This window comes from Symphalangus syndactylus, chromosome 4 (assembly GCF_028878055.3).
Source record: "Symphalangus syndactylus isolate Jambi chromosome 4, NHGRI_mSymSyn1-v2.1_pri, whole genome shotgun sequence".
In the NCBI taxonomy this organism is placed as follows: domain Eukaryota; kingdom Metazoa; phylum Chordata; class Mammalia; order Primates; family Hylobatidae; genus Symphalangus; species Symphalangus syndactylus.
In genome coordinates, this window is record NC_072426.2 from 153176213 (window position 1) to 153248301 (window position 72089).

Here is a 72089-nt window from a genome sequence, read left to right on the forward strand (position 1 = left end):
TCAGGTAGCATGATGACTCCAGTTTTGTTCTTTGGCTTAGGATTGACTTGGCAATGTGGGCTCTTTTTTGGTTCCATATGAACTTTAAAGTAGTTTTTTCCAATTCTGTGAAGAAAGTCACTGGTAGCTTGATGAGGATGGCATTGAATCTATAAATTACCTTGGGCAGTATGGCCATTTTCACGATATTGATTCTTCTTATCCATGAGCATGGAATGTTCTTCCATTTGCTTGTGTCCTCTTTTATTTCGTTGAGCAATGGTTTGTAGTTCTCCTTGAAGCGGTCCTTCACATCCCTTGTAAGCTGGATTCCTAGGTATTTTGTTTTCTTTCAAGCAATTGTGAATGGGAGTTCACTCATGATTTGGCTCTCTGTTTGTCTGTTATTGGTGTATAGGAATGCTTGTGATTTTTGCACAATGATTTTGTGTCCTGAGACTTTGCTGAAGTTGCTTATCAGCTTGAGGAGATTTTGGGCTGAGACGACGGGGTTTTCTAAATATACAATCATGTCATCTGCAAACAGGGACAGTTTGACTTCCTCTTTTCCTAATTGAATACCTTTTATTTCTTTCTCCTCCTGATTGCCCTGGCCAGAACTTCCAACACTATGTTGAATAGGAGTGGTGAGGGAGGGCATCCCTGTCTTGTGCCAGTTTTCAAAGGGAATGCTTCCAGTTTTTGCCCATTCAGTATGATATTGGCTGGGGGTTTGTCATAAGCAGCTGTTATTATTTTGAGATACATCCCATCAATACCTAGTTTATTGAGGGTTTTTAGCATGAATGGCTGTTGAATTTTATCAAAGGCCTTTTCTGCATCTATTGAGATAATCATATGGTTTTTGTCGCTGGTTCTGTTTATATGCTGGATTACGTTTATTGATTTGTGTATGTTGAACCAGCCTTGCATCCCAGGGATGAAGCCCACTTGATCATGGTGGATAAGCTTTTTGACGTGCTGCTGGATTCCGTTTGCCAGTATTTTATTGAGGATTTTTGCATCGATGTTCATCAGGGATATTGGTCTAAAATTCTCTTTTTTGTGTGTGTGTCTCTGCCAGGCTTTGTTATCAGGATGGTGTTGGCCTCATAAAATGAGTTAGGGAGGATTCCCTCTTTTTCTATTGATTGGAATAGTTCCAGAAGGAATGCTACCAGCTCCTGTTTGTACCTCTGGTAGAATTCGGCTGTGAATCCATCTGGTCCTGGACTTTTTTTGGTTGGTAGGCTATTAATTATTGCCTCAATTTCAGAACCTGCTATTAGTCTATTCAGGGATTCAACTTCTTCCTGGTTTAGTCTTGGAAGAGTGTATGCGTGCAGGAATTTATCCATTTCTTCTAGATTTTCTAGTTTATTTGTGTAGAAATGTTCATAGTATTCTCTGATGGTAGTTTGTATTTCTGTGGGATCGGTGATGATATCCCCTTTATCATTTTTTATTGCATCTATTTGATTCTTCTCTTTTTTCTTCTTTATTAGTCTTGCCAGGGGTCTGTCAATTTTGTTGATCTTTTCAAAAAACCAGCTCCTGGATTCATTGATTTTTTTGAAGGGTTTTTTGTGCTTCTATCTCCTTCAGTTCTGCTCTGATCTTAGTTATTTCTTGCCTTCTGCTAGCTTTTGAATGTGTTTGCTCTTGCTTCTCTAGTTCTTTTAATTGTAATGTTAGGGTGTCAATTTTAGATCTTTCCTGCTTTCTTTTGTGGGCATTTAGTGCTATAAATTTCCCTCTACACACTGCTGTAAATGTGTCCCAGAGTTTCTGGTGTGTTGTCTCTTTGTTCTCATTGGTTTCAAAGAACATCTTTATTTCTGCCTTCATTTTGTTATGTGCCCAGTAGTCATTCAGGAGCAGATTGTTCAGTTTCCATGTAGTTGAGCGGTTTTGAGTGAGTTTCTTAATCCTGAGTTCTAGTTTGATTGCACTGTGGTCTTGTGGTCTGATAGGCAGTTTTGTACGTCACCATCATCAAAGACCAAAGGTAGATAAAACCACGAAGATGGGGAGAAACCAGAGCAGACAAGCTGAAAATTATTATTATTATTATTATTTTTTTAGCTGGAGTCTCGCTCTGTCACCAAGGCTGGAGTGCAGTGGCGTGATCTCGTCTCACTGCAAGCTCCGCCTTCCAGGTTCACGCCATTCTCCCACCTCAGCCTCCCGAGTAGCTGGGACTGCAGGCGCCCACTGCCATGCTTGGCTAATTTTTTGTATTTTTAATAGAGATGGGGTTTCACTGTGTTAGTCAGGATGATCTCGATCTCCTGAACTCATAATCTGCCCACCTCGGCCTCCCAAAGTGCTGGGATTACAGGCATGAGCCACCACACCCGGCCAAAGCTGAAAATTCTAAAAATCAGAGTGCCTCTTCTCCTCCAAAGAACGCAGCTCCTCGCCAGCAATGGAACAAAGCTGGATAGAGAATGACTTTGACGAGGTGAGAGAAGAAGGCTTCAGATGATCGGTAATAACAAACTTCTCTGAGCTAGAGGAGGACGTTCGAACCCATCGCAAAGAAGCCAAAAACCTTGAAAAAAAGATTAGATGAATGGCTAACTACAATAAACAGCGTAGAGAAGATCTTAAATGACCTGATAGAGCTGAAAACCATGACACAAGAACTATGTGAAGCATGCACAAGCTTCAGTAGCCGATTTGATCAAGTGGAAGAAAGGGTACTAGTGATTGAAGATCAAATGAATGAAATGAAGCAAGAAGAGAAGTTTAGAGAAAAAAGAGTTAAAAAAAAATGAACAAAGCCTCCAAGAAATATGGGACTATGTGAAAAGACCAAATCTACATCTGATTGATGTACCTGAAAGTGACAGGGAGAATGGAACCAAGTTGGAAAACACTCTTCAGCATATTATCCAGGAGAACTTCCCCAACCTAGCAAGACAGGCCAACATTCAAATTCAGGAAATACAGAGAACACCACAAAGATACTCCTCGAGAAGAGCAACTCCAAGACACATAATTGTCAGATTCACCAAAGTTGAAATGAAGGAAAAAATGTTAAGGGCAACCAGAGGGAAAGGTCGGGTTACCCACAAAGGGAAGTCCATCAGACTAAGAGCTGATCTCTCAGCAGAAACTCTACAAGCCAGAAGAGAGTGGGGGCCAGTACTCAACATTCTTTAAGAAACGAATTTTCTACTTTGTCATTTTCATTTTAATCTTTTAAGTATAAGGCAAGTCACAGGCAAAACAATCTAAATAAATGACATTCATTGGTGATATTTCAAGCAGTAGGATCAAACAGGGAAGAATGGGAAAAATGTGGGTTAGTTTGTGACCACATACCTTTAAATGATTCTGTATGTCACTGTCTTTTACTCCCTTAGTGTTGAGAAGCAATATGAATATCTTTGTTTCTGCATGGTCAGAGGTTTCTGAGGAAAAATTACTGGAAACCGGGGTTACATGACAATCTTTGGGTGTTAAAGGGTGTTTGAATAGATAGCGGAGTCCAGAATTATACAGAGATTTATTTCTGCAGTTATGTGTCTACATTCCAAAGGGTTGTAACCAGATACCTTCCCTTATCTTTTTGGAGAGATCCCGAGGAGAGGGTTGTAGTTGTGTTGTGACTCCTGTATAAGCCTCGAGATCCATAACTTCAGGGTGTTTCTTCTATGGTACAGACTCCACTGTTATAACCATCCGGCTCCTATCACATTGCCATGAAGGAGAAGGTGTGGCTTCAGAAACCTACATCTTGATTGCTTTAAGTAATCAGCAACCTTGTGCTTGATCTCAGAACCAAGTAAGTGAATGTAGTATTAAAAACATATCTTGTGTTTTATGTGTTAATTGAACATTATTATTCTACACTGATTAATATTATAGACTAAAATCTAAACAGAAAGACAAGTGAACAACGAAATATTTAATACAATGTTTTGAAAAATTTCATGAAGAAAATAAGCAAGGTCTGGTAATAAAAAACTGTACAGTTAGAAATATGCAATTATTTTTCTATACACTCAAATTTAACTATATTATAGCAACTGTAAGTTGTATTATAAATTAACTATCTTGGCTTTCCATGCCTATTTGCTTGTGAACCTTTTGAGGAAAATGACTAACCCTATTTATTTTTTTATCTCCAGGAAATGGTATTTGGGGTTTAATAAATACTTCTAGAATTAATAGATTAATAGCTAACCTAAACTTTCACTGTCCCAATTCAAAATTATTAATCTAATATCAAGGAAATTCACATTTAATTCTCTTTTTAACCTCATCTAAATATATCATCTCATAGAGTTTTTGAAACTTGGAAAAACAAAATATCTCCCAATTTTACAAGAAATCTTTGATCTATGATAATATAATGCCATTTATTTCATATTAAACTGAATGTATATTTAATTTCAAAGTTTTCAAACGAAAATACCAGAAAGTTAATCCCAATATTCAAGTTAGATTAAAGGAGTCTTCAATCAAAAATGGATCCTATCTTTTTTAGAGGCCCCCTATGAGACAGGTACAGTTAAGATATTGTTCATAACTATAATAACAAATTTTCTTATGAAATAAATATGGACAATATCAAATGAGGAACATTTCCTATGGTGCTGAGAGAATCTTTCACCTTTGATTTTCCATTTTCTTCTTAACTATTTTATGATACATTTTTTACAATAACTATTCTTATTATGCATGTAGAAAACATGGGCCAACCTTCATGTATAATAATTGAAAAAATAAGTGTTATTGGTTACCACTTAGGTAATGTGATGTGTTAAACCTGTGTCATCCTTTCTCTGTGAGCAATGTCTCCTTTTTTCCATTTTCAGCTTTTTGTACATACTGGAGGCTACTTTTTGTGCAGTTATTTTCTTTCAATTTCATTTTAAATTCCGTAATCCTACTGCTATTTAAGGAGTGTCCTCAAGATGTTGTGGTTTACGCTCTAGTGCCCTATCCTCTTTCAGAAGAACTCCGCTTGGTTTGCTCATGTGTGCACTGCCTTTTAAGCCAGGGCTTCTAGTATGAAGTACAAGAGCTATTTGACTACTCAAGTGTAACTCTTGTTTTTTAGTATATCATTTGAAGACATGCCTCTAGGCTTCTGGTTGTGTTTATACAACTTATAGTCTACTTCTATATGTGTGTATGCTGTGTTATTTACTCTGCATTTATTTGTATACAGTAGACTGAAGTAAGCTATTTGCACTCACCATAATGATGTATTTTTATACATTCAAAAAGTATGGCATTACTGATAATGTGATCATTTGAATTTATTCAAGGTTTTTTGCTTTAACATTTCTTCATGTCAAATAAAGGTCTTAGTGAAATTATAGATAAATTGGCTAAAATCATGGAAAAATGGAAATTTTAACTTAAAATGTAAGGGCAATTTCATATTTCATAGTATCTTGAAGATCAAGATGAAGAATACATTGGATTATATAAATGCAAAATGTTAAAAAGGGAGTGGATAAGCACAAACATATTTTGCTCAAACAATATTTCCTTTTTCATGTTATAAGTAAATTGCTCTTGACATTTATGTAGCTAAAGTGTATATTCATATATTATTCCCCCCAAACAAAACATGAATGTTTTCATAAAAATCACATATTAATTGCATAGCTACTGAGATTAATGGAACCAATGGATTAAAATATTTTATTAAATACCAATATTATGGCAGTTAAAACTACAAACTTCAGCATTGGACTGCCCATGCTTACCTTCCAATTTAATCATTTATCAACTGTGTTATTTTAGGTAAGTTACTTAACTTCTCTAAGGCTCCTGGATATATAATAATACCTGCTACTAAGACAGATGGGAAAATTCAGTTGCTGAATACATTTCGTACTTAACATCTAAGATTTGGGGTTCAAATTTATAATATCCTATCTGTGTGGTTTTAAATTACTCTAAGTCTAGAAATTCACATAAATCAGTCACAGGTCGGTAATGTCCTGAACATCTTGGCAGAGACTAATTTGATGCTTCTCCGGTGGGACTCGTCCAGAAATGCCACATATAAAGTCCTACTAAGCATAAACTATCACTTCAAAAGTAGAAAGTATACAAAACAAAGGTCCTTTGTTTCAGTATTACCAGAATCATTCCTAGAATTATCAGTACCACCTAAATTCACATAATGTAATTTTCTAATATTTATAAGTAGAAAATATTCCTAAAATATTAAAATTGATAAGAGAAGAGATATAAAACATAAAAAAGGAAAAGACGCCATCAGCAATGACAGGAAGAAAATGATAAAGAGCAAAGTACAACTTTCCCAAAAGAAAAATGTAATCAAGGAACTTAAAAATGGAGATAAATGTGGTACAGACACACCATGGAATACTATGCAGCCATTAAAAAGAACAACATCATGTCATTTGCAGAAACATGGATGGAGCTAGAGGCTGTTAGTAACACAGGAACAGAAAACCAAATGCTGCATGTTCTCACTTATAAGTAGGAGCTAAGTGATGAGAACACATGGACATATAGAGGGGAACAACACACACTGGGCCTACCAGAGGGTGGAGGTTGGGAGGAGGGAGAGGATCAGGAAAAATAACTAATGGTACTAGGATTAATACCAGGGTGACGAAATAATCTGTACAACAAACCCCTGACTTTACTTAAATAAAAAACTTACACAGGTGCCCTTGAACTTACAAGTTAAAAAATCAAAAAATAAAATAAAAATAGAGTTACAGGTAGATTCAACTAAACAGAAGTGAGAATTACTAAAAGTGAAATAGACCTGAATGCAAAACAGAGGGATAAATGTTTGAAAATATAAACAAGATTAAGATTTACTGAGGTTACAAAAGAAAATACACAAATGGCCAACAAACACATGAAAAAATTCTCAACGTCACTGATGATCAGGGAACTTCAAACTAAAACCACAATAAGATACCACCTTACTCCTGTAAGAATTGTCACAACTAAAAAATAAAAAAAAAATTAGATGTTGGCATGGATGTGCTGAAAAAGGAACACTTTTACACTGTTGGTTGGGAATGTGAACTGGTATAACTACTATGGAAAACCATATGGAGATTCCTTAAAAAACTAAAAGTAGAACTACCATTCCATCCAGCAAGCCCACAATTGGGTACCTGCCCAAAGGGAAAGAAGTCATTATATGAAAAAGGCACTCGCACATGCATATTTATAGCAGCACAATTCACAATTGCAAAAATATAAAACCAGCCTAGATGCCCATCAAATAATGACTGGATAAAGAAAATGTGGTGTATATATACACCATGGAATAATACTCAGCTATAAAAAGAATGGAAATAACGGCCTTTGCAGCAACTTGAATAGAGTTGGAGACCATTATTCTGAGTGAAGTAACTCAGGAATGGATAATCAATTATTGTATGTTCCCACTTGAAAGTGGGAGCTAAGCTATCAGAATGCCAAGGCATAAAAATGATATAATCGACTTTGGGGACTCAAGGCAAGGATGGGAGTGGGGGAAGGGATATAAGACTACACACCGGTAAAGTGGACACTGCTCAGGTGATGGGTGCCTCAAAATCTGAAAAATCATCACTGAAGAACTTTTCCATGTAACCAAAATCCACATGTTTCCCAGTAACTATTGAAATAATTTTAAAAAATCATTGCCCAAAAAACTCCCACAAAAAAAGGTTATTGCGGTTACAATGAGAATAAATAAACTTCCAACTAAAGCTGTAGAATTAGAGAATAGATAAGAGGCAAACAATAGAAAAACATATATTGGCTGAGAATGTGTCAATAATTGTGAAAGAAAATCTAAATTCTCAGATTCGGGAATCACAACATATTCCAAGCCAGTTAAAGGTAAAGATACCCATCAGTAGATTTATCAGGCTAAAATTACTGAACCCCAAAGAGAGAGATTGATATGGTTTGGCTGTATTCCCAGACAAATCTCATCTTCAATTATAATTCCCATAATCCCCACATGTCATGGGAGGAACCTGGTGGGAGGTAATTGAATCATGGGGCTGGTTACTTTCATGCTGATCTCATGATGGTGAGTGTGTCCTCATGAGATCTGATGGTTTTATCAGGGGCTTTTCCCCCTTTGCCCAGCACTTCTCCTTCCTGCCATCATGTGAAGAAGGATGTGTTTTGCGTCCCCTTCTGTCATGATTGTAAGTTTCCTGAGGCCTCCCCAGCCATGTGAAACTGTGAGTCAATTAAATCTTTTTCCTTTTTAAATTACCCAGTCTTAGGCAGTTCTTTATAGTAGTGTAAGAACAGACTAATACAGAGAGTAAATCTTAAACAGCAGAAAGAAAAGATACTCTCTATGAAATGAGGATAAAAACAAGCAGGATGTTTCTTGAAAAAAACAACAATGATGAGTGTTTGTCCCGAAAATGGCTGAATAGGAACAGCTCTGGTCTACAGCTCCCAGCGTGAGCGATGCAGAAGATGGGTGATTTCTGCATTTCCATCTGAGGTACCAGGTTCATCTCACTAGGGAGTGGCAGTGGGCACAGGACAGTGGGTGCAGCACACCGTGCGCCAGCTGAAGCAGGGCGAGGCATTGCCTCACTCGGGAAGTGCAAGGGGTCAGGGAGTCCCCTTTCCTAGTCAAAGAAAGGGGTAACAGACGGCGCCTGGAAAATCGGGTCACTCCCACCCTAATACTGCGCTTTTCCAATGGGCTTGGAAAATGGCACACCAGGAGATTGTGTCCCACACCTGGCTCCGAGGGTCCTATGCCCACAGAGTCTCCCTGATTGCTAGCACAGCAGTCTGAGATCAAACTGCAAGGTGGCAGCAAGGCTGGGGGAGGGGTGCCTGCCATTGCCCAGGCTTGCTTAGGTAAACAAAGCAGCCAGGAAGCTCGAACTGGATGGAGCCCACCACAGCTCAAGGAGGCCTGTCTGCCTCTGTAAGCTCCACTTCTGGGGGCAGGGCACAGACAAACAAAAAGTCAGCAGTAACCTCTGCAGACTTAAATGTCCCTGTCTGACAGCTTTGAAGAGAGTAGTGGTTCTCCCAGCATGCAGCTGGAGATCTGAGAAAGGGCAGACTGCCTCCTAAAGTGGGTCCCTGAACCCCTGAGCAGCCTAACTGGGAGGCACTCCTCAGTAGGGACAGACTGACACCTCACTCTGCCGGCTACTCCTCTGAGACAAAACTTCCAGAGGAACTATCAGACAGCTGAATTTGTGGTTCATGAAAATCCGCTGTTCTGAAGCCACTACTGCTGACACCAGCCAAACAGGGTCTGGAGTGGACCTCTAGCAAACTCCAAGAGAGAGCTGCAGCTGAGGGTCCTGTCTGTTAGAAGGAAAACTAACAAACAGAAAGGACACCCACACAAAAAACCCATCTGTACATCACCATCATCAAAGACCAAAAGTAGATAAAACCACAAAGATGGGGAGAAAACCGAGCAGAAAAACTGGAAACTCTAAAAAGCAGAGGGCCTCTCCTCCTCCAAAGGAACCCAGTTCCTCACCAGCAATGGAACAAAGCTGGATGGAGAATGACTTTGACGAGTTGAGAGAAGAAGGCTTCAGTCGATCAAACTACTCCGAGCTACAGGAGGAAATTCAAACCAATGGCAAAGAAGGTAAAAACTTTGAAAAAAAGTTAGATGAATGTTTAACTAAAATAACCAATGCAGAGAAGTGCTTAAAGGAGTTGATGGAGCTGGAAGCCAAGTTTCAAGAACTACGTGAAGAATGCAGAAGCCTCAGTAGCCAATGCGATCAACTGGAAGAAAGGGTATCAGTGGTGGAAGATGAAATGAATGAAATGAAGCAAGAAGGGAAGTTTAGAGAAAAAAGAATAAAAAGAAATGAACAAAGCCTCCAATAAATTTAGGACTATGTGAAAAGACCAAACCTACGTCTGATTGGTGTACCTGAAGGTGATGGGGAGAATGGAACCAAGTTGGAAAACACTCTTCAGCATATTATCCAGGAGAACTTCCCAAACCTAGCAAGGCAGGCCAACATTCAGATTCAGGAAATAGAGAACACCACAAAGATACTCGTCAAGAAGAGCAACTCCAAGACACATAATTGTCAGATTCACCAAAGTTGAAATGAAGGAAAAAATGTTAAGGGAAGCCAGAGAGAAAGGTCGGGTTACCCACAAAGGGAAGCCCATCAGACTAACAGCTGATCTCTCGGCAGAAACTCTACAAGCCAGAAGAGAGTGGGGGCCAATATTCAACATTCTTAAAGAAAAGAATTTTCAACCCAGAATTTCATATCCAGCCAAACTAAGCTTCATAAGTGAAGAAGAAATAAAATACTTTACAGACAAGCAAATGCTGAGTGATTTTGTCACCACCAGGCCTGCCCTAAAAGAGCTCCTGAAGGAAGCACTAAACATGGAAAGGAACAACTGGTACCAGCCACTGCAAAAACCTGCCAAATTGTAAAGACCATCGAGGCTAGGAAGAAACTGCATCAACTAATGAGCAAAATAACCAGCTAATATCATAATGACAGGACCAAATTCACACATAACAAATTAACTTTAAATGTAAATGGGCTAAATGCTCCAATTAAAAGACACAGACTGGCAAATTGGATAAGGAGTCAAGACCCATCAGTGTGCTGTATTCAGGAAACCCATCTCACATGCAGAGACACACATAGACTCAAAATAAAGGGATGGAGGAAAATCTACCAAGCAAATGGAAAACAAAAAAAGGCAGGGGTTGCAATCCTAGTTGCTGATAAAATAGATTTTAAACCAACAAAGATCAAAAGAGACAAAGAAGGCCATTACATAATGTTAAAGGGATCAATTAACAAGAAGAGTTAACTATCCTAAATATATATGCACCCAATACAGGAGAACCCAGATTCATAAAGCAAGTCTTCAGTGACCTACAAAGGGACTTAGACTCCCACACAATAATAATGGGAGATTTTAACACCTCACTGTCAACATTAGACAGATCAATGAGACAGAAAGTTAACAAGGATACCCAGGAATTAGACTCAGCTCTGCACCAAGTGGACCTAATATACATCCACAGAACTCTCCACCCCAAATCAATATAATATACATTTTTTTTCAGCACCACATCACACCTATTGCAAAATTGACCACATAGTTGGAAGTAAAGCTCTCCTCAGCAAATGGAAAAGAACAGAAATTATAACAAACTGTCTCTCAGACCACAGTGCAATCAAACTAGGACTCAGGATTAAAAAAACTCACTCAAAACCGCTCAACTACATGGAAACTGAACAACCTGCTCCTGAATGACTACTGGGTACATAATGAAATGAAGGCAGAAATAAAGATGTTCTTTGAAACCAACGAGAACAAAGACACAACATACCAGAATCTCTGGGACACATTCAAAGCAGTGTGTAGAGGGAAATTTATAGCACTAAATGCCCACAAGAGAAAGCAGGAAAGATCCAAAATTGACACCCTAACATCACAATTAAAAGAACTAGAAAAGCAAGAGCAAACACATACAAAAGCTAGCAGAAGGCAAGAAATAACTAAAATCAGAGCAGGACTGAAGGAAATAGAGACACGAAAAAACCTTCAAAAAATAATGAATCTAGGAGCTGGTTTTTTGAAAAGATCAACAAAATTGATAGACTGCTAGCAAGACTAATAAAGAAGAAAAGAGAGAAAAATCAAATAGATGCAATAAAAAACTGATAAAGGGGATATCACCACCGATCCCACAGAAATACAATCTACCATCCGAGAATACTACAAACACCTCTACGCAAATAACCTAGAAAATCTAGAAGAAATGGATAAATGCCTCGGCAAATACACCCTCCCAAGACTAAACCAGGAAGAATTTGAATCTCTGAATAGACCAATAACAGCCTCTGAAATTGTGGCAAAAATCAATAGCTTACCAACCAAAAAGAATCCAGGACCTGATGGATTCACAGCTGAATTCTACCAGAGGTACAAGAAGGAACTGGTACCATTCCTTCTGAAACTATACCAATCAATAGAAAAAGAGGGAATCCTCCCTAACACATTTTATGAGGCCAGCATCATCCTGATACTGGCAGAGACACAACCAAAAAAGAGAATTTCAGACCAATATCCTTGATGAACATTGATGCAAAAATCCTCAATAAAATACTGGCAAACCGAATCCAGCAGCACATCAAAAAGCTTATCAACCATGATCAAGTGGGCTTCATCCCTGGGATGCAAGGCTGGTTCAACATTCACAAATCAATAAATATAATCCAGCATATAAACAGAACAAAAGACAAAAACCACATAATTATCTCAATAGATGCAGAAAAGGCCTTTGACAAAATTCAACAGCACTTCATGCTAAAATCTCTCAATAAATTAGGTATTGATGGGGAATATCTCAAAATAATAAGAGCTATCTATGACAAACCCACAGCCAATATCATACTGAATGGGCAAAAACTGGAAGCATTCCCTTTGAAAACTGGCACAAGACAGGGATGTCCTCTCTCACCACTCCTATTCAACATAGTGTTGGAAGTTCTGGCCAGGGCAATTAGGCAGAAGGAAATAGAGGGTATTCAGTTAGGAAAAGAAGAAGTCAAACTGTCCCTGTTTGCAGATGACATGATTGTATATTTCGAAAACCCCATTGTCTCAGCCCAAAATCTCCTCAAGCTGATAAGCAACTTCAGCAAAGTCTCAGGATACAAAATCAATGTACAAAAATCACAAGCATTCCTATATACCAATAACAGACAAACAGAGAGCCAAATCATGAGTGAACTCCCATTCACAATTGCTTCAAAGAGAATAAAATACCTAGGAATCCAACTTACAAGGGACGTGAAGGACCTTTTCAAGGAGAACTACAAACCACTGCTCAATGAAATAAAAGAGGATACAAACAAATGGAAGAATATTCCATGCTCATGGGTTGGAAGAATCAATATCATGAAAATGGCCATACTGCCCAAGGTAATTTATAGATTCAATGCCATCCCCATCAAGCTACCAGTGACTTTCTTCACAGAATTGGAAAAAGCTACTTTAAAGTTCACATGGAACCAAAAAAGAGCCCACATCGCCAAGTCAATCCTAAGCCAAAAGAACAAAGCTGGAGGCATCATGCTACCTGACTTCAAACTATACTACAAGGCTACAGTAACCAAAACAGCATGGTACTGGTACCAAAACAGAGACATAGATCAATGGAACAGAATAGAGCCCTCAGAAATAATGCCACATATCTACAACTATCTGATCTTTGACAAACCTGACAAAAACAAGCAATAGGAAAAGGATTCCCTATTTAATAAATGGTGCTGGGAAAACTGGCTAGCCATATGTAGAAAGCTGAAACTGGATCCCTTCCTTATACCTTATACAAAAATTAATTCAAGATGGATTAAAGACTAACATGTTAGACCTAAAACCATAAAAACCCTAGAAGAAAACCTAGGCAATACCATTCAGGACATAGGCATGGGCAAGGACTTCATGTCTAAAACATCAAAAGCAATGGCAACAAAAGCCAAAATCGACAAATGGGATCTAATTAAACTAAAGAGCTTCTGCACAGCCAAAGAAACTACTATCAGAGTGAACAGGCAACCTACAAAATGGGAGAATATTTTCGCAACCTACTCATCTGACAAAGGGCTAATATCCAGAATCTACAATGAACTCAAACATAATTTACAAGAAAAAAACAAACAACCCCATCAAAAAGTGGGCGAAGGACATGAACAGACACTTCTCAAAAGAAGACATTTATGCAGCCAAAAAACACATGAAAAAATGCTCATCATCACTGGCCATCAGAGAAATGCAAATCAAAACCACAATGAGATACCATCTCACACCAGTTAGAATGGCCATCATTAAAAAGTCAGGAAACAACAGGTGCTGGAGAGGATGTGGATAAACAGGAACACTTTTACACTGTTGGTGGAAAAATGTTTTTCTTATTACCATAAACATTTCTCAGTGTTGGCTCTGCTTTTTAGACTTACATGGAAATTATTTCTATCAAATAATCAGGAAGCTTTTCTTGTTAAGTAGAGTTGTTACTTCCCAATCTTTAATCCAATGGGTATATACAGAGCACAGAATATGGGCCACATGGTGCTGAAGGTTTTGGGATGCTCGTACTCAAAAAGAAACATCTGCCTTCTCAGGGTTTCCTGGTGCAAAGATAATGATCCTATAACCAAACAAAATGAATAACATCACTTTAAATATTAACAAGGGCCATAAATTGGTAAATCAATCATGTGATATAGATTGTCTAGGGAGTGTAGGTGAAATTATACAGGATTTATAAGAAAGATCGACCTATCAAGGTGACAACTGAGTCACTAAAAAGTAAAATTAAAAGGTGGGAAAATAATTTCATGAAAAGGGAACAGTAAGTGAAGTGTGTGTAGATTTGAGTCAGCCCCGTTTGAAGAAATAGAATAATGCTGCAGTATTTGTCATACGGAGAGAAAGGAGAGAAATGACACAAGATGGGATCAAATCTCGCGCGGCTTATTAGAGGACGGTTTGATTTTGTTGTTGTTGTTGTTGTTATTGTTTTGTCTACCCTATGTCCAAACCCTGCCTTCTCCTATGGGAAACTCTCTGTATCCCGGCAGCAAATAGGGGCACATTACTTAAGCTCAGACAACGCTTTTAGAAAAGGATTGGAGCACTGGGCAAATATTTAGTAAATTTAAAAAGAATGTGCAATTTATCTCAAAGCATCACTCTAGTGTCAGAAGCCTCAAAATCTAGGGTCAAGAATAGGGGTGTTCGGGGAAGCTGCCAAGTAGGGGAAAGGTGTTAGACTGTCTATTTGGGGCAACCTTGGAAGTGGTTCCTGCACCAGAATCTTTTGGTTACATCAGTTCTCCAAGCTTGGTTCTCTAGATCCTGTTTTCCGCCTAAGCACTTATCCAGTTGATTTTTTTTTAAACTTAAATTAGCTAGAGTCCGTTTCTATTACTTGCAGCCGCAAACTCTTAGACATTGTTATAGAATATTCTTTACTAGGGTCAGCTTCTTCTTAATATTCTTTTCTTTCTTAGCATCTACAATAATTGTCTCTACAATTGTTTATAGTTTCCCCAATATTCTAATTATCTTCACACCTTAATGTCTGCACCTGGTCTTCTCTATGTCTACCTGTGAACAATGCTCTTCCAGAAATCCTTTCTGGCCCCTACCAAACAAAGTCAATTACATTTTCGTGCTCCCTCCATATTTTATTGGTAGCATAGTCCATGTTTTGCTATATTTAATAAATAAATGTAACATCTCAGTGGTTTGCCTACTTTCAGAAACCCCACAGTAAATCATGGTTATGGCCCAGGGCACTGCTCCGCAATATGACACCCACACTATTTTGAGCTTGTGACCCCACAAGAGACTTCCATATTGCCACTGCAGAGGAAGAGAGAAACTGGAGGATGGCACAGCAGATTTTACAGCTTTAACCTTGGAGTGGCGCACTTCTATCTGGCCCACGTTTAACTGGACACATTAATATTTAAATGGCCTTGGACAACTGCAAGAATTTGGGGAGGATAGTTTTCAGCATGCTCATGGAATAGGATATGAGAATTTGATGAAAACATAACGTCATGTTGGACTCATGTATACTGTTTTCACCTAATTTTGTATATGTAACATTGTACTATAATTTATTCACTTACAAGTTGGTCTGTACCTTCACTATGCATTGGTCCTTAAGAGTAGGGACTATTACTTCTTCCCCTCTGAAGCCTCAGTACTGAGTATTGTGATTGGCTCTCAGTAAACACTGTTAATGTTTATGGAATGGGAAGGTGATAAATGGGTGTTATTTTTCCACAATAATTTTCTCTGTATTATAATTCCATGATACAGTATTAGCCACCATTCACTGAATATTAAGCATCAAAGTGCTGTGGAGTACTTTTTCCATCAACAGAGTGGGTTAAATTCTCTGGGGGCCTTCCTGCTACCTAAAACCTACATAAAACGCAAATTATACTTCATTTCTAGGCTGCAGGATATAATCAAAAACACTACAAATCAAAAGAGAGAGAGAGAGAGAGAGATTAAAAGCATGAGCTTGAACCTAAGTGGCAAGCATTGAAAGCAAACAGAAGTCAGTTATGTGGACAGAAGTAAAATCAGTATTGCTCTGGGGCCATGGAGCTTTTTCCCACATTAGTAAGGGAGACCTTGAACCTGGCACTCACATACAAAATGAAGAGTTGGCAGGGGGTAGTTGGGTTCCAAATCTGAAGTTATTTAGGCTCTGGGCACATCAAATTGAATCACTTTCCACAGGAAAGCATCCTTCTACTTATCTTCAGAGTCTGCAAATAATACCATCAACCACATACATCTCATAATCAAATAAGACCAAAGAAACAATGAACAAACACCTTCACTGAGAAGAGGCAGAGTCAACAGAAAGTAAATTTAGGCCAAAAATGACCTGATGGTAAGTATGTGAGCTATATCCAGATGGATAATAACTTACAATTACCCTTCCTTAGTTGCTCAACTCGTTTTTAAATTATAAATGGATTTTAATAAATACAAAAACCGACACGTGAGAAATGTCATACTTTTTTCTCACATTTGTACTTCTATCAAATAATTTTGTAAAAATAGAATGCATAGAGTATTTAATGTCACTGTTTATATTAGCATTTCTCAAACTGTGCAAAGTCTTTTTGATATGTTATATTTAAAATACATTTAAAATAGTTTAAGTGACATAATATAATTATTATACTAAAATGTAAAAGCCTTTTTTTCTAATGTGATCCTATATTCCTGATATTACCTTATTTATCTCTATTGATTCCCAAACATAACTTCATTTTTATTCTGGTTTTGCCTAGTATTTTGTAAGATTCTACTATTATTTTAAAAATGGTAAGACAGAAAATTTTGACTTATTATATTCCCAACATAATCCCCATTAAATTTAATTACTATATCATATTACACAGAAAAGAGTTAACACAGCAACTCTGAAAATATTATCCTTAGAAAGGCTTGCTTGCATTGCTGCCTCTTGGTTGGCATTTAAAAACATGGATTTCAAGAGTGTTTTCACATGGGTCAAAGTTCTGTGCATTTTTAAATAAGAATAAAGAGTGTCTCAATTGTTCCTAAACAGTTTGTGCACACAATATAATTTATATTGAACACCTGCTTTCCTACTTGGAAGCTAGAAACTTAATATATGATAGAGGTATCCCCACAAACCCATCCCTGAAGAAAATCCCTGGGCACTGAATTTCTAGTGTGCTTCCTTGGTAGATGACATTTCACACAAGTTGTCACAACTCATTGCTGGAAAAATTAGTCACATCTATGTACTAGGAAATGACTCTTGGCACCTTGCACTTCGTTTCCTCCAAACTTCACCCCATGTTCCATTTTCTTTTGTTGATATTCTTTTATTCTTTTTGCTGTAATACATCATAGCTGTGTCTGGCTTATTTCACTTAATATAATGTCTTCAAGGTTTGACCATGTTGTGGTAAATGGTAAGATTTCTTTCTTTGCTGAGACTGAGGAAAATTCCATTGTAGGTATATATCAGATTTTCTTTATTCATTTATGAGTCATGGGATTTTAGGTTGTTTCTATATGTTAACTATCGTGAATAATGCTGCAAAGAAAATGTGAGTGCAGATATATCTTTGAAATCCTGATTTTAATTCTTTTGAATGTATACTTAGAAATGGGATTGCTGAGTCACATGGTAGTTCCATTTTTAATTTTTTGAGGTAACTCCATTCCCAACAAAGTGAATGGCATGAGTTCCAGAGACCTGTTGTGCAACATGGGACTTATGGTTAACACAGAGTATTGTGCACTGTAATATATATTCAGAGGACAGATCTTATCATAAGTGTTCTTAACAGACACACACAAACACAAAAGAACACAAGAAAATTTGGGGAGGTGATAAATATATTTTGTAGCTTGACTGTGGTGATGGCATAACACAATGTACGCATATGTCTATACTCATCAAATGTCTATCAATTATATGTCAATAAAGCTTACAAATCATAGCTGAGGGTACAACTGTATGCTAATTCTTGTGAGTCTTCCTAGCGAATCAACATAACTGGGATTGGTCTTGGGAACCACTAACACACTGATGCAAAATATTAAATATTTGAGTGTGTTGTTGGTGTTGTTGTTGTAACTGTCTAAAGATATTTTTAAGTAAAGTATGATAGAGATTTAGTCACATCACAGTAGGGAATGAGAGAATAAGAATCATAATTGCAAAGACTGACCTTATTCTCTTTTCACCAAGACAGTTGCAGATTATGCAGTCTTTGAGTGAAGTGGGTTCATTAACTAACATGTTCATTAACCAACATCTTCAAAAGTTCCTTTTCAGGGCCATCCTTATTTGAATGGTTTCAACAAAAAGAGAATTACATAGTATTCCACCATTACAGTCAGCTTCTATTTTGCACTGTGTATTGCTATGAACAGATTTCTATGGAAATAATACCTTATTATCATCTCTAGTTGTCTATTTATATAAATGCATGATCCTTAAATTAAATTGAACTACAACATTAGCAATATACATTGTTATGTTATAATCTGCATTTCTTTTTTGATGCATTTCAGTTTCTTTTATTTTCACTCACTTATGATCACAATAAAGAAGTAACTTGTTTTATATAAGCTATAGAATGATGATAAACTGTAATTTTAGAGAAGATTTTAAATTTTATTGCAAAATAAGCAGAAAAAAATAAAGATTTATGGGATAAACGTTAAATTTTATTTTCAAAGACAATTTGAAGGTTATTCCAAAAATAAGTGTATTCAATGATGTAAGTTGGCTAGTGGTGCAATATAAATTTGTTTACATATTTACTATTAAATTTCTTTGAATATTTTGCTGCATTTCCAAATGCAAAGTTCCAAATTTTAAATTCTTTTGAAAATTACTCTAAAGCTTAAAATCTGTAAAATATTCATTATTGCATTGTATCTGGATACTTGAAATAACTTTTTGTTTCTTCACATAAGTCTATTGTGTATTTGATAATACACATAATTTTCCAATTTTTTCCATTTCGCAATAATGGAAATTATTCAGTTAAAAACCATATATGCTATAGCTTATCAATTTCAAATTTAGAAAAAAAGCATTTATCTTAGAATCAAGCATCTTAAGATATATCACTTTATAATAGTTCTTTAATAATATCTTATTTTGATAATAATCCTGTAAGTTAACTTTTTTAAATTTCAGAAATAAGAGGATAAGTGTTTTAAGTAATTTTTGAGTAAGCTTTTTTATTATTATAAATTGTTAAGTTGTAAAGATATATCTAGTATAAAACAACCTCTTTTTAGAGCAGAAATTCTCAAGATTGCTGAATAAATTAACTAAATTGGGGATAAATATTCAGTTTGATGATCAGTGCTTCAGCATTACTTTGGATGAGGCCTAGCTTATTGTAGTAAATCACAAAGCTAGTAGCAACAATTAGGCCCAGCTATGTTAACTTGAAAGCTAGGTAGCTTTATCTGATCACAATAACATGGGTTACTAATATCTTCAAAATTACGTATATTTATGTGTTTCTCATCAAAATATATGAAAACAAAGAATTTAAATTGCAAAAACAGCTATTACTAATTTGATAATTTGTGAGAAAACTCATTTCAAAAAGCTGTGCTTTTCTTGTTCCATAATCCATTACCAATATTGTATTTTCAGAATATACTTAAACTAATAGAGAGCAATAATATGGTTGATATTATATTAAGTAAAGATCTGAAAATATAAGAAAAATGAGAGATTAATTATAGTGCAGGTGATATATTAAATATATTTAAATGCAGTTATTCAAATATTTTCACAGTTTAAAGTATTTTGAGTACAGTTCTTAAAAAAATTTATAATTTTCATGTGACAAGTCAAAGATGAATACTAATAAAAGATCTCCTTAGAAACAGGGAATAATTCTAACATTCATTAAGTATAAAATAATTTAAGAAATGTTATAATTGCCCCCTTAATCAATTGTATCTATGTCTATCAATATGAAGGTATATTATTGAGACAGAGCTAAGTGATAAAAATAGTTTTCAGAGTAATGTACATAGGATGCAATTTTATTTTATTTTAGGGATAACAAGAAAACAAACATTATACCAAAAATAATTCCAGAATAAATATTTTTGTGACAGTAAATGCAAGGAATAAGATGAAAAAGAATACCCATCAACAAATCCTAGTAATATACAAATATTTTCAATCAAATACCTATTTTCAAATTGTTTTCTCCTTATGTTTTATTTTACAATGAAAAATATATTTTTATTGAAAAGAGTCCATTATAAAAGACTAAAATTTCAAGTTTTTCTTTCCAAGTCCCCTTGCCAGTTTTTGCCTTTCCCAGTCACAAAAAGAATAAAATATCTGTGAATACAACTAACTGGGGAGGTGAAAGCTATTTATAAGAACTACAAACCACTGCTCAAATAAATCAGATATGACACAGACAAATGAAAAAAAAAATCCATGCTCATGGATAGGAAGTTTCAATATTGTTAAAATGGCCATACCATCCAAAGCAATTTATAGATTCAATACTATTCCTATTAAGCTACCACGGATATTCTCAGAACTAGAGAAGGCTATTTTAAAACTCATATGGAACCAAAAAGGAGCCCAAAGAGCCAAGGCAATCTTAAGCAAAAAGAACAAAGCTGGAGGCATCATGCTACCTGACTTTAAACTATACTACAGGGCGACAGTAACCAAAACAGCATGGTGCTGGAACAAAAACAGACAAATAGACCAATAAAACAGAATAGAAAATACAGAAATAAGACCACACACCTACAACTATCTGATCTTCCAAAAACTCCACCAAAACAAACAATGGGAAAAGATTCTCTGTTCAATAGATGGTGCTGGAATAACTGGCTAACCATATACAGAAGATTACAATTGAACCCCTTCCTTATACCATACACAAAAATTAACTCAAGATGGGTTAAAGCCTTAAATTTAAAACCCAAAATTATAAAAACTCTGGAAGACAACTTAAACAATACCATTCAGGACATAGGCATGCACAAAGATTTCATGACAAAGATGTGAAAGCAATTGCAACAAAAGCAAAAATTGACAAATGGGTTCTAATTAAACTAAAGAGCTTCTGCATAGCTAAAGAAACTATCAACAGAGTAAGCAGGTAACCCACAGAAGGGGAGAAAATTTTTGCAAACCATGTATCTCACAAAGGTCTAATATCCAGCATCTATAAAGAACTTAAACAAATTTACAAGAAAAAACCAAAGGCCCCATTAGAAAAGTGGGCTAAGGACATGAACAGATGCTTTTTGAAAGAAGACATACATGTGAAAAATAAGCATATGAATAGAAGCTCAATATCATTGATCATTACAGAAATGCAAATCAAAACCACAATGGGATATCATTTCACACTAGACAGAAGGGCTATTACTAAAATATCAAAAAATAACAGATGCTGGTGAGATTGTGGAGGAAAAGGAATGCTTATACATTGTTATTGGGAGTGTGTATTAGTTCCTCCATCGTGGAAGATAGTGTGGCAATTCCCCAAAGACCTAAAGGCAGTAGGAGACAGTGTGGCAATTCCTCAAAGACCTAAAGACAGTCGGAGACAGTATGGCAATAAAGACAGTGTGGCAATTCCTCTTTAGGTTTTTGAGGAATTGCCACATTATCTGTTCCACAGTAGCTGAACCATTTGACCAGCCATCCTATTACTGGGCATATAGCCAAACGAATATAAATCATTCTATTATAAATACACATGCACATGTATGTTCATTGCAGTCCTATTCACATTAACAAAGATACGGAATCAATCTAAATGCCCATCTATGATAGACTGGATAAAGAAAATATGGTACATATATACCATGGATTACTATGCAGCTGTAAAAAAGAATGAGATCACATTGTTTGCATGTCCCCACATGGATGGAGCTGGAGACCATTATCCTTAGCAAGCTAACACAGGAACAGAAAACCAAATGCCACATATTCTCACTTATAAGTGGGAGTTAAATGATGAGAACACATGAACACATAGAGGGGAACAACACTCACTGAAGCCTTTCAGAGGGTGGAGGGTGGAGGAGTGAGAGGATCAGGAAAACTAACTAATGGGTACTAGGCCTAATATGTGAGTGATGAAATAATCTGTACAACAACCCCAATGACACAAATTTACCTATGTAATGTACCTGCATTTTTACCCCTGAACTTAAAAGTTTAAAAAAAAATAAGCCGGGCGCGGTGGCTCACGCTTGCAATCCCAGCACTTTGGGAGGCCGAGGCGGGCGGATCACGAGGTCAGGAGATCAAAACCACGGTGAAACCCCGTCTCTGCTAAAGATACAAAAAATTAGCCGGGTGTGGTGGTGGGCGCCTGCAGTCCTAGCTACTCGGAGAGGCTGAGGCAGGAGAATGGCGTGAACCCAGGAGGCAGAGCTTGCAGTGAGCCAAGATTGCGCCACTGCACTCCAGCCTGGGCGACAGAGCGAGACTCCGTCTCAAAAAAAAAAAAAAAAAGTTAAAAAAAAAGAGAAACTACCATTCCAATTTCTGGTATAGATTCACACACACACCCCTCCCTTATATTTCTGACTCCTAGGCATTTCTCAATCTCCAATTTATCCATTCTCATGGGATGTTGAAATTGCAGGTGAGTCCATCTCTTGGGAACCTGTGCTATATTTTCTTACAGAATCTACAAATGTCTTGGCTGGTTACAGTGACTCATGCCTGTAATCTTAGCACTGGGAGGTTGAGGGTAGAGGATCACTTGAGACCAGGAGTTTGAGACCAGCCCAGGCAACACAGTGAGACTTAGTCTCTATTTGAAAAAAAAAAAAAAAACCCCTTCAAAAAACCCTGATGCTCTTACATCTATTTTGACTCTGTTCCATTCCTCTCGCATCTTGTTTTTGCAACTTTTCACACACGCTGTCATCACTTTTCCCCAAATTCCTTGCTTGGTGCATCCCACAAGCTTTTTCTTACTCTCCCCCCACTTTTCTTGACTATTTATCATGGAAGCCCAACAGATAATGTTCAAAGGCAGAAAGCAAGCTCTGTGAGAACAGAGGAGAGGTAGACATTGAGATTTTGTGTTAGTATCCTATCGTTGCTATAAAAAGTTTCCCTAAACCTAGTGGCTTAAACAACACATATTTCTTGTTTTACAGTTCTGGAGGACAGAAGTCTAACTGGGCTAAAACAAATACATTAGCAGGGCTGCAATCCTTTGGACACTCTAGGAAAGTATTGGTTCCTTGTCTTCTCCAGCTTTGGGAGGCTAGTCAACTTCTTTGGCTCATGACCATCTTCCATGTTAAAAGCCAGCAATCATATATCCAACCTCTTCTTCTGTTATCATATGCCCTTCTCTGCCTCTCTCTTTCCCATATGAGGATCCTTGTGATTATATTGGGCTCACCTGGATTATTGAGCATAGTCTTCTTACCTCAAGATTCTACATTAAATGACATCTACAAAGTATCTTTTGCCTTATGAAGAAACTGATTCACAGTATTGGGGTTTAGGAGGCAGACATCTTTGGAGGGTCGTTATTCTGCCTACCACAGTAGTCAAAGCCAAAATCCTTAATGATGAGGTGGAAATGAAAGGTAAAAACAAACAAACAAAAAAAACAAGTAATAATTTTTGTCCTATCACGTCTTCCTTTCAGACTTTTCTATTTGCCCTTGGCCTTTTGAAATTTCATTGAGATAACACCAGATATGAGCTTGTTTTTATTCATCTTTCTTCAAAAGAGGTTTTTCTTGTTTTAAGCTCTGATAATTATTTCTGCATTTTATTTGATTATTTGCTTTCTTTCATGTCTCTCTGATTTCTGCAATGCCTATTTAAAAGGCTTTTGATTTTTTTTTCTATCCTCATTGCTTCTGAATATTTTTTTTGTCATAGTTTCCACTCTCCTTTTGCTTTATATTCTGGGAGAATCATTTGGCTTCTTTTTCTGCTTACTGATTTCCCTCTTTCTCAACTTCAATCTAATAATCAAATTTTAAATTTCTTTTTCTTTCAAAGTATTTTTATTTTCTATTATCTTTACCCTCTTTCACTCCACCATCATGCATCCAATTTCCTCTGGGAAATTGGTAATTCATTATATTTTAGTTTCAAATGTTTTCCTTTTTTTCCTGTAATAACTTTGTTTTTACTAATGTTGCCTTGTGTTGAGTATGGTGAATTATTTCATGGTGCCAGGTGTCCTCAATTTCCTCTTGATCCTTAATTTACTGCTCATTATTTTATTGGAGGATTGCTGTTCACCTGTCCACAGATGCTGTGGATGCTGTGGATGCTGTGGATCCTGGAAGTCAGTACTATTTAAAACGTTGTTCTGTTTCTATTTCCAGACATTGTTTGTGCCTAGTAACAAACACTGTTTCCACCAGCTGTCCAGCATAGGGAGTGAGGCCAATCTGCCCAGCTACTCTTGAGTCTGTAATCCTGACAATTGTCCTCAGTCTCTCTCCAATTGCTGCTGCAACTACTCCCACCTCCATAGCAGCGTTCTGTGCATTTTTAGACCTATGATTGGTTTCCTTTTTTGCTTGTTCTCTGTTGTTCTGATCACATTTATTTTCTATCTGTGAGGAATTCCTCACACATTCTGGTAAGTTCATAGCTATTTATTATTTTCCAGTGAGGGATATCATATATTTTCCTCACACATTCCAGTAACTTGACAGCGCTATATTTTTTTCAATGAGGGCTATTACATAAAAATTGTTTAATGTGCCCTTTCTTATTTCATGCATTTTTTGTTGTTTAATTTTCACTACATACCTTTATTCAATTTGCCGACACCTTCTCATACTTAAAGTACCCACATAAATGTGTTTCCTCTGGTAGCTTTTTTCTGATTATTTTCTTCTTAGAAATATGCCCCTGTAATAATCTCCCAAACCAATTGGCCTTTCTCCTTCTTCCTGCTCATCAACTTGATACTAGTTCAATGCTCTGCACTAGATAAGTGGCAAGAGAATGAATTTGGTCTTTCTGGCTATCTGCTATAATCACACTTATTAGATCACTCAGCACATAATAGTAACAGATTTTTCAATTTAAAAATTATTTTCTTCTTGAAACTATCCTATTTTATTAAAGGTGGGTGAGTGACTGAAACAACAAATGGGGCGATCACCAGCACCACTGATGAACAGGGAACTAGGTACAGTGTGTTGCAGGGAACATAAAGCTAACAAGCATCTAATCATGGAAAAAACACAGGGAAAGCTGTATGTAACCTTGTTACATATATTTAATATTTATGAGAGAAGTATCTTAGTCCATTTTGAACTGCTACAACAGAATCACAGACTGAGTAACTTATAAACATAAATTTATTTATCATGATTCTGGAGAATAGGAAGTCCAAGATCAAGAGGGTGGCATCTTGTGAGGGTCTTCTTGCTATGGCATCTCATGGCAGAAAGCAAGAGAGGAAAATAGCACACGTATGTGTGTGGAGGTGAGGGCAGACTTGCTCCAACAAACCCACTCGGGCAATAAGAAAAACACTTCCTGGATAACAGCATGAATCCACATGAATCCATTCAGGAGGGCAGACCACTCATAAACCAAGTCAGCTCTCTTTAGGTCCCACCTCCCAATACTGTTGTATTGAGGATTCAGTTTCCAACACATCCTTTACGGGTGATACATTTAAACCACAGCAGGAAGTTTTTGAAATTAAAGGAAAAGAGATGAATAATTCAGTAAATAATGTTGAAATTATTAATTAGCAATTTATGAAGAAATATATTTATACCTTTACATTATGCCATATTCCAAAATAAATTTCAGATAATTGATTAACATAAAATAGATGAAACACATTAATGTTTATCTAACATACGCAAGAACATGACATTCTAAACTTCAAAGCTGTAGAAGAAAACACAAGGGAAATTAAAATTGACCAGATACATATTAAAACATTCATATGATTTACAAAATGCAAAACAAAAGGAAAAAATTTGCAGTGAATTTCAGCTTAATGAATAAATTAAAATAATTAATGTAGTTTAATTTTAATTTCCTGTAAATATAAAAATGTGTAAGAAAGTAACTCTAATTCTGCTAGTAAAACCAAAAACATAAGCAATTCAACAAAACAAAAACAAAGTCACATATTTATCAGCTCTAAGAAATGAAATTAAAAATCCACGAATATCTCTAGTCTTTCATTCTAGTTCTTTTATCAACTGGGCATATTGAGGTCAAATAAATTTAAGCACTTAAAGTAGGCAGTCACATCTCTGATAAACATGCACACACACACGAGTGCCTCAATTTCAGCACTAACATGCAATAAATGAAGATGAATTCCTTATAAATTACAAATTTGGAAAGAATATTTTTTTTAAAAAGATGAATAAATTACTGAAATTTGGGAAAAAACTGGTATCAGAAAATACTTTGAGAAAAAAATAGCACATGATATTTACATTGAAGAATGGTTCAAATGACGTTCTATTGCATGATGCAGAATGTGCTGAAATTCCACTTTAAAATGATAACATAGGCCGGGTGCGGTGGCTCACGCCTGTAATCCCAGCACTTTGGGAGGCTGAGGCAGGCAGATCACGAGGTCAGGAGATCAAGACCATCCTGGCTAACACGGTGAAACCCCGTCTCTACTAAAACAATACAAAAAATTAGCCGGGCATGGTGGTGGGCGCCTGTAGTCCCAGCCACCTGGGAGGCTGAGGCAGGAGAATGGCGTGAACCTGGGAGGCGGAGCTTGCAGTGAGCCGAGATTGTGCCACGGCACTCCAGCCTGGGCGACAGAGCGAGACTCCATCTCAAAAAAAAAAAAAAACAAAAAAAATGATAACATAGAAAAATGATCTCTCACTTCTTAGTAAATGTTATAAAGGCTATTTGAAATTCTGGCCTCCAGGGAACCAATGAGGAATGAAGTTTTCAATGGGACCGTTGAGTCATAGCGAGTGACAGGATAGTCAGTACTTGCTCTCATATAGGAACAACCCTAGTCATTCTCATAAGATAACAGTTTTAATATCAAGACACAAGTACTTTAAGAGTGAACATTTTTAAATGAGATACTGGCATTCATGGCTATGTACAGTGGCTTATTTCCTGAATAAATATGAGTTTTCTGTTGAATTTAGCTACATGTAGTCACACCCTGAGCATTAATGCTCAGAAGAGCTACCGAAGGAAGTTTATGGGATCCAATCTTTCAGGATCTCTGAAGATTAGGAATTTAAAGCTACCAAATGCTGCATGTAGGGTAGTGGTGGTGGCATGAAAGATATTGTGGTTTGATTTCCGAGTAACCCTTTCAAAATGTTCAAATGGTTGCATTAAGCCTTTTCAATGCATCCTCCCTGAAACACACTTCCTCCACTGATTAAAAAGACCCATGGCAGAAATGATGATGTTATTGGTGCTCACTGCCATCTCGTTTCTTGTGATGGATCTTGACACAAAGCAATTATAGGTTTTGTTTTGCACAAAAAAAATGTGTATGGTTATTTTTATGTTTTAATCACCAATTCATTTAAAAACAAAAAATATCTACAATATCCATGCCCTGCCTGTAGACAATGTTATGACTACATCAAGGCTGATTGTGCTCCAGTAAGCAATGGAATTAATTAGTTACAAAAATTATGTTAGGTGTGGCGACATGCTAGTATTATTTTGGACAAATTATTCTGATGAAAAAATAGTTACTGCAGAAACAGGAAAAGAAATTTGTGACTGTAAGGCTGCATGCATTGAACCAGTTCTAGAAAAAAGAATAAAGACTATTTAGGGAACCATCTAAATGTTTCTTCCTTGGTCTCCCTTTCTGTTTTTCCTTTCAGTTAGCCATTGGCCTTATCCTCTTGCTGTTCACTAGAACAGCTAGTTCTTAATGACACTAGTCCTTAATGACACTCTGGTGGCACCCTATTAGGGCCTTCCCCTGGACTTTACCTGTCCTCACACCCACATAACTACAGATTTTTCTCATTCCTTCAAGGCCCTTCTGAGTGACTGGCTGGGTATTGTTGAAAAAACCACATTAAGTTGTCAATAACACCTTCCTATCTTCCATGTTTCAGGAGAAAAGCCATTTCAGGTTCTCTGGTGCAAGGTTGAGTTTTTATTGTTTTTGCTTTTATTGCTGTTTTGTGGTTGATGTGTGTAGGTGGAGGAGGAGAGGTTGAATTAAGAAAATATACAAACATTGAATAATATATCTTATAGGCAGGTTTTAAAAGAGTGGTCATGGAAGGCAAAATACAAGATCACTAGAATTATTTTGTTTCCCAGCACAGTATTTAAACTTTAAGTTGAGTGTCATTAGGCTAGGCATGACTTCTGCAGTTCTCTATAATCCCTCTCTAGCCTGCAGGACTGATTTATAGGACTGCTTGGCCCTTGAAAGCATGTGAATGTCCAACCACTGGCACAAGCCTGTGTCTCTCACTTATAATGACTAGACTCCCTTTGCTTAATTTAAACATTTCCTGACTAAATTTCACAAGAAATAAAAATATAAACCAAATATTTATGTCTAGGAATAAACTGTATTAGATGAGAGGCTTGGAACCTCCATTTTCCAGGTTTACCATCTATACAAATGAAGTTATTTGGAAAATGACTCTATTTTATTTCCTTCTTTGCCTTAGAAGAGTGTTGATGTGTAGTTCACTTAAAATAATGATTGCAAATATCCTTTTATTTTTATTAGTTGCTGTCTCAGCCTGGTTTACAACAAGCTCTTTGTTGAATATATATGTCCATTATGACACTTAGTGTCAGGACTAGCATGAAGCAAACCTGGCGCAAGGGCTCTAAATTTAAGGAGACATTCTCACCCAGTTGACACCCATGTACTTGTAGAATCCTGGACATCCTGCCTCCTTAATTTTTGAGCCTTAGGCACCTCATTCTTAAGAAGGAATTTATAGTAATCTTACTTATAGTAATCATTAAAAATCCATGGTTTAGCCATATGAATATAGTATAATTAGCTTAGCTAGATTAATAATAATTTTTCAATGTTCTCAATTACTATGCCAAAAATAAGTTCAGATTTTAAGAAGAGGGGACACGTGGTGATCTGGTCCCTGTTTCTCAAATAAAATCAACGAATTTTATCTCTGGGTGCTCTTTTTACGAAGAACTTTGTAAGACTCAAGGACACAGATATTAGTACCCACTCATTTCTCTTCACCTTCTTGGCTCCATTGTGGTCCAAACGACAATGGGACTACTGCCTTAACCTTCCAATTTGCATCCACTGTAAAAGAGTGATCATTCTTCTCAATGTCTTATGGGACACAGTATAGTTCTCTGTTGCTGTAAACTGTTAGGTCCATTTGTCATTTTGAGGCTTTACGGTAACCATGGAGTGAATGCTCCCCAAGACATTACTGGCATAAAGGATACGGGGGAGAGGCCATTGTCAATTTACGTACTGAAGTAGAAGAAATGGTAATTGACTCCACGAGGACAGGTTTTTCTTAGCAACTATCAAAAAACAACTAAGGCAGGCATTGTTAGGTGACTGAAGGGTTATGCTCCGCCAGTGGGGCAATATCTTAGGAAAATTTGAGTATTACTATTATTATGACCTCCCGGGTACCCACCTGCTAGTAAGATTGAGTTCATGTAGGTTATTTTAAAAGAATATATGTTAAACTTCATCTCGTTGTTTCTCTCTTAATATTAGGTGCTAAGTACTTAGAATAATATAGCTGCTTAATATGGTTTGCACATTTAATTAGAAGATACAACATTTATAAACTATATTAGAAAATAAAGTTTTTTTAATTTACATGCTTGTTCATTTACAAGAAAAATGGAAAGAATAATCTATTGTATCTCAAGACATGTTAGACATACCTTTCTTCCCTTTCCACTGAAAAATTTAATGACTAAGTAAAACTATTTTAGAATAACTGAATCTAAAATTATCCTGAAATTTTCAGGTAACCATTAGCAATTAATATTTGAGTGCCTATGGTATATTACATACTGGATACTATTAGCTATTACTTGGAATATATTCTGCTGAAGTTCTTCCTCCACCATATAAGTTCATCATTTTCCCTTCTGTTTAAGTTTTTTTTAATCTTACTTTGAGGTAAAACATAATTAGTTTTTTAATCATAAATTATTTTTCTTAGCACTTAAGAAGTATTTTTAAATTTTTAGTAACATATTTTATATGTTTAGAAAAATGTTGGAATTTTGACTGGAAATAAATCTGTGCATCAATTTGAAAATGATCACTAGCTTAAGTTATTGTGTCTTCCTGTTGTGAACATAATATACATCTTCATTAATTTTTGACTTATTTAATGTTTTTAAGTTGAATTTTTCTAGGTTCTCTATAAAAGTCTTCCACAGTTTCTTATTTTTTTGAGACAAGAGCTCGCTCTGTCACCCTGTGGGTGGAGTACATTTGCACAATCATAGTTTACTGCCGCCATGAACTCATGGGCTGAAGTAATTATCCCACCTCAGCATCCCAAGCAGCTGGGAGTAGAGGGGTGTGCAACAATGCTCAGCTAATTTATTTTTATTTTTATTTTTTTTGGAGACAGAGTCTGGCTATGTTGCCTAGGCTGGTCTAAACTCCTAGCGTCAAGTGATCCCAGCGCCTTTGCCTCCCTAGAAGCTGAGATTACAGGTGTAAGCCACCACCCTTGGCTCCAAAATTTTTTGTTAGATTTACACACATATGTATATACAAACACTTCTTCTAGGTGTTTTGATATGGTATATTTAATATTGTTAAGTATAAAATATTTTTCAAATTCTTACGATTTCTTCATTAACCTCGATTTTTTGAAGGTTAAATTTAAATCATATGTAATATTCTATTTATATGTTTATTGTACTAAATGCACAAAATTTATGAATTTTAAATTTTTCCACATGAATAGAAATATTTACTGTTAGGGTCTGACTTGTTTTGTCCATGATAATTGTTTTCTAACTAAAAATATCCATTTTCTGTTATTAAAGCATTAATTACTTTGTCAGATATTTTCCTCATCATTTTCTAACTTTATTCTTGTGAAGTTTTAGTTTAAATGCATCTATTGAAAGCACAGTTTGCTTTTGTTTTCTTGACCAACGTGAACATCTATTTTAAAAAGCAGTTTAATTTTATTTATATGTTTTGTGATTACTGATGCACCTGGATATACTTGAATTACCTTATTTTGTTTAATATTAGTGGCACTTTTTATATGCTTACATGCTTCTCCTTCCTTATAATTTAAATTAAATTGAACATTTCCTAGTAACTGTTTGAATTAAACACTATCTTATGCTTGCAAATGAATTTTCATTCATATTTCACTTAACATATTATGTTAATCAATATATCTACCCAAATAGGTCAAAATTAAAGAAATTTAGGATTATTAACTTTAATAACTATCTACCCTAATCTTACAAGCTATTATTGGTTTTGGGTTTTTTTGTTTTGTTTTGTTTTGTTTTGTTTTGTTTTGTTTTGAGATGGAATATCACTCTGTTGCCCAGGCTGGAGTGCAGTGGTGCAATTTCAGCTCACAGCAACCTCTGCCTCCTGGGTTCAAGCTATTCTCATGCCTCGGCCTTCCTAGTAGCTGGATTACAGGTGCCTAGCAACCACATCCAGCTAGTTTTTTGTATTTTTAGTAGAGATGGGATTTCACCATGTTGGCCAGGCTGGTCTCAAACTCCTGGGCTTAAGTAATCCACCTGTCTCAGCGTCCCAACGTGCTGGGATTATAGGCATGAGCCACCACGCCCAGCCACCATTGTTGTTTAATATTTAACTTCCTCCATGATTTATTGCAAAAATTACATATGAAGGGATTTGTTCAATAAAATCAATATTTGTTGAAATTACCCTTGTTAGTGTATTTTCTATTTGTTCTTCCTTGCTATCCATTTACCTTTAAGCTCGATGTTTTTCTTTCTTGAAGTTCATCCACTGGAAGTCGTTTTGATGTTTCTGTTTGTCTGAATTGTCTTTATTTCAACCTCTTGGATTCATACTTTAGCTGTATACACACTTCTAACTTAACAAATGTTTTTCTTCAGCAATACTAAGGTATTTTTGCACAGTCTCCTTAATTCCAAAATTGATTTTGGAATTGAGCTATCAGGGTAATTGTCTTTACTCTGTAAGGTAATCTGTTTGTATGTTTCTAAGGTTCTTAATTGTTCAGTAATTTTCTTTGATTTGTTTAGGAGTGAATTCCAGTTATTTGTGGTATGTGGGATCCACTGGACTTCCTAAATCTGAAGAGTCACAATGCCATTGGTTCCTGAAAATTCTTGCTGCCATATTTTCAAAACGACCTCTTCTCAATTTTTTCTAATTTCATGTGGATCTGCCATTAGATGCATAGCAGGCCATCTCCCTCTGAACTGTTCCTATTTTTCATCTTAATTGCTGTTTTTATTTATTTTTCCATTTGTGAATCCATTTGTAGAAAGGACCACTTTACATTATTGTCCTGGCCTGGGGTTTCACAGAATGACCAGCATAATGATAGGTATTCAGGGAAGAGAAGACTTGTGCTTTCAAGTACTCATGGGTTCTCAGCTCATGAATGCCAGACCGCAGTATGAAAACGATAAATTTTCAGGCATTCATTCTCTTATGTCAAAAAGAGGATTATTTGATTCTAGGCCTCCCTTTACCTGAATCTGAGAGCCTTGGGTTTATGCAGGAATCTCAGATTTATACCAACGAAGAATAAATTCAGTGATAAATAAGAAACCCCAAATAGTGGTAGCTTACACACACACACATATACATACACAAAAATAACACAAACATTTTTTCTCTCAGAAAAAAATAATCTGAAAGTAGTTAGTACAGGACAGACATGATGATTCCATAGTTGTTATGAACCCAGTTTTCTTCTACATTTACACTCCCAGCTTTAAGATAAAGCATTAATGATGAAGGCTACTAATTGCAAACGAGGGATACAACCTCATGCTCCCTGTTCCTGACAGAAAGAAGAGAAAGCAAGGGAAAAATATGCTCCTAACAGCTGACTCCTATAAGGAGATGTAATATGATAGTCACCCAATACCTACCACTTGTGTTACACTGGCCAGAATTTATGTGCCCATCATTACTTCCCTCTGGGAAAATGGCTGTTAGTCTGTAGCTGGCCACGCTGCCACCGAAATAAAATTGGGGTTTAGTAATTAAGATTAATGGGGAAAGTACATTGGGAAGGCAACAAGCATTCTCTGCCACGTTGAGTCAAACTCTTTCCTCCTGTTCACTGCATCCCTTAACCCTAAGACTACAAACCAAGGGCACTGCCAAAGCAAACAAAATACAACACCCTTCATGGACCCTCATAGCTTCAACTTTACCTTAAAACTAGGGATAAAAGTTCCCATTATATTCTGAAACCTTGTCTACTTATAAGCTTAGCTCTGTACTTAAAAGTTTGTAATATTTTATCAAGTGCTTTGTTGCAAGATATTATTTTAGAAGGCAAGCATCTCCCACTTCATGTAAACAATCTGATTCTAAAATCCAAAAATGCTGAGAGGATATTTACCAGAATGATAGGGAATAATGACCTATTCTCCATAATTAGACATGGGAAAAATACGATGTATTATACCTCAATCAAAACACACAACCGGTTTTCTAAATTTTCACTAAATGCAGTAAAACGTTTACTTATAAATGATCATGTTTGAATGTAAAAATGCGTAAAACCTTCCTTCCTAATCATCAAACAATTAATGTGGTTGTTAAATTCGTTTTGTATGCAGTAAAATTACAGTTTACATGTCGCACCATAAACATTCTGTTTACGATATGGAAAGGCCAATAACACATAGCAATAAATAAATTGGCTAGAAAAACTGCATATGAAAATTTACAATAAAATAGCAATTTCCTGTAATAAATTATAACTTACCAGTTGAGGTGGAGAGTCAAGGCTGGGGAAAAGCTGAGATGCCAAGAGCAGAAGAGGGTTGATTGCCATTATTTTATTATTTTTCACTGGTTATGGAAGTTGATAGTGAAGACAAGTGAGGTGAAGAGGCAGTAACTATCCAACTCAGAACCCAATACAGATCTTCTGTCATTCCGATGCTGCTGTAAAAACTTTTGAACAGAAAAGCTTCAGTGATGTGGTTGTAGTTTTAGGATGAAAAATCTCAAAAGAAAACTTTGCTTGCACTTCAAATTTTAACATTCACATTCTCTTTGTATAATACTATAAGACAAAACAGGTCTTCTGCTTTAAAGGAAAGCTCCTATCTCATTACCATAACATCTCAGAAAAATGTTTATTTTTGCATCTACATAGTCCATCTACTACAATCTGTCTCAAAGTGCCAACAAGATCTGATTCAAATTCCCTTGTAAACCATCAGTGTGCTTTGCAAAATGTTTACATGTGATTTTGACATTCTAGTAATTGTTTCTGAAACGTAATTCGAGATTTATCTCTAGATAACTTTTTAAAAAAATCTGTTACTGTGTTTTAAGATGTAAATATGTTTTTTTTTTTTTTTTTTTTTTTTTTTTTTTTTTTTTAATTATACTTTAGGGTTTTAGGGTACATGTGCACAATGTGCAGGTTTGTTACATATGTATCCATGTGCCATGTTGATTTCCTGCACCCATTAATTCGTCATTTAGCATTAGGTGTATCTCCTGATGCTGTCCCTCCCCCCTCCCCCCACCCCACAACAGTCCCCCGAGCGTGATGTTCCCCTTCCTGTGTCCATGAGTTCTCATTGTTCAATTCCCACCTATGAGTGAGAACATGCGGTGTTTGGTTTTTTGTCCTTGTGATAGAATACCATTTGACCCAGCCATCCCATTACTGGGTATATACCCAAAGGACTATAAATCATGCTGCTATAAAGACACATGCACACGTATGTTTATTGCGGCACTATTCACAATAGCAAAGAGTTGGAACCAACCCAAATGTCCAACAACGATAGACTGGATTAAGAAAATGTGGCACATATACACCATGGAATATTATGCAGCCATAAAAAATGATGAGTTCGTGTCCTTTGTAGGGACATGGATGAAACTGGAAAATATGTGTTTTTTATAAATAAGTTTTAATTTAAAAAGTTGTATTGCAAGATATGCACATACTTTGATATTTGCCTAGTAAAATTCAAAAGGATCCCACTAGAACGGAGTAGCCACATTCCTCCCAGATCCTCCCTCGTACAACTAACAATCCCAGAACAAGAAAAAAGCAAAGAATAGAAAAACTCTGAAGTGTGGAAGAAAGAAGAGCTGCCTAGTACTCTTGCGACTTGAGAAAGGGAGACACAGTGCTGAGTTCCCTGGGTCTTTTTCATTTCAGGTCCTTAATACAAATGCCACGAGGGAGCTGCACTTTCTTTCTTTTTTTTTTTTTTTTGAGATGGAGTTTTCGCTCTTGTTGCCCAGGCTGGAGTGCAATGGCACGATCTCGGCTCACCACAACCTCCACCTCCTGGGTTCAAGTGATTCTCCTGCCTCAGCCTCCCAAGTAACTGGGATTACAGGCATGTGCCTCCACGCCTGGCTAATTTTGTATTTTTAGTATAGACAAGGTTTCTCCATGTTGGTCAGGCTGGTCTCAAACTCTTGACCTCAGGTGATCTGCCCGCCTCGGCCTCCCAAAGTGCTGGGATTACAGGTGTGAGCCACCGCGCCCAGCGGGAGCTGCACTTTCAACCCACTTTTCTGAAACAAAGCTCCCTATTTGTAGATGTGACGCTTAACACACATATCCAACTTGCCCTCGCACTACACTTCAACAGGGGAACTACCTACTAAAAAAGAAGCTTACATTGGATCCAGAGTCCCATAATATAAAATGTACAAGATACAACTGAAAATCACTTGTCATAGCAGGTAGGAGGAAAATCACAATTGAAATGAGAAAAGAGAATCCACACAAACCATCGGAGAAAAAATAGACTGAAAGAATCATGAACACAGTCTCATGAGACAATAACTAAAGAGCTAACATTTATATCATAAAGGTGCCAGAAGGATAGGAGAGAGAGTGGAACTAAAAAATGTTTGAATAAATAATGGGTGAAATCTCTCAAATTCATGAAAGATATAAACCTACAGATTCAAGAGCCTGACTGTGCCGCAAATGGGATAATCCCAAAGAAATCCACACCAAGACAAAGCACAATTAAACTTCTGAAGACTAAAAGCAAAAAAATAAATAAAACACACTGAAGGCAACTAGAAAGGAACATATTACTCATAGACAAACATCAGGTGAATTGAAAGGGACTTGTCACCTGAGACCAAGTGCTGAAAAAATTGTCAATACCATTCAGCAAAAATATATTTCAGTGATATGATGGGGGAAATAAAGCCATTCTCAAAAAAAAAGAAAAACTAAGAGAAGATGTAATAAGCAAGCTCACCCTTCAAGAACAGCTTAAGGAAATTTCCTAAACAGAAAAGCACCTATAACAGAAGGCTTGGAACTTCAGAAAGCAAAGAAAACCATAAGTAAAATAAAAATAAAATATAATGGGCTTTCTTTTTACATTAGCTTTTAAATCACCTTTGAAGGTTCAGGCAAAAATTATACTTTGATATAGTACTCAGTGTAAGTGAAAGAAATACTGAAGACAACTATGATAAGTGACATTTGTATTTCAAATTATCTAGAACAACTACTAAAACAATTATTCAAAATAATAGACTAAAATACTACAAACAAATCAAGATGCAACCCTAAACAAAGTTTAAGTAACACAGGGGAACGAAGTATAAGAGAAACAGAGGAATGAAAAAAGGAAACAAACAGAAAACAAATAATAAAATGGCAGACTTAAATTCTAACAATATCACCAATTACCTTAATTATAAATGGTCCAAATACACTAATTAAAAGAAAGACACTGGCAGTGTGTTTAAAAAACATGACCCAACTCTATATTGTCTACAAGAGATTCATTATGAAATGTAGTAACACCAGTAATTTAAAAGTAAAAAGATAAAAAGAGACATAGTATGCAAATATTAATCAAAACAAACCAGGAATGGCTTCATTAATATGAAATAAAATAAACTTCAGAGGAAAGAAAAGTAGGAGACATTTTATATAATGATTAAAAAGATCAATCCACCAGAAAGACAAAATCATCCTAAATGGATGGTTTTCAGATCACAGAGCCTCAAAATACATGAAGCAAAAACTGATAGCATTGAAAGGATAAAATAACAAATCACAATTATAATTCAGGATCTCATCACCTCTTTGTTGGCAATTGATAGAACTACTAGAAACAACATCAGCAAGAATACAGAATAATTGAATCAAAAAATATTATCCAATCAACATAGATGGACACCCCACCCCAAAATTACAGAAATCATACATTTTGTTCAAATGCTTTTGGAACATTGACCAAGATAGATCATATCCTAGGCTGTAACACAAATAGCAACAAATTTAAAAGAATTGAAACTGTATGTAGAATATATTCTCTGACCACCATGTAATCAAACTAGAAATCAATAACAGAAACGTGAGCAATAAATCTCGAAGCATTTGGTATTAAACAATACACTTCCAAATAATCCTTGGGTCAAAAAGGAATTTTTAAAAATACATAAACCTAAATGAAAATGAAAACACATAATATCAAAATATGTGGAATGCAAAGTAGTACTGGAAGATCTTGCCAGCAAAGTAAAGCAAGAAAAGTAAATAAAAGGCATACAGATTGGAATGCAAGATACTATTTACAACTGTTCCCCCCAAAATAAGTACTTATGTATAAATGTCAGAAAACAGGTGCAGGATCCGTATTTGACATTACAAAAGGCTGATGAAAAATTCAAACAAGAACTGGATAATTGAAAGCACGTACTTTGTTCGCAATTGGAAGAGTCCACATAATAAAAACGTCAACTCTCTGCTAATTAATCTATAGGTTGAATTCAATTGTTTCTACAAATGCTAGCAAGGATTTTCATAGGTATAGAAAAGCTTATCTTAACATTTATAAGGAAGGCACTAGATAGAAGAAAACAACACTTTTGAAAAAAGAATAAAGTGTAAGAATCAGTCTGCATAATGGGAAGGTTTACTATTTAGTCACTGTGGTATTGCTGGAGGGGATAGACACATAGACATATGGAAAAAAAATACATAATCCAGATATAGACACATACAAATATACTCAACTGAATTTTAACAAAGCTTCAAAAGCAAGTCAATGGAAGAAAAGTAGTCATTTTAAAGTTGCTGAAGAAACTGGAAATATATAGACTTTCAAGATGTTAAAAATGAACCTTAACCTAAATCTCACATTTTGTATAAAATTAACGAAAAATAGATAGCAGGCATAAGTGTAAAACTATCCAACAACAACAACAACAAAAACAGAATATCTTTAAGGCCTAGGGCTAAGTGAAGAGTCCCAATTGTCATCAAAAACACAATCCATAAAAGGTCAAATTGACAAATTGGACTCCATCATAATTCAAAAATTTTACTCTATAAAAAGGCACATGAAGAGGATGAAATGACAAGTTACAGTCTGGAAGAAAACATTTGCAAGCCACATATCTGACAAAGAATTCATATCTGGAAAATACAAAGAACTCCGAAAACTTGATAGAAAAAAAATTAGAAATGGGCAAAGTCTTTAACAAGCATTTAAGTTAGGCAGATACTCAACATCATTTGCCACTAGTGAAAGGAAAATCAAAACAATAATGAGATATCGCTATATACCTATGAAAGTGGGTAAAATAAAAATAGTGACACCACCAAGTGCTGACAAGGATGTGGAGATGCATTACTTCACGCATTGCTGCTGGGTTGTAAAATGATACAGCTACTCTGGGAAACATTTTGGCAAGTCTTAAAATGAAAAAAAAAAGACAAAACACTAAACATGCAGTTCCCATAAGACCTAGCAATCACACTTGCATATTTTTTGGAGTAATAAAGTCTTACATTACACAAGAAAACAAAACATCGATGATCACAGTAGTTTCATTTTTAGTAGCCAAAAACCGGGAACAACACAAATGTCCCTCAAAGGGTGGATACTTAACAAACTGGGATGTAAACAAATCCAATACCATGTAATACTACTCAGCAATATAAAAGAATGGACTATCTACATGGGACACCTTCAATGGTTCTCAGGGAATAATGCTGTGTGAAGAATAAAAAAGCCAATCTCCAATGGTTACACAATGTATGAGTCTTAATTATATTACATTCTTGAAATGACAGAATCATAGAGATGGAGATCAGTAGTTGCTAGAGGATAATTACTAGAGAAGGAAGCACAATGAGTCAGAGAGTATGGCTATTGAAGGTACCGCAACTGATCCTTTTGATGGAAATGTTCTTTATCTAGACTGCAGAGGTGATCAAATAAATGTACATATGTGCTGAAATTTTATAGAACTAAATACACAGCCACACAAATGAGCACATATAAGCCTTGTGAAATCTGAATAAGATTGAGATACTGTCAAATGCCTTCTCCTGATTGTAATATTATACTATCGTTATGAAAGATGTTACCAATGGGGAAACCAGGTGAAGGGTATACTGGACTTCTCTCTATTATTTCTTATAACTGTATGTGATGCAATAATTACCTCAAAATAAAAGGTTAAAAATAAAAGGAATGTTTTTCCACCAAAGCATTAATGAAATATATGCGTATGCATATTAGTTTTAATTATTGTCAGATGTAACTTCCTTTTCATATCTTAATAATGCATCAACCATCACAATATTATAAAAATCTCATTTTGTGATTTCTCCTGCATTATATATGAATGTATTAAATGCATACATGTAAAAATGTTTTGTAATTTTTACATTTAGATATTTAATCCACCTTATATGCTATAAAATATTAAGTGTGAATATAGTATAATTTTCCTTCAAATGGATATTATTTTCTGAAACTGCTTATGGAATTGCTTATTCTTTGCCATAATTTGAAGATCCAAATTTTCTTATATCTGTGTGACTCAGCTCCTGCACCTACAATTCTGTTCCATTAAATTGTTTATATTTACATTTTATATGAGTTAAGATAAGCTAATTATATCATTTTTCTATTGTTGCTTAAACAAACACATATATCATCCCACAGTTTTTGTGGGTTAGGAGTCTAGGTACGGCTTAGCCAGGTCCTCTGACTATAATCAAGGTGTCACCCAGAGCTCAGGTCTCATCTGGATGCTTAACAAACATAAGCTTATGATCAAAACATCACAGAACATAAGGAACTAAAACACACCGAATGAGGGCTATTCGAAAAAAGAAAAAAAGCACAGTAAATTCAGACTGTACAAAACTATATAGATTGGATTTTGGGATACATAATATATAACATTCTGATTGGCAAGCAGTTTAGGAAAACACTGTATATAGAAGCAAAGCAGATTAAAATGTATGGAGACAAGCAGTTTAAAGGCTATTCTTGGGTGCATAACAGTGCCTGGCTCCTGGCTGATACTTGGGGCAGGCTGTGCTCCCAGTGGGGAGGTAGAATGAATTTCTGCAGAGAATGAGGGAAATTAAAAAAAAAAAAAGAGTGGGAGTAATCTAAACACAAAAAGACTGTACTGTACAGGACATAGGACGCACATTTTATCAGGAAAGAGTGTCAGGACACAAGCACATGTCAGCATTTGTAAAAAGACGGGAGTTCTAAAGAACAACAGCAGAAAATAACGTATAAGCTTTGGTCCAAACTGACAGAGCAATGTAACCTTTCTGATGAATCAATGCTGATTCCCAAGACGCAGAGCTTGAAGTTTATTAGTCTGGCTTAAATCAAGATTAGTTTTATTTTTTATTGCTGTTTGTTTGGCCATTTTCTCTTCATTGTGAATATTTCGGTAACATGCCATTTTGTAACTTAGTCTCCTAGGTTTCCCTATAAATCTCTCAAATTCAAAAAAAGCAAATCTGGACCAATATTTCTTTATAAGTTTCAGTTATATTTGAGAATTTAAAAAGTTAACAAACTTCAGTTAAAAATGTATACTACTATTTAAAAATATATTAATAATCACTATTGTTATTTTAAATGAAATATACCCACAGTGAACAAATGCAGTTTGTAATTGTCTCTGGATTTTCTAATAAATGCTTAAAATTTTAGAACTTGAGTATACCACTGTTCCCTGTTTATCAATGCATCACACTCTCATATTAACTATTTGCCAAGATTATAATTAATAACTTCATACAAGTAATTTATGGCAGGCTGATTATGAGTAATTTTTATTTTATAATACAGCAGCTCTTTAGTATATTTTATAATCCATTAAAATATGATAGAGCATAATGTAAAATATATTTTTCCATATAAAGAAAATGTTAGAAATGGGCTGGTAGTATTGAATATTCCGCTAGCTGTGATGACCTCATTTGAGTGATAAATTGTTAAGATTAGCTCTCTAATTCATTATAGTCAATTCTTTTGAAAATTGTAATAGATATTTCAGTGAATTAGAGAATTAATCTAACAATCTGCCAAACAAGCTAACCTGATAGTTTGAAGCTTTCCTGAGTATAATGTAATTTTAAACTAAGAGAGATCATATCCCATGAGCAACAAATTGAGATACTCTGTGTAACTTAATTTTGAATGGTAATTATATTAATGAAATAAGATTTTAAAAGCATTTCAAATCCATACATTCCTATAAAAAATTGTTTAATCAACCCACTAAAACAGGGGTTAGTTTAATTTTCTAAATTTCATAAAATGCTTGTCTTTAATAAATACTTATCAGGAACAAAGTGATAGGTTCTTCCTAATCTAGTCACTGAAACTACTTTTCCATCTGTGCCATCAGGGCAAAAGCCCAAGGTCTATATCACTTATTAGTGCAGTGTATCTTATAAATAATCAAAAGAACTTGCTACAGGTTATGTAGAGAATTCAAGCGACTAATGAAATAATAAAATATGAAGGATGTATTTATGAAATTCAGGATGGCATTATGTGGTTCTGTTTGGAATAAAGGCACCATGCAGTTTCTGACTCAATGAGACCAAATAAGAAGTTACAGGGGGTCCTAAACATCACAGTTTTCAGCATACAAAATAAATCATATACATAAATAAGTACGGTTGCATGGTCCCGGTTAGTAAGAGTGTGTGTGTGTGTGTGTGTGTGTGTGTGTGTGTAGGAGCTAGTGTGTTGGGGAAGTAGAGCTGAAAAGAGAGGATGGTTAAATATTTCTCTTATATGGAGTATTCATGCTGTTCTAATGCCTCTATTAAAACTTCATTATGTGACTTCAGGCTGCAAAAATAGTTTTATGTCCAGGCAAGTGAGCATCAAGCACAAAATTCCACGTCATATTCAAGAACACATTCATTTTAGTGTCTGTTCAACTTGGGTCTCTTAAGGATCTTCCCTGACTGAGCTGCACAAAAATTGACCAATCTATACAAGACAAGCACCCCCTGGTGGATGCTGTGTGTTTCCTGTGCTTAGAACAGTACTTAACCATACAGTATGAGTCCGAAAACCTCTCCCGCTTTCTCTACCTAATAACGTTGTGCCTTCCCCCTTAGTTCTCGCTAGGAATTTGCAAGATAATCCATAGATTGGAGCTGATGGTTGGTTCTCTAGAACTGAATAAGGACCATGGTAGGAAATCCAATGTGGGAAGGGTTAGTGGGAAAGATTTGTACCATAGTCCAAAAGGAAGATCCAAAATCACTAGAGAAACCAAATGTAAAGGCCAATACGCTAATAATAGGCAAGATAATTATAATGAACAATTATTACATACTTTAATAAATGCTCTTTACATTAGTAATCGAGTTAACACCCTAAAAATCTTATTAAGAACCATTATTCTCCTTCTCTGTATTTTTTCAGATGAGGAAGGCATCAAGTTAGGCAAAAAGATTATCTTGCCCAAGGACATACAGTTAATATGTGGCAGATCTGGTATTTGCACAATACAGAGGCAGCCTGATTCTAAAGTGTGTCATGTGGCAGCAGCAATACATATTGCTTTTTAAAGACAAACTCCTTTTTAAGCAATCTCATTAATAAAAATAACATGCAAAAAAAAGTGGAGGTTAAGGTACCTGGCAAGCTACAGGAACTTTTGAATACATTTAATTGTTTGATGGTCTTGTGTCGCTGAAACAAAAGAAATATTAATGAATATAACGTGTTTTTCAAGAGCTAAAATAGTTGAAAAAATTCAAAGTTGTAACCCAACCCTATGCAACACAGCTAAAATCACTGTGATGAGAATCTGCATGAGCTCAAAATATAGGCAATGTGGCCAACAATTAAACCCTTGCTAGCCTGACTGAAGAATCAGTCTCAGAGATAGCACAAGGCTAAATCTCACAGATTCCCCTGTTACTCCTGAAATATCATATCTAGGCAGTGGTTGTACTCTTGCCCAGTACATGCAGAAGGAGTACCTGCATGTCTCTTGAACACCAAAGTACATATATCCATTCTACTTCGCAACATGCTCTGATGATGTCAACTGGCAATGCATCAATGTTGCTTTTTATTTCTTCCTCTTTGGAAGTGACTCTTTCCATGGTAATGAACAGCAGAGAATGTCATGAGCTGTGTCTGCCACAGACTAATTATATTCAGTAGTTTGGGGCATTCATCTTGAGATGCCTACTCAAAAATGTGTCATGAACGGCATCAGTCCCATGTTGCCCTGGCAGTAGATCCTTCATCCTCAAGGCAGAATCACAAAGAGCTGTATTCCACAAATCATCTGTGCACGTATGTCAAATGTAAAGGCAAGGAGAGCCAAAAATATTATTGAAATATCCTCAAAGGAAGATGCAGAAGGGACGGTTCAGTTATCACCTTCCCATACTAAGATATTATAATGATCACATATACAGATCTTCATACAGATGGACATCCTGCATGACAGCAATGTATTGCATCTGTATCTGTATAAGGGAAATAGACCTTGAAGGAACAGTTTCCAATTCCTTAAAATCTGTGGCATGATGGTGATGTGAGAACCCTCCTGTAAACTGAAGGGTATGGCATCGATATGCACAGACATGTATTTTTTGACATGTATTTCTTCCCTCTCCGAACAGACTGGGATGCAGTTTCCTCATTAAACATAGTGGTCATTGGAAACAATGATTAGAGAGTGATAGTTGCTATTATAAGCAGGAGGTTCCTGATACCAGAATGTCAGACAAAATAGCTGTCAAAGATGCAGATACTACAGAGAAAATTAGAGTAAGTTACATCACACAGGTGGTCCTAAGCTAATGGGTCAATTACTTGTGTTTTTTGTTTTCTTTTTTTGAGACAGATTCTTGCTCTGCCACCCATATTGGAGTGCAGTGGTGCGATCATTTCTTACTGCACCTCTACCTCCCAGGCTCAAACCATCCACCCACCTCAGCCTCTCTAGTAGCTGGGACCACCGGTACGTGCCCACCACAACCGGCTAAGATTTTTTTTTTCTTTGTAGAGATGAGGTCTCCTCTATGTTTCCCAGGCTAGTCTCAAACTCCTAGACTTAACAGATCCACCTGCCTCAGCCTCCCAAACTGTTGGGATTACAGCTGTGGGCCGTCACACCTGACTGTGGGTCAATTATTGAAAGTTCTACAGCAGAAGTCAACAAGTAGAAAATAGAAGAATCAAATGCAGACTAAAGGGCCAGGGTCCAGGAGAAAGATTATAAAGACAGAATTGAGAATTTGTAATTACACAAAGATGGTACCAAAGCAGAAAGAGTATGGAAATAAAGGATGTCCAAAATTATCAGGGAATCTAGTATTTTGTTAGTTCACATTAGGGGAGTGTAAGTGTATGTTAACTGAGCATGTGTGAAATATATATATATATACAATATCACATATATGTAATATATATTATATATTTGACAAACTCAGGTATCATACATGTTATTAATATGTGTGTGCATGTATATATGTGTATATATTTATATATGTGTGTCTTATATGTATATAAATTCCATATGTGTAATATATACATGCACACACATATTAATATTAATAATAGCTTCATATTTATACTTTAAATGTATTATAAAGTGAGCATTTCAGTAGCTTTTATTATATTCCCAGGATTGTGCAATCATCAGCATGATCTAATTTTAAAACATTTTTATCACAACAAAAGGAAATTCCCTACCCATTAGTAATCATTTCACATTCCCACCTTTCCATAGCCCTCAGTAATTACTAACTGAATTTTCATCACCATGAATTTGACTATTGTGGACATTTTATATAAATGTAGTCATATAATATGGGGTCTTCCTTAACCAGCTTCTTTCTCTAAGAATAATACTTTCAAAGTTAATCCATGTTACATAGCATCTGTAACTATTTAATTCCTTTTTATTGCCAGGTAATATCCAATTGCATAGATAGTCCACATTTTATTTTCCATTGATGGACCTTTGGGTTGTTTCTACATTTTGATTCTTATGGATAAAGCTGATACGGACATCTGTGTACATTTTTATGTGTGGACTTATGACTTTACTTCTCTCTAGTCTACCTATGAGTAGAATCATCATGTTATATAGTGACTTTATAATTTATCATTTTGAGGGACTGCTAAACTGTTTCCTAAAGTGACTGCACTATTTTACTATCCCATCAGGATTGTATGAGGGTTCTCATTCCTCTATACATTTCATAATACTTTTTATGGTCTGTCTGTTTAAGTTTTAGCTACCGTTATGGATAAGAAGTTACATTTCACTGTGGTTTTGATTTATATTTTCCTATGGACTAATGATGTTGAGTAAATTTTCATGTGTTTATTGGCCACTTGTATATCATCTTTAGAGAAATGTCTATTTAAATATTTTACCCATTTAAAAATTGGTTTTATATTATGCATGTTTTATTGTTTAATTTGAGAATTACTCATATATAAATACAAGTTCCTTATCAAAAATATGATTTTAAAGTATTTCACACAAATTTGTGGGTTATATTTAGTCTTACTCTGTTCTGTGCTACTATCACAGAATACTGAGACTGGGTAATTTACAATGAACAGAAATGAATTGGTTTATGGTTCTAGGGCCTGGAAAGTTCAAGATCGAGAAGATGGCATCTGGTGAGGGCCTTCTTGCTGTGTCATTCCAAGAAGAAGGGCAATGATGGGGCAGAGCAGTTGTGTGTGTGTGAGAGAGAGAGAGACTGAATTCACCTTTCTGCTGCCTTTTTTGTTTTATCTAGGTATCGAGCTGATTGGATGGTTCCTGCTGACACTGAGGGTAGATCTTCCCTACTCAGTCCAGTGACTGATACGCCAATCTCCTCTAAAAAACCATCACAGACCCACCCAGAAATAACTCTTTGCAAGTCTCTAGGTATTTCTTAATGCAGTCAAATTGACACCTAAGTTAACAACTAAATCTTTTCACTTTTTTGATGATGTCCTTTTAATTAAAAAATCTTTTAATTTGATGATGTACAATTTGTGTATTTTTTTCTTTCATAACTTATACATGTGTCAAATATGTGAAACAACTGCCTAACCTAAGGTCATGGTAACATATTCCTATGATTTCCTTCAAAATTTTTTAGTTTGTTACATTTAAAACTATGATCAATTCTTATACAAGTTGATGCATATAATTCTTTATGCCCCACATAAAAAAGAGAAAGAAAAGAGGCCATACTTCATATATATAAACAGAGACTTCGATCTCTTGAACTGGCAGTGTCCAAAGTTGAAAAGTCAAAACCGAGCACATACACTACACTGAATCTTTTGTCATGTGACCACTGCTGTCTGGCCAACCATACAAAAAGCTGGGAAGCAAAGAGTTCTCTCCATTTGACTCTAACTTCATCATTAGTCTCATTTATTTTTCTACCAATTAATATTCAAATATAAACTATTCTGGGACAGATATGGCAGATTCACTCTTAGCACCGATTCTCATCTTATCTAATGTACTATGGGGGCTGGAAAGCTGAAAGAGCTCTGGGAAGCTAGGATTCTGCATGTGACATATGTTTCTCAGCACAGATACATCTGCATTGTTTTCAGATGTGGAAGTGATCAACATGACGCAGGAGCTTCTTCTACAGAACAACCAGCACGAGAGGCTTCTTCCACAGAGCAACCAGCATCACAGAGGCATCCAGTTATTCAAGGTAACTGGTTATTTTTTTCTTTTTATCTTCCAGTCACTAGCATGAGAAGTTCTGAGCATGGACAGTGACACTAGTGATGTCATTAGCTGTATGTTTCTCCTGAGTTGTTCCTGCCTGTATGTTTCTTAGTTGCATAGGATCTAACTGTAGTTCTCTGGTTCTTCACTAAATCCTTTTCTGTTCAAGCTAACCCAAGTAAGTTCTATTATTTGCAGCTGAGAACCATTATTAACACACTCCACATTGTCTCCACCCACCCATGCTCACAGCCCAGGCTGGCAGCCTGTTCTTTAATACACTATCATTGTACAATGCTCCTTAGCTTCCTGGGTTCCGACCTTCATATCTATTCCTACCTCCCTCTACATCATTTTCTTCTGCTGCATAAAACAGTATGAGCAAATTCCTCTATGCCCTTAATTCCAGGGCCTAACATTGTTTTATTTCCCAGGTCATTAATTTGTGTATCGTGTTCTCTGTCCTTCTAGCTCACTTGACCAAACTAATCCCACTTAATGTTTTAACCATCTTGATACTTTTTCCTTATTATTTTTCTATTTTGTCTTCACTTTTTTCCCTGAGTTCAATTATATGGTCCATTATTTAATAATTTTCTCTTGTTCTTCTGACTTTTTTTGCCTTCTGGGCAGCTGAACATAGCTAGAGAAAATCATCTAAATTAACAAATTAGCACTACTATGAAATGAAGATCCCACAACATAGCTAGACCTCCCATATGGCTTGCACATTGTTGAATATTTATTTGATAAAATTGCACAACAAATATTCCACACATTCCCACTTAACCAACATCAAACACCCTTGCTACCCTTATCACTGTTAGCAGGTAATCTCCAACTTGTTTTTCACAAGGCATGAAGAAACCCTTTAAAAGGAACAATCAAAATATGTTGATTTATATCGGCAAATCAACTGGAATATGATTCCATGCAGTTCTCCTCTCTGTATTCTTATAAAATTTTGTATTTCTGCCTGCATGTACCTTTCTCAAATAATATTTCAGGAAGGAAGGAAGGGAGGAAGAGAGGGATGGAGGGATGAAGGGAAGGAGGGAGGGAGGGAGGAAATGTTGGAAGGAAGGGAGGGAGGAAGGGAAGAAAAGCTTCTACACATCTCTCCTTGCATATGTTATAAGATATTCCTAAAAGAGCCCTCCAGGATTTTTGATGTCCATCTCAAGCAGAGGGCACAAATTAAGTAATTCACTACCCTCTGGCAGGATCGGGGAACTATTAGTTGCTGTTATTTATTCTTTCCAAGTATTTAATTAGGTAAATGATTTAAGCTTGAACAAGTGTGATCCTGTTTGCTAAAATTCTCAAGGAATTGTGGGATAATCTAGCACTTTGGCTAACAGAGTGGCAATACAATGAATCATGTTTCCTCAACTGCCCTCCCATATTGCAGGTGCAGACAGCACACACAGCTGAAGAGGAGTGTTTGTAATAAAAAGAAATCCTCTGTTCATTCTTAGCTATGAAAGCAGAAATTTATAGTGTGAGTACTATGTCCCAATAAGCTTCATAGACAACCTTCTGTGAAGAAGATTGTTACTTCATAGACAATCTCCTTTTCCCAAATATGAGATACCACGAAAACCCCAATTCCCTGATAGAGGTATAACCTTCCTGGCATGTATTTGCTTTATGTCTATTCATCTATCCTTGATAATCTTTGTGTTCCCAGGATTTTTTTAAGTACTCAGACTTTTAAGGTTCTAGGATGTTTTACTGACAGGACATCATTTCAGCAAACAACTTTCCAAGATATTAGAAAACAATTCTATTACCAACAGGCACATCCTATATTAGGCTATCATAAAGGAATTCCTACCTTAGAAGCCCAGATTATGGTTTACATCAAACTTTTTCATTTCTTCTATTCAGTTCTCAGGAAGTAGATTTTCAAGTACTCAGTCAGGCTTATAAGAATGTCTAAATATTAGAAATCCAGATACAATGTGTTTTACATATTCTTAGATGAAGCTGTCTGGAAAACTGAAACAGCAAGACTCCATTTTTTGGATGTCTCTGGAGGATCCCCTCATTCGACCCTATTTCAGATAATTTATTATTGTAGGTCCATGAAACCATCTTAGTCATGGCAGTCATTCTGATAATAGTCTACTGTTAGATGCTTGACTAAGGTGAACAACTTGTCCTAGTTTGCCCAGGGTTTTCCCAGTCTTAAAACAGGAAAGTCCCATATCCTGGAGACAATCCTGGTTTATGCTGGATCCTCTTCATTCTTGAACACCTTGGCTCTATTTTTTTTTTCAGCTATTTCACTGTGTGGATAATTCAGTATCATCGTTTCATTTTAGGTAAACCAGGTATCCCAATTCATGTCAATTCCTTTAGGTTATTAATTAAGGTACTTCTATCCTAATGAGCCTGTATATTACAAGACACTTAAGATGGGTTGCCAGAGAAGGGTGTGAACAATTTGTTGGAAGGGTAGGTAAGTATGGTAATGATAAGTAAGTACTGATAAGTAAGGTGCTAACCTCCCAACCTGCTGAATTCCTATACCACTCACCAAAAGAAGAATGTTCCTATAGCATCTTTACCAAAAGTCTTCATTCCAAACCAAAAATACCATACTGGACTTGTCTATTATCACCATCCACCCAAGAGAAATTCGAGAGACAGACAGCTGTATAATGAATCATTCAAGTCTTTGTTTCAGAAAGTCTAAGTTCCAGCCCCTTTCCTTACCCTAACCTCTTTAGCAGCAGATCTACAGCTGGGTGTTTTATCTTGTAAGTATAAACTCATCTCGTCGTATTTCCTGCTATGGAACACCTGCACACCAAATAAACCAAGATTTGGTCCAGATGTAAGTTGAGGGATGAAGGAGTACAGATAAGTCAAACTTGATAACACCTTTAAAGTCTCTGGAAATAAGTGTGCTGGTACAGAAAAGGAACAATTCATGGGCCATGAAATTGCTTTGGAATTACTCATAATAGGCTTCTTCTTTGCTTTCCCATGTCTTCTCTTCTGGCAATCCTCATTAATTTTCTTATTTTACTTCTCTATTGACCCTATAGCTTGTTAGATCAGTTGAATAAACATGTGCCTTTCAGACTTTAAATCCAAAATCAGGTCTTGCCTCCCTTTTCAAGCACATCACCTCTAGGGTTCTATCATTGGTAATAAGGCAGAGGAATTTCTCATTCCTCTGCTTCGTAAGCAGCCCTTAGCAGAAAATTCTTAGCAACAATCAAGTAATGAGATTTTCAAAGACTATTAAGGCATCAATTATTCATTAGCAACACTATTATATGGACCTGTTAGCCATATTTTACACCCCAATTTATAAGGACAATCACAAGAGTCAAGAGAGAAATTTTCATGGCAAAAGAATTTTAAAATAATTTTATGTGAACATAAAGAGTCACAAATTATGGTTTCCATACCCCTGTCTCTGAATTTATTTGATTCTACAAAACAATTTCTGTGCTATATTAATAATTTAAGATCATTCATTTATCAATATAGCATTTGTGAAAACTGTGGTGCTAAGCTCATCATTAAAAACTGAAAAATTACTCTGAATTAAAGCATATTTTCAGCATTGCTACTCTCCATCTCAAATGGCAGACATAATAGTAATATCACATCTTATTTATAAAAGTTACACCCCACTGATTTACCCTGAGGAGATGTTGTGTTAGTATTCAGAGGTGTTTTTCCAGCCAAAGATGAAAGATGTAAGTATGCCTGGAATACTTTCATTGCACTTTACAGATACTGCATTTTTCAAAAATTGAAGGTTTGCGGCAACTTTCCCTTGAACAAATGTATCAGCGCCATTTTCCCAATAACACGTGCTCACTTTTGGTCTCTTTGTTACATTTTGGTAATTCTCACAATATTTCAAAAGTTTTCATTATTATTATATCTGTTGTGATTACCTGTGATCAATGATATTTGATGTTACTATTGTAATTATTTTGGGGTACCAAGAACTGTGACCATATAAGACAGTGAATGCAATTGATAAATGTTGTGTGTGTTCTGACTGCTCCACCGACTGGCTGTTCTCCGGCTCCCCCTCTCCTCAGGCCTGCTTATTCCTTGAAATACAACAATATTGAAATTAGGCCAATAAATAACTCTGAAATGGACTGTAAGTGTTGAAGCGAAAGGAAGAGTCACACATCTCTCACTTTAAATGAAAAGCTAGAAATGATTAAGCTTAGTGAGTAAGGCATGTTGAAAGCTGAGATAGGGCAAAAGCTAGGCTTCTTGTGCCAGTTGCCAAGATGTGAATGTGAAGAAAAAGTTCTTGAAGGAAATTAAAAGTGCTATTTCAATGAACACATGAGTAATAGGAAAGTAAAACAGGCTTATTGCTGATATGGAGAAAGTTTTAAAGATCGGAATAGAAGATCTAACCAGTGACAACATTCCCTTAGGCCAAATCCTGATCCAGAGCAAGGTCTTAACACTCTTCAATTTTATGAAGGCTGAGAGAGGTGAGGAGGCTGCAGAAGACAAAATTGGAAGCCAGCAGAGGTTGGTTCATGGGGTTTAAAGAAAGAAGCTATCTCTATAACATAAAAGTGCAAGGTAAAACAGCAAGTGCTGAGGAAGAAACTGCAGCAAATAATCTAGAAAATCATAGGTAAGATCATTGTGAATGTGACTACACTAAACAACAGATTTTCAGTGTAGATCAAACAGCCTTCTATTGGAAGAAGATACCATCTAGAACTTTCATAGCTAGAGAGATCAAGGCCTGGCTTAAAACTTTCAAAGGCAGCCTGATTCTCTTGTTAGAGGCTAAGATAGCTGGTGACTTTAAGTTGAAGCCAATGCTCACTTACAATTCTAAAAATCCTAGGGCTCTAAAGAATTATGGTAAATCTACTCTGCCTGTGCTCAATAAATGGAAGAACAAAGCCTAGATGACAGCACATCTGTTAATAGCATGGTTTACTGGATATTTTAAGACCACTTTCAAGACCTACTGCTCAGAATAATAAGTTCTTTTCAAAATATTACTGCTCATTGACAATGTACCTAGTCACCCAAGAGCTCTGATGGAGAGGTAAAAAGAGATAAGCGTTGTTTTCATGCCTGCTAACACAACAACCATTCTGCAGCCCATGGATAAAAGAGCGATTTCAAGTTTCAATACTTATTATTTAAGAAATACATTTCAGAAGGCTATAACTGCCACAGATAGTGATTCCTCTGATAGATCTGGGAGAAGTCAGTTGAAAACCAGGAAAGGATTCACCAGTCTAGATGCCCTTAAGAGCATAAGTTATTCATGAGAGGAGGTCAAAATATTACCATTAACTGGAGATTGGAAGAAGTTTATTCTAACGCTCATAGATGACTTTCAGGGGTTCATGACGTCAGTGCAGGCATTAATTTCAGATTTGGCCAAAATAGCAAGATAACAAGAATTAGAAGTGAAGCCTGAAGGAGTGAATGAATTGCTACAATTTCATGATAAAACTTGAAGAGAATGAGGTGTTTTTCTTTATGGAAGAGCAAAGAAAGTGGCTTCTTTGAGATAGAATCCACCAGTGGTGAAGATGCTATGAACACTTTGAAATGACAACAAGGGATTTAGAATATTACATACACTTAGTTGATAAAGCAGTGTCAAGGTTTGAGACAGGTTTTGAAAGTTCTACTTTGGGTAACATGCTATCAAATGGCATCAGATGCTACAGAGAAGTCTTTCATGAAAGGAAGAGTCAATCAATGTGGCAAATCTCATTGTTGTCTTGTTTTAAGAAACTGCCAGACACCCCAACCTTGAGGAACCATCTCCACCCTAATCAGTCAGCAACCAGCCACATTGAGGCAAGACCCTCCACCAGCATAAGGATTATAACTTGCTAAAGGCTCAGAAGATACTTAGCATTTTTCAGCAATAAAATATATTTTAATTAAGGTATGTAAATTTTTTATACATAGTGCTATTGAATTAATAGACTACAGCATAGTGTAAAAATAACTTTTATGTGCACTGAGAAAGAAAAAAAGATATATTTGTGTAACTCACTTTATTGCCTTATTGGCTTAATTTTAGTGGCCTGGAACTGAATCTGCAATATATCCCAGGGTATGCCTGTATGTGTAACTTGCCCATAGAAGGAAAATTCCTTGTTAATATGGCTTCCTTCTTGAAGGTTAAAAGGGCAGCCAACTTTACCAAGTGGAGAGCTAACGATGAGACACTGCACGTAGTAGTGCCAGTAGTATTGCCAGGCATTGTTATAAATGCTTTATGCGGTTGGCCTTTTGTATACATTTGTTCCACACCTGTAGATTCAACCAACCTCAGATTTTAAATATTAGAAAAAAAATAAAAAGTAACTATACTATAATAATTAATACAAATAAAAAATACATATGACAACAATTTACATAGCATTAACGTTGAATTAGGTATTATAAGTAATCAAGAGATTATTTAAAGTACACGGGAGGATGTATGTAGGTTATAAGTAAAAACTATGCCATTTTTCATAGGGGACTTGAGCATCCATGGATTTTGATATCTGCAGGGTGGTCCTGGAACCAATCTCCCATAAATATCAAAGGACGAGTAGGTATTAGTTTATTTCATCCTTTCAACCATCCTATGGAATACATATACTATTATTATTTCCCATGTAAAGATGAGGGCAGGGAGACAGATGTTCAACATTTGCTCAAGTACACACAACTAGGATGTGGAGAATCCCGGCCTCAATAGCAGGCAGTCTGTCTCCAGTGTTCTTACACTGAACCTCTGTGCTATATGCAACGCCTACCTGTTGCTCAGAAAGGGGTGGACAACTTGTGTTTCCAGAATCTAAAAGAAGTAGCCGTCAAGTGTCCTGGAGTAGAGCAAGAGAAATTGAATGACACTCTGAATTTGTGATGCTGTAAATTCATGAGTAAATTCTAACTCTGCATATGGGACTTGTTCTCCTCCTGGGAGGTGACAGAATAGGGACAGAGAAAATGAACTTTAGACAAGGGCTGCAGTGCCTATGCTGGTGCTCTCCTTTGTGGTGAGTGCAGAAGAAAAAACATTTAAATTCCCCTGATCTAAAGGTAAATATAGGGCTCCTTAATTGTGGGATGGTTGTATGTGTATAATTTTGCCTGGCTCAGATATTAAGCTCTAATGGGCTTGGAGGAAGAATTGGACAACACTTTCTAGTGTGCTTTTGGCAGATAAACTTTTTTCAGAAAATGTTTAGGATTTTGTTATTATAATTGACAAAATATCAACATTAAAAAGTTCTCAAGTATATCCCATAAGTTGTTGGGGTTCAGAATATCTATGAAAAAGAATTCATATTCAATCCATGTGATAATTTGGAAATTAACAAACTTCTCTATATGGTAGAGATTCCACAGTGGATTCTGAATTGGAGGAGATAATGTGGACCCCCCAAAACAAACAACCACTAGTGAAGAAGAATTGAGAGTAATCCAGAGCAGTGGTCACGAACTTTTTTGGCACCAGGGACCAGTTTCATAGAAGACAATTTTTTCATGGAAGGATGGGGGTGGGGTGGGGGATGGGCACAGTTTCAGGATGAAACTGTTCCACCTCATATCACCAGGCATTACATTCTCATAAGGAGCACGCAGCCTAGATCCCTCACATGTGCAGTTCACAACCTATGTGTTTGTGCTCATCTAATGCCGCTGCTGATCTGACAGAAGGTGGAGCTCAGGCAGTAACGCTCCCTTGCCCACCTCTCACCTCCTGCTATGTGGCCCAGTTCCTAACAGGCCACCGACCAGAAACAGTCCATGGCCTGGGGCTTGGGGACCCCTGATCCGAGCTGGCTGTGACCTCTCAGCACAGTCACACCTGCAAGGCTTGTGTGTCTGGGAGAGCCAAAAAAGAGACATAGGTGAAAAACGCTATTACTAACCCAATAGCACTGAAAATTTCATTTTAAAGTGGCACTGCTCAATAATAGCCACAGGCCACATTTTTGCTACTGAAATTTAAATAAATAAAACTTGAATAAAATTTTAAAAGTTAGTTTCTCAGTGTCACTAGCCACATTTCAACTGCTCGAGAGCTCAATGTGGCCAGTTCCCCACCACACTGCTAGCACAGGTAAACATTCTCATTATTGCAGAATATCCTATTGCACAATATTACTTAAAGAATAATGACTTGTTCACTACATGAAAGAGAACAGGACTGGGGTTACTAGGGGAGGTCAGTACTGGCAGAGCAACTGCATTCAGTGAAACCAAAGAAAGAAAGCATCACAAACTAGAAGCAGAAGATTGCAGAGCAGCACCATTTATTCTATGTGGCCCAGTATCTGGTAATCAAGTGCACAGGGGCTTCAAGGTACGTCCTGGGAAATTGCTGTGATAGGACCTGTTTACCCTCATCAACAAGCAAAGCCTAGAATGTCTCAGAGATAGACAGAAAGACAGCTAGACAGTTGTAGATTGGGAATTACCAATGCATGAAGCTCTCCGATGTGACAAATAATAGAAGTAGGCTATTACAATGATTAACTCATTCTGAGTCATACAAATTTACATATTACACATGGATTACACGTTTTCTTTTTTAAACAAAAATGTTTCCTTGTTTCTTTCTGATTGTATAAATAATTCATGCTTTTTGTAAATACTTCAAACAATATAGCAAAATGTAAGAGGAAAGTCAAAATCACTTGAAGTTTTCAGTCAGTAGACATAACCAACAATAACCTTTTCGTAAGAGAGAAATAAATATATGTATATATACACATATATTGTTTTTTATTTTAACGAGCTTGCTTTTTGTCTTGGCATTTTTAATATAGCATTTTTTTATCATCTTCTTTTTTTTATGGTGTCCCCTTGCTCTTTCCATTAACCCAAATTCTCTCTTTGTTCATACACTCAAGTGAGAATTTTTACAAAGGTATGTCCCTTCTCTGTGTATTAAATTGAGCTTATATTATATATACATTACTGCAATGTGATTTTCTCAGTTAGAATTGTATTATAAAATCTTCTCAAGACACCTCATACTCATTGAACTCATCCTTGCAAAGACCTCACATTTCCATGGGATGAATGCTCCATAATTTTGTCAACAGCTTCCCTGCTTACTAATGTTTTAGCTCATTTCTACATTTATCGTCATAAAATTGTATTGTAGCATTAGTGTTAGTGACCCCGTCCTAGATTTTTACCATACCAATAAATAAATGCAAATAAACCTGTAGATTTCCTGGAATCTTCTTATTGTGCTACAGAAGTCTTTGTTTGTGATATAAACATATATATATGATATAAATATGATATAAAATTACCATATTATATTCCAAAAAAATCTCTACGAAATCATCTTTCATCAGTTATGCACACATGTGTGCATTCACCTTTTGCACCTATTGGTGCCAGTGCTGATTATTATTTTATTTTTGATAACCTGTACAGAGTTACCCTGTTATTCTTTTAATACAATTAAAAAATGTCTACTAATGAGTCTCACAATATTTTTGTGTTTAGTGTGTATTTGGTTGTCTCTTCCATATGTGATCCGTCAAAGGCCCTCTGCAAACTTTTCTATAAGGCTTTCTTTCTCGTATGAACATGTAGGAACTCTTTGCAGTAGGGTTGTGGTAGTGAATAACTTCTGTGAGCCTAACCCTGCTTCTATTCACATTACAGTCTCTAGGGGTTACATAAAACACAACGTAATTTATATACACTGAAATCATGTCATGAAATAAGGTAGCACTAATGAATATGAGAGATAATATAAATATCGTACATATATCAAGTATGTGCATCGTACTTTCCCAATCTATAGTTTTCCTTTGACTATACTTATAATGTGTCTTGCCTATAATTTTATGTTTAATAGAACAAATATTTTGATAGTTTCATTATAGCCAATAATTTTCCTAACTTTTTTTTTTTTTTTTTGAGACGCAGCCTTGCTCTGGAACCAGGCTGGAGTGCAGTGATGTGATCTCAGCTCACTGCAAGCTCCGCCTCCTGGGTTGACACCATTCTTCTGCCTCAGCCTCCCGAGTAGCTGGGACTACAGGCACCTGCCACCATGCCTAGCTAATTTTTTGTATTTTTAGTAGAGACGGGGTTTCACCATGTTAGCCAGGATGGTCTCGATCTCCTGACCTCGTGATCCGCCCGCCTGGGCCTCCCAAAGTACTGGGATTACAGGCGTGAGCCACCACGCCAGGCCTTCCTAACATGTTTTAAGAGATTCCCTAATCTCTAGTTTATTTGTTTGGTCTCCTAAAATTTCCCAACATTTCTGTGATTTTATTTTATATTGAAATGTTTAATTTATCTGCAATATGTTTTCATTCTTCTTGATTTGTGATTTCCCTATATAATATAAAAACAAGATTTCTTTGGGTTAGTAAAAGCTTTAGGCACAACAATATATAGAAGATAGGTTTTCACTGACTTTGCAGCCTACCTATCCCCACCCTCAGGCAACTCTCCTGGGGCACCATTTCCAGTTATAATTCTCATCAAGAGATGAGACCATTTTCTTTCTAACAAGAATAATCATATTTATTCAGAAAAGCAAGCTGCAAGTGTAGACCTGAATTTTGCCCTTTATCATCTCCTGAAAATACAGAAAATGCAAACAAAGAGAATTGTGACCTTACATTAATCAGGTGCTATTTATTGCACAACACAGAACATCTCTAGACTCTTTTTGTATGATTTATCTACTTGTGATACTAGAAGTGTTAGAATCCACAGGACTTCTTATGTTTCATGATGCGCAGTGTAGAAAATGCACACAGCATTGCTGTGCTTAGCCATATTGGAGCCTGAGGCAAAGACAAAATCAGTAATACAGATCTATCTGTATTTAAAATCTGGATGTTTTGTTCATCACGGTTTTTGAATTAATTCTTGTTTTTAAAAATGTATTGCATTAAAAATAGATAAATTGCATGACATCAAAATAAAAACTTTTGTGCATCAAAGAACACTAATAAAGTGAAACAACAACCATGAAATGAGAGAAAATATTTGGAACTCATATATCTGATAAAGGGTTGATATCCAGAATATATTTAAAAACTCCTCCATCTCAAAAGCAAACAAACAAAAAAACCAAACAACCCAATTAACATATGGGCCAAGAAATTGAACAGACATTTCTCCAAAGAGGATATTATCCAAATGGCCAATAAGGGCATGAAAGGATGCTCAACAATACTATTATTAGAGAAACGCAAATTAAAATCACAATGAGATACCACCTCATACCCATTAGAATGGTTAAAATCAAACAGAAAATAACAAATGACACTGAGAATGTAGAGAAACTGGAACTCTTGTGCCCTGCTAGTGGCAAAGCAGGGCCACTAAGCGATACAGCCTCTATAGAAAACAGTATGGTGCTTCCTCAAAAATTAAACAGAATCACCATATGATCCAGCAACTCCGCTTTGAGTTTATACCCAAAAAAACTGAAAGCAGGGACTTGAACAAATATTTGTACACTCAAGTTCATAGCAGCATTATTCACAATAGCCAAAATGTGGAATCCGTCCAAGTGTCCATCAGTGCGTAAATGGATAAACAAAATGTGGTATATACATCCAAGGAAACATTATTCAGCCGTAGGGAAAGAAAGAGGAAATTCTCATATATGCTACAGTATGGATGAACCTTGAAGACATTTTACTATGTGAAAACAAGCTAGTCACAAAATGACAAATACCATATGATTATACTTATATGAGTTTCCTAGGGTAGTTAAATTCATAGATACAGTGGAATAGTGGGTGTTGGAAGCTAGAAGAAGGAATGAATGGGGGCAAATTGTTTAAACTACGCAGAGTTTCAGTTTGGGAAGATGAAAATATCTAGAGATGGATGGTGGTAATAGTTGCACAATAACGTGAATTACTTAATGCCACTGAACTGCAGACTTTAAAATGGATAAAACAGTAACAAGTATGTTATGAATATTTTGCCACAATTTAGAAAATATTGCATGTAAATATTACCCAACTCAATTATTGGCGCTACCTCTCCTTCAACTCACTTAAAGTTTCTGCCTGAGAGTGCTTTACTAACTTCACCCTTGCCCTGGCCCTGGAAAATTTCCCTGTTTGTTTGGCTCATAGATGCTATGATCTGAATGTTTGTGCCCCCCACCCCCAAATTCATAAGTTGAAACCTAATCCCCAATGCAGTCTTGAGATGATTAGGTCATGAGGGCGGAGTCCTCCTAAAAGGGATTGGTGCCATTATAAAAGGGCCTGAGGGAGCTTGTTTCCTCCCTCTACCCTGTCAGGACGCAGTAAAAAGGCGCTGTCTAGGAGGAACAGGTCCTTCCTGGGCACTGAATCTGCTGGTGTCTTGATCTCGGACTTCTTAGCCTCTAGAATGGTAACAAATAATTTTCTTACCCAATCTACAGCATCTCATTATTATAGCAGTCTGAGTGGACTAAGACAATAGAATGCAGCATAAAATAACATGTATTTTCTTTCTTTCCCCTTCTTCCCACCCTCAAACTCCTGGTGTTTGTTCTTTTATAAGATAGATTAAAATGTACTTCAATTGCAAGTTGAGAACCCTATGTTGGGCTCTGGGTAACAGGGATGCACTTGTGAGATTTCAATTCTTTATCTAGTTTGATTTCTCTATTCATCTCTCCTTCATAGCTTTCAAAATCTTAGTCTTAAAATTATTTTAGTAGAAACAAATATTAAAAGTAATTTTTTGAAAGGTTATCTCAAAAGCTCTGAGAAACTTCACCTTTTACAAAGACATTGGTTAGCTCTTGGCATGATTAATGTTAGAATGTTTGATCCCTCTATCAACGAAGGAGAACATTTTGAAATTGGCTTTATTTTTTACTAAATAAAATATCACCACATATAAGGGAGAAATGATATTTAAACAATATTTTGATAAATATATTATTTAAAATGCATGTGAGGAATTCCATATCAAAAAGAGAAAATAAAAATTAACTAATGTTTCAAAGTATATAGATCCTTCATTTTATGTTGAATATTCATGAATTTATCAGTGTGTAAACTGCATTTGAGAGTACAGGACTTTTGTAGTATCCTCAGTGAAAATGATACCACTAACTCCCTGAATTGTAAAATCAAGGATATCTCAAATGATTTAAACTTAAGGTTTTCACTCATGTTTAATGACAAAATATTCCCAACTATAACATTCACACTAATCCAATCTTTAAATGCAGCTATCAAAAAACAAGTTGCAATTTATAGAGCACAAAGTCTCTCTTCTTGACAGTATCTTCATAGACCATAGAGCTTCAAAAAACACCAAAGGTTTTCATAATAATGGTGAAGAAAGAATCAACTTGGATAAAATTAAGTAGTTTGTCTTTTTTTTTTTTTTACGCTACCATATCCCAATTGTCTAGCATTCCACTGTCCAGAATACAGCCTGCCTGAAATGTATTGATTTTTCCTTCCTATATTCATTTAACAAGCATGTACTTTTGACAACTACTGTGTGTCAGGCACTGCCCTGAATGCTGAAGATACAATCAAAAATCCCCTCATGGAAATATTCCAGTGCTGGAGAAAATATACCCAAATTAAATACAATATCTCAGACCTATGGAATTTCAAGTAGTCTGGTAAAATCTATTGGAAAACTGTAAGTGTCATGAAAACGAATATAGGGTCCCAGAACCAATCACAGAAGTGTTTTTTATCTTAGCATATGCCTTTACCTGGAGCTTGGAGATGAATAAGAGTTACCTTAGGTGAAGAGTGGAGAAAATTGGTGCAGTCTAAGCACAGGGAACAGGACTTGCAATGATCCTGCATTGGAAGGAAGAAAAAAAGAATCAAATGAGGCCCTTTTGTGGGATAGGAAGGAAGAGATTGGTGACAGTGAAGCTAGAGCATCCAGACACATTGACCTGTAAGGATGACTGTATTCAAGAGCTCATATCCACGGGCTTAAGGACAGTCACACTTGGCACACATATTCTATTTGTCTTCACACAGATAAAGGGAAAATGGTGCTGTCCCTCTGGCAAATTAAATTTTTCATTGCCCAGAATTTCTATAACCTTGAATTCCCTAACAGCTAATCTACTGCCCTTCTTTCTCCTTGACTTCAGATATAATTGAAGAGCTTGTCTAAAGGCTTCCTGTCTTTGTTCCAATGTCCTGAATGTACATTCTGGATATGTCAGATGTACGAAAAAAAAAAAAAAGCTGAGATGGGGGTGGTGGTGGAGGGTATATGGGGAAGAGGAACCTTTATCTTCAACTCTAACAAGCAAAGTGAACATAGGAGAGTTAGAAAATCTATGTTTTATAAAGTGCAAATGTGTATCACAAATGAGTATATTATGTTAGTGATTTTTTTTTTTTAGATTCACCATAATGATAAATGCTGAAGAATTTGGAGAAGCAAGAGATGAAACACATTACAGATCAAGAACATCTTTTTGTTTGTTTTGTTTTTTGTTTGTTTTTGAGACGAAGTCTCACTCTGTCCCCCAGGCTGGAGTGCAGTGGCGTGATCTCGGCTCACTGCAACCCGAGTAACTGGGACTACAGGCGCCGGCCACCAGGAACAGCTAATTTTTTTTGTATTTTTAGTAGAGACGGGGTTTCACCGTGTTAGCCAGAATGTTCTCAATCTCCTGACCTCGTGATTCGCCCTCCTCAGCCTCCCAAAGTGCTGGGATTACAGGCTTGAGCCACCGTGCCCAGCCAAGAACACCTTTTTAAATGATTTTTTTTTGGTAGTCATTTTCTAACATGCAAATGGTTTAGTATTAACCCTAGGTATTCAAAATTGCAATGCTTACATAATTTTTACCAGCAGGGACAAATAATACAGTTTTTTTTTTTATTTTTGAGCTTCAGTTTCCATATGTGTAACCTAGATGTACACACTGCAGTGCCTTTGGTTAGATGTTGATAATATGTCTGCATACACATACACATGTACACGCACACACAAATAGATCACTGGTTGCAAATTACAAGTAGGGACTCTGGATAAGATGGAGTTATGAGACTTGCCAAGGTGCATTCATAAATTTTAAAAAATTGAACTAAAATTGTTGTACCATATACATTCATGACTCAGTGTACCTTTTATGAAAAAGTGGGAAAAGTGAAGTTCTTGACTGTGGAAGTGAGAATTATTGGTTTGGTTTCACTCTCCTGTATGATGTAGCTCTATCAGTGGTAACACAAGCAACTTAACTGTTTAGGCAAATTTTCACAAATTCAGGATATTAAGCAGGGTTTAAGAGGGATTTTCTGATGACTGTTGATGTTCTCGGCCAGAAGTCAAAGGATTCTCATACTTTTCTTTCTCTCCATGTTTCTTATCTTCTTATCATGCCCCTCCCTCTACCACCATTGCAGCTTCCTTCCCTTACAGTCACAACTTTCATCCCTCTGTCCTCTTTAGAACCTTTCTATGTCCTTTTATTTTCCATCCCTTTAGTAAGAAATTAAATAATATTTTTAAATAAATTTAATCAATTCAATGCAGTTACACATTTTTATCTTCTACATAAAGATAGTAGATTTTTGGTATTTCTAACAATAACCTCTGAAAACATTAAGTTATCCCTTACTATCTATGTTTAATATTATTTTCCTTCTGATTCAGTGACCTTTAACAAATAAATAGGCTATCCACCCTCTTTATGTATTCATAATTTTAATTCACCCTACACATATTTTTAAATTTCTATGAATCAGGCCTTAGGCTCTGGGTACAAACATAAACACAATCATTGAAACAGATGATGTTTCCAGAAAATAGACATTATACAATATTCAGTTCTTTACTATGATGATGAAATCAATTCCTGGTTTCATCTTTTCTCCATCTAACAACTGCGACAATGATGTTTGCTGCATCTAGAGTTAATATCATCTCCAGCATCAAATGTGTGTTTTTCTAGTAAGAGTGAATACAGCCATCATAATGTGGATTGCAAAACTCAGTGAACACTGCTACCTCTGGACACTGGAGAAGAGAAGCATATTGGGTGCAAGTGTGTGAGGGAAATGGGGAGGAGGGACAAGGAGAACAGCTGCATTCCCTCAGAGAAAATTAGAAAAAGTATGCCATTTTAAGAGTTGTTCAAACTATGGTGGTGGGGTGGGGAATACGTGTGTGTATGTGTATATATATATATATATGTATGTATAAATGTCTTAGATACATATGTATATATATGTGTGTGTGCGTGTATGTATGTATATATGTGTTAGACACCTATGTATATGTGTGCGCGTGTGTTAGATTCATATATATGTGTGTGTGTGCGTGTATGTGTGTGTGTGTGTATACAGAAAACGTTGTATGTAACACACAATCAAAGCTATCAATATCAGATAGGTATTTCCCTATGTTAGAGGCTGCCTATCTCTGGAGCAGGGGACAATAATTCTGGAGAAATACTTGTGCTTCCAAAGCTTTGGCTTTAAAAGTGCACGTGGTTCTTTCAGATTTTGAGTGAAACTCTTACTACCTCACTGGCACAGATGTCATCAGAGAGGGGCGCATCTTCATGTCCGCCACTCAGCTGATCAGTAAGGCACTTTACTGCCTTTGAGGTATTATTTCTAGATTCCTCCATTCAATAAAGGTCTTAAATTGAATTATGGGTGGCCGTTTTTCTCAGTAACGAGCCGGTGTTTCATGAGTACGGGAGTAGTTAAAGGTCCAGAAATGGGCATTTCCTGTTTCCCTTCTTTGAAAACGGCAAGTGCACATTATTATGCTGGGGCAAGAGAACTAGAACATGCTGAAAAGATACATTTTTTTTCCACCTAAAAGATAAACATTTTTTTCCACCTAAAAGATAAACATTTTTTTCCACCTTCTCCCATTTTCTGACCTCACCTGTTCCCCGTCTGACCTCTGGGGGGCTTACTCGGGATGTCAAGGAAAACGTAAAGTATGTAAAACCGGCTCTTTAAGTAGTATTTGTACCCTTAACAGTGAATTTCTGAGAAAAGATCCAGAAGACTAAGAAATGCATATCTAATGAATAAATTTCAGGGAAATTGGAAGGTTTGGATAGAAAGGAAAGCACAGTTTACATACATATGCATACTGTGACCGATCAGGGCAAGCACTCCAGTGTCACCGTGTTCCTGTAGACCTTGTACAATGCAGTCCAAGGCTGTGAGGACTTCGGAGGGCAAAACGCTGAGGAAACCAACCTGCCTCCAAATCCAAGGCGTGAGGTTTACATTGCAGCCTTTGTGATGCTGCTTAGTTAACTGGCTGTATTTATGCAGATCTACTGTAGACTTACTTCCTTTTAATTTTTCCCCCTTTTGTGACTGAAATCATGAATTCCTAAAAATAAATAAATAGCAAACCAAAGGAAAAAAAAAAAAGCCAAAACAGGTTTACCTAACGGGAAGCCTGGAAGGGCTGGCGTTGGAGAAGCCGCTGGGAAGCGGGGCAGGCAGCAGAGAGCCGCCCACCGGTCTCCGGGTCTCTGCCCCGGGCTCTTTCCAGCCCGGCCTTTGGGTAACTGGGGTGGGGGAGGGCGCCCGGCTTTCAGGTCGCGTCTCCCGCAGGTTTGGGAGCCCAGTAGGCCGTGACTGAAAGACGGTGGCAACAGCGGTCAATTGCCGTTTTAGAGCTCATTTTGGGGGCGAATGGTAGCAGCAGAGCCACTGCCGCCCTGGCTCTTGTAGGTGGGTCTGGAGCGTCACGTAGGCACCCCAACTCGCGCCGGGGGCCGTGGTCCGCAGACTCCCACTTCATTGCCCCGGAGGCCTGAGCCCGCCCTGCCCGGCGGTGGCTGCACCTTTCCCGACAGTCGGGGCAGCGGCGGCTGCAGTGGAGGCAGCCTAACCGCGTAGCGCTGAAACCACCATTCACAAATGCAAACCCCTGTCTTCCGTGGATAAACCGTGGCGGCGCGCGTCCGAGCGTCCCCGAGGGGCTGGGGGGAGCCCCGGGGAGAGCAGGAAAGGAAGCGGGGTGGCGGTGGGTAGGAGGTGACTGAGCCTTCACGCCCGGCCGGCGGAAGAGGCAGCCGGGTCCGTGCGCGCCAAGCCAGCCGCCCCTCGCGCCGTTCCTCGGCCGCAGCGCGGGGTTCGCCCCGCTTCTCCCCGGCACAGCACAGTGCGGCAGGCGGCAGCGTCCTCCCCTCGCCTCCCCAAATTCCCTCACCTCAGCCAAGGCGGCAGCCCCGGCGTCCCCGCCCGCCCGGCCGCGCGCCCCCGCCCGGAGCGCCCCCCCCCGGTGCGCCCCCGCCACGCTGCAGCTGGAGCGACCGCCGCGGCCCGCCCCACAGACCTGGGAGGAGGAGGAGGGGAAGCCGGAGAGGGAGGCGCGGGGAGGAGGGATGGAGCCGGGAGGAGGAAATAAATAAATAAAACAATAACCTCCGCGCCAATAAGAGCGAGGGAGAGAGCAAGACGCGACCAGAGAGCTACCGGGGCCCGCTCGCGCGCCTCTGAGAGGCTGTCCGCGCGCGCGCGTGTGTGCGTGAGTGTGGATTTGCCGGGACTGGAGCTGGAAAGTTCAAACTAAACGTGTTGCTCTCGCCGGGTGCCGAGGCCGCGGCGGAGGCTGCCCAACTTCCCCGGGCCAAGTGAGTGGCATTGCCCAGCGCCTTTGGCAAGGCGGCGGCCGCTCGGCCCTGCGCCCGGGCGCGGCGGCGGCGGCGGCGGCTCCGCTCGCCCCGGGAGGGAGCCCGCGGCCAGGGCTGGACGCTCGCCCCGCCACCTCCACCGACTCTCTCTCTCCTCAGCCTCCGCGCCTGGCACCGCAGCAAGGTACGTGGCGCTTCCCGGCGCGGCATCTCCCCTAGCACACCCCGCGCGCGTTTTTGGTTGCCTAGATTCTTCCCCTTCCCAGAGTGGTCATCATTTGTCAAACTTTACCTCCACCTCGCACATGTCGGGGGCCGCTGCAGCCGCCCTCCCCGGCAGCGTGGGCTCCGCTCGCTGATGGGAACCGAGTGGAGGGTGGGGGGGAGGATCTGCTGGCAGCGGTGGTTCCCTTCTGGATTAAGATCGTATTTCGGAATAACTCGCAGGTCTTACCCTCCGGGGGTGTCCTTCATTATGATGTTCCCTGTGATGCTGGTAATGGTTTTCCTTGCTCCTTCTGCACGGAAGGACGTACAAGTTTGCAGGAGAAGGTACATGAAAAGCAGGTGAAGTTTGCAGCCACTTGACTCCAAGAGAGGAGTAACCCTTTCTTTGCAGTAGCAGCTATGGTTTTGAAGCAGCGGCGGCGGCGGCAGCGGTGACAGCGATGACAGCGGCCTGGCCGGTGGCGGCAGCTGCACGTTGTCCCGTCTGTGACTGGGAGAAGGAGGAAAAGTGGGGCTGCCTCGTCGGAGAGCGCAACTCGGGAGCTGCCTGCAAAGACGCTGCGGGGGAAAATGCTAAGGGCTCCCTGATCCTTGGTAAATCGTGTTTGGAGAGGCATGATTTCCTTTTGTGATATTTATGTGCTTAATAACAGACATGCTTAAAAATCTCTTTAAAACTTTTATGCATACGATTTCCATTTCTAGATTAGGTGAACGACTCTGAAACCTCTCAGATAAATGCCAAAATCAGTAAGATCGGAGCGGTGTGCAAACCTGCAATGAATTGCCCAGTGCCTTCTTGTATGTAATGTATCACCTACTAGGAAACGTATCTTCCGTGCCATACTATTTTGGTAATAGCTATAGGTTCATTATTATTATTTTTTTTCTGACGGTGAAGTAGGAAGTTTTTAGTGAAACAAAAATTTAGAAGTCATAGTAAGTTTCCAAGCAACGTGCTTGAGCCTTTTGAAGCCACCTGCTGAATTAGTTCATGTTACTTTTCAGAGGTTACCGCTTTGGTGCAGGAGATGTAGACATATCCAGCAGATGGAGCAGTGGAAAACTATACTGGAACCTGCATAACACTCATTTATCCCGATGTAATCACAAAGAGGCCAAATGAATGTGTATGGAGCTCACTTTAGGGGAGACACTGGTTTTACTGTCATATTTGGAAAAAATTTTGTGTCAACTGAAATATGATTGGAATATATCTGTAGAAACTTCAATTCTTTAGGCTTCTTTTTCATTCATAAAGCATTTGAAAATAGTTTTTGTGCATATTAGAGTACAGTATGATTCATTCATGTCAGAAATGTCAACTGGTCCTTTGGTTATATATTGTGGTGACTCACAACGCCATGAAAAACAAGGCATTCTGCCATAATAAATGTCTAATTATTGTGTTATAGTTTAAAAGAGTATAAAAACTTGCATTTAAAAGTAAGCAAACATCATTTTGAATACTTTTTAGTATTCTGAATGCAACTGAATTTGTGTTTTGCAAAGTTAAGATAGCTAAATACACTTATTTCTTCAAATAATTTACTGCAGCTTAAATTGAAGGAAAAAGTTAATAAAACTTTTTAGTCATTCTTGTGAATTGATGTTCCGTCTTCCCCAAAATTTCATGAAATTTAGATCTGGTGTGATCTGGTCACATTCATTTTACCTTCAGAGACAAAGACAAAATTCTTCAAAAGCCACTTAAAAAAATCCTTACGTTGATATATTTTGGTAACAATAACATGAAGAGAGAATCTTCCTTCCTACAAAAATTTTAAAACTTTGCAATCAGTCATGCATCTGAAAAAAAAGCTTTAAAGTGAACAGAGACAAATGGGCTGCCCATTTCACAGGCAGAACGGCAAAGACTTAGGCACCTGCTTTGTTGCACCGTTTCAGGAAAGAACTGGTTCTTGAATCTAATCTGCTCATCTTCCCATCTCTTGCTCCTTTCATTGTGTTTTGTCATAGATTTTACCGTGGCAGAGAACTGAGCTTAACTACTCTGAAAAAAATCCTATTAGGTCTTACTTTAACGTCATTATTTAGCAATTTAAAAGTTACAGCCATACAGCAAACATTTTAAGGAATTTAGAGACAGACACGATGCCATTGAAAAATGTAGCACTAGCAATCATTTAAATTAAACGTGCTTTACAATGAGGGCACATGTTTATAAAATATATGTGACTGTTTTCTAAATCTTCAGATAACATCTGTAGCAAAGTACTTACCTTTGCATTCTGAAACTATATTTCTTTCACATTCGCATAATATCCAAGAAGGCTTGGAACTCCCAGTGTTATAAAATAGTGTAAGTACCTTTCTGAAGGAACTAATTTTATCCCACCTGTTGCCACACAGATAAAATGATTATAGATTTTTCTAAATTTATTCCATTCTAAATTTATGCCCCTTTACACAGGCAAGAACAAAAGGGTTTCAGTGTAAGATGCTGAAAGTTTGATGCCATATTTAGATGTTCAAAAATATGAAAACCAGACATTTACTAATTCATCATCTCTATTAAATGTGTTAAATTCCTCCAGTGTAACTCTTATTTACAGTTTAAAAATCAGCTGGTCAAAGCAATGTTAATGTAGTAAAATAGGTTAGATGTAGGTATATTATGGTCATTGCTCATGTGATATATATCTTCAGAGAAAACCGGTGCCTTGTAAGTTTTTCTGTAAACTCAATATAAATGAAATGTTGATAAGATTGATATAATTTTGATATAACTTTGACATATGTATTTCTACATATTTTGAGACTTTAAAAATATAATCACTAAATACTGTTCGTACAGTACTGAGCTTTTTCAGTTAAGTTTATTGGACTGATCCAATCCTGTGATATGCTACTGAAGTTGAGTTCAAGTTTATGGAGGGAAATATTGGATACATACATACATACATACATACATACATACATATATACATACACACAGGGGTCATCAGTTTTCACTGGGAATCTTGGTAATGGGAGTGGCAATGTGCCTATTGAAGAATTTTGGAAAATAGTCTAATCATCAACTTTAAATTATCATTTTAAAAACGTGATCAAAAATAGATATCTGTTAAGTAGAGGATCTGTATTTAACCTAAGCCTCATGGTAATAGTTGAAGCTTGGCATTCACCAAGTCTTTGCACTTGTTATTACAGTAATTTTAATGCACTTTCTGCATTATTTGTATTTTCATTCCATCTCCTTAGGACATTGTTCTAATAGAGCTATAATATAGCTCTATTAGGTAGTTTTCTTCCAGCACCATAAAATGTAGCCAGTGGTTTAGACTTAAATATAAAACCGCAATTACATTTGCACCAACCTAATATTTCAACTGAATTAAGTTTTTGAAACTCATATAGAGGGATTGAGAAATTATGAAGAAGCAGAAATTTTGTTTTTTTCTCCATTAAGTTATCTTCTAGGAGTTAACATGGGTTTATCAGTCAGTGAAGATCAAGCAAAAGATGAAACCTTTTATTCTTTAGTTTCTGTCTTGTCACCTGCCTGTTTGGTTTCTCTTAGTGTCAAGTATAACTGAGCATGACTTTCACTTATCATTCATGGAAAAGGCATATATATTTGCAACTTGCGTGTTTTGTTGGGAGGCACCATTAGTTTTTAATAAGAAGAAAAAGTTTTCAGCACTATATATAAGGAAAAAATCATAATATAAAAATTATTCTAGATGAGTACAGCAGTGAAAAATGTATCTTGGGATATAAATTTTAGCAGAAATGATGAGGATGCAAGATATATCCCAAATAATATTTCCAACTTTGAATATTACTGTAATTTAATTTTTATATGTTAATGCTGTATTGGGTACAAACACCTTTACCTTTAACTCTCTTTAATTACCACTTCTTTGTGTAAAAGTCTACCAAGAATATAGCTTAATTATATATGTATAATATGATTGTTTTATGGCATATGTTATATGATATATATCTCATAAAACATATTTTTAACATGAGTACAATTTTGCTCATACAATATTCAGGGATAGATTTTATTTCACTGATTATCCCAAATATTTTTTGAAGCCCCAGAATCCTCAGATAATTTTCTGTATGTTGCTGTATAGGACAGTTCTGCCACATAGCTTTAGAGATATTTAGTCATAGAAATATAATTGGGTAAGCCGCCCTACTACTATTCACGTAATTACCACGAAACTTGTGATAACCTCTAAATACAATATGTTATATAAACTGTTTATATTGTTACCAAGGGATTAAAACCATGGGACAAGACAAACATAGTCATTCTTTATAGTGGTCAAAAACTATCTTTCATGCTTTAAAGGACTTATATTTAGAACTTATTATGGAAAAAGGTGGATGGATCAAAAGTGGATATCAAGTGCGTGAAAAATTATTTACCAGAATCACACTTACTAAGTATTATAATAAGCATACCTTTCTAATTATTATTTTCCAAAGGTAGGAGATTGGAGAGGCATAATTAAACGTACCTGATATTATTAGAATAAGACAGTTGTCTAACTGGCCTTTTCATTCTGATAGGAATATGTTTCATGATTTTGATTATTTCACAGCACCCCTAACAAATAGAATTATACTGTGTTTTCCAATATGCATATCTTAAAGGTTTTGAAATGTATGATTGATTATGATTATCAGAACTTTGTGCCTAAACTAAAGGCAGCTAGCAGATAGAATACTGTTGGCAAACTGAGAGGCTGAATACTGGTGTTGCAAAAAGTTTAAATTGATGTTACTTCATATATACCCCCAAATCAGTATTACTGCTACTTTGCTAGTACTTTTATTATGAATATAAATTATATTAGATTCTTATTCAACTTCCCATGCTTAAATTGCAGTATATTCAAGAACTTGCTTTAGTAATAAATATTGGTCATTATTGTATGACAGAGATCTTTACTGGTAACATTAGATTTAGAACATTATTATGCAAAACAGACAATAAAACAATCTCTGCTCTGGGTCTATAGAATTTACTAAATTAGTGCCCATGGGCATGTGAGAAAAAAAAGTGTCCATATGTCAGCTTCACCTATATGAGAGAGGGAGAAAAGTGAGGAGACACCTTTCCATGAATGTCTTCCCTCCAGTTTATACCACCAGTTTTCTAAATAAACTTTATTTTAACATTTTTTAAGCCTGGACACTTTTAATGAGAACTAATCACAGTCACAGTATCAGTGTATTAATGGATTACATCAATACTTAATATTTTTTCATCTTATAGCTCAATCTGTCATTCATTAAGCAGAAAGATTTATTCACATTACCTTTTTAAAAACACTTCATCAGTTATATGGTAGACTGATTTTTAATAGTTGTCTATTAAAAATAAAATAAAGCACAAAATAAAAAAATAAAAACTAAGAATAAGTTGTTGATGTAGTTTTTAGGATTTAATATTATTTAGAAGATAAATATTTATAGGTTTTAGTTTTGATTGTATATAAAATTAACAGCAGCAAGAATAAATAATCCCATATTTCAGCCAAAATGTCAACTAGAAATGATAAACTGGCTTTCTTGTGTATATGTGTGTGTGTGTGTTTTAATTTTCTGTGTCAATTAATATGTACTATCAGTAGAATAGACTATTCTGAGAAGATAATGGTATCTCGTTGAACATAGATTTAAAGGTTAAGCAGTTATTATTGAAAAATAAACATGCCAGTTTACTTTCCATCTCTAAGCCTTTTTCTTAAAGTATATTTACCTAAATTTAAACAGCATCTATAATATTGATAAAATTTTTTAAGTCATAAATGTCAAATTAAGTGCTCAATAAATATTAGGATCTTTCTTTGATCTCTTTATATTATCAAATAAAAATCGGTACACTGATATCTTTCTTTTAATAACAAATAGGTGCAAGACAGTCTAAGGTTAACAACCAGAAAATATTTGTTTTGTGATGGGATGTTCATAATTTCTTTTTCTCATTGTCTTACAAATTTATTTATTTTAATTTCGTGTAGCATATAACGATTTCTTATGCAAAATAAATGTTTTTT

General features: G+C 36.6%; 1 long non-coding RNA gene across 1 annotated transcript; it reads right to left on the reverse strand.

The window, feature by feature from the left end:
- Window positions 1–25563: 25563 nt before the first annotated feature.
- On the reverse strand, window positions 25564–43201 carry LOC134736534 (uncharacterized). Its single transcript, XR_010120628.1, has 3 exons — window positions 43147–43201; window positions 33970–34160; window positions 25564–25691 (listed from the first exon to the last, which is right to left on the reverse strand). It is a non-coding gene; the product is annotated as an uncharacterized lncRNA (long non-coding RNA).
- Between the last annotated feature and the right edge of the window lie 28888 nt (window positions 43202–72089).